This window comes from Myotis daubentonii, chromosome 11, assembly GCF_963259705.1.
Source record: "Myotis daubentonii chromosome 11, mMyoDau2.1, whole genome shotgun sequence".
NCBI classification, from domain to species: domain Eukaryota; kingdom Metazoa; phylum Chordata; class Mammalia; order Chiroptera; family Vespertilionidae; genus Myotis; species Myotis daubentonii.
The window spans coordinates 51758922-51819869 of NC_081850.1; the positions used below are offsets into that span (position 1 = coordinate 51758922).

The 60948-nt window shown below is 42.9% G+C and overlaps 1 protein-coding gene across 2 annotated transcripts; it reads right to left on the reverse strand.

Annotated features, from left to right (window-relative positions):
* Positions 1-25517: 25517 nt before the first annotated feature.
* Positions 25518-56677, reverse strand: DCAF12 (DDB1 and CUL4 associated factor 12). Of its 2 annotated transcripts, none has more exons than XM_059657152.1 (9): positions 56286-56677; positions 54933-55187; positions 38428-38634; positions 37280-37340; positions 32292-32485; positions 31347-31412; positions 29616-29778; positions 28331-28509; positions 25518-27603 (listed from the first exon to the last, which is right to left on the reverse strand). In XM_059657152.1, the coding sequence occupies exons 1-9, from the start codon at positions 56361-56363 to the stop codon at positions 27445-27447; spliced, it is 1362 nt and encodes a 453-aa protein (XP_059513135.1). In that variant the 5' UTR covers positions 56364-56677; the 3' UTR covers positions 25518-27444. The 2 variants fall into 2 exon arrangements, with proteins under 2 accessions (XP_059513135.1, XP_059513136.1); XM_059657153.1 differs by lacking the exon at positions 56286-56677 and adding an exon at positions 55541-56164.
* Positions 56678-60948: the final 4271 nt, after the last annotated feature.

Consider the following 60948-nt stretch of genomic DNA (forward strand, 5'->3'; position numbering starts at 1 on the left):
TAAACTTTTTCTTACAATTTGAAAAAAAAATCTTTTTTTTTAATCCTCACCCTAGGACAGTGGTTGGCAAACTCAGTCAACAGAACCAAATAACAGTACCACGACTGAAATTCCTTTTGAGAGCCAAATTTTTTAAACTTAAGCTATATAGGTAGGTACATTGTTATTAACTTAATTAGGGTACTCCTAAGGCTTAGGAAGAGCCACACTTAAGGGGCCAAAGAGCCGCATGTGGCTCTCGAGCCGCAGTTTGCCAACCACGGCTCTAGGATATATTTAAGTGATCTTATAGAGAGTAAGGGTAAGAGAGAGAGAGAGATGTGAAAAACATCTTTCGGTTGCCTCACATAATCACCCCACCCCTGGACCAAATCTTCAGCCTAGGTATGTGCCTTGACTGGGAATCAAACTCGAGATCTTTTAGTGTACAGGATGACACTCCAACCAACTCACACCAGTCAGGGCCGGGGGAGGATTCTTATGTTGAAGTCCTAATGCCTAGTAATGCAGAAGGTGACTGTTTGGAGATAAAGTATTTAAAGAGGTAATTAAGGTTTAATAAAGTCATTGGGGTAGATAATAATCCAATAGGACTGATGTCAGGACACAGGGAATCAGAGGAAAGACCATGTGAAGACAAAGGGAGGACCAGCCAGCATGGCGTGGCTCAGTGGTTGAGCATCAACCTATGAACCAGGAGGTCATGGTTCAATTCCCATTCGGGCTCATGCACAGGGTTGCAGGCTCAATCCCCCAGAAGGGGGCATGCAGGAGGCAGCTGATTAATGGTTCTCTTTCATCATTAATGTTTTTATCTCTCTCCCTCCCTTTCTGAAATAAATAAAAAATATATATATTAAAAAAGAAAGAAGGCAATTCTTTGCCAGCCCCTATTCTTCATGCTTAATAGAACTCTTAACATCCCATCTGTATTAATTTGCTAGTGTGTTCTAAGATAGCACCACAGACTGAAAACTTAACAGAAATCTCTTTCTCATAGCTCTGGAGGATAGATGTAGGAGATCAAGGCATTGGCAGGATTGTTTTTTTCCAGAGGCCTCTCCCCTTGGCTTTAGATGGCTATCTAAAGCCAAGGGGAGAGGCCTCTGGGTTGTGGGTTCGATCCCCAGTGGGGCACGTGCAGGAGGCAGCCGATCAATAATTCTCATCACTGATGATTCTATCTCTCTCTCCCTTTTCCTTCCTCTCTGAAATCAATTAAAAAATATTTTTAAAAAAATATTTCAGCCGAGCCGAAACCGGTTTGGCTCAGTGGATAGAGCGTCGGCCTACGGACTAAAAGGTCCCAGGTTCGATTCCGGTCAAGAGCATGTACCTGGGTTGCGGGCATATCCCCAGTGGGAGATGTGCAGGAGGCAGCTGATTGATGTTTCTCTCTCATCGATGTTTCTAACTCTCTATCTCTCTCCCTTCCTCTCTGTAAAAAATCAATAAAATATAAAAAAAAAATATTTCAAAGACCTACTTAACAAATGTTTCCTTCAAAGATGATTGTATATACATCTTTTATAGAGTGAGGACATTTTAAATGCATAGAGAAATTAAATTTCTGCCCTGGCCGGGGTAGCTCAGTTGTTTAAAGCGTCCCAATACACCAAGGTTTCAGGTTCAATCCCCGGTCAGGACATTCACAAGAAACAACCAATGAATGCATAAATAAATGCAACAAAAAATCGATGTTTTTCTCTCTCTCTCCCTCTTCACTCCTCTCTCTCTAAAATAAAATTTAAAAAATTTAAGGAAATAAAGTGTTAATTAAACTAACAACTTAAAAGAATCATACTGAGTCAGGATTCAATCCCAAGTCTCCCTGACTCCACACATGGTACTTTATTTTCTCCAGCATTATTAGTGTTTTTGCTTGTCTCTCCCCCACTGCATTATAAGTTCTTGAGACAGAAACTATATTTTGTTGTTGTTGGTTTTGGTTAATCCTCATCCAAGAATATTTTTCCATTGATTTTCAGGGAGAAACACATCAATTGGTTGCCTCCTGCAAGCACCCCAACCAGGGCCCAGGCCAGGGAGGAGCCTGCAACCAAGGTATGTGCCCTTGATCAGAATCGAACCCGAGACCCTTTGGTCAGCAGGCTGACATTCTATCCACTGAGCCAAACTGGCTAGAGCAGGAACTCTGTCTTTTCATGTCTGTATTTCTAGCACCTAGCACAGGACTTAGCTCATACTAAACATAATAAATATTTTTTAAATGAAAAGTGATGCCTTCAGTAGTTACCTTTCAAAATTCTCTCTATATTTACAAGAGAGATGCAGAAAGCAATACACACCTACATATCCAAATTAGAACTTAGCAAATTTTAGAGATGGAAAGAATAGTAGACAAGTTTGACCTCGGTTTTACTGTATGCCCACTATGTGCCCAGCTCTGTTCTGGGTGTTGTGAACAAATTTTTAACCAATTTCCCCTGGGCCAGCATGGTTCAGTGAATAAAATGTTGAATCAGAGGCTATGCTGGTTTGATTCCCTGTCAAGGACACATGCCTCGGTTGCAGGTTCACATGGGGTGTGTGCAGGAGGCAACAGTCCATGTGTCTCTCACATCAATGTTTCTCTCTCTTTCCCTCCCTCCCTCCCACTCTCTATGAAAAAGCAATGTTAAAAAAAAAAAAATCTCTGCCCTGGCCAGTGTGGCTTAGCTGGTTGAGCATCTTCCCAAGCACCAAGAGGTTGCAGGTTCAATTCCCAGTTACGACACATGCCCAGGTTGCAGGCTGCACTGGTGTTTTTCTCTCTCCCTTCCTATCTGTCTCTCTTTCTCTAAAATCAATAAAAACATATTTTTAAAAAATCTTGCCCTAGCAGGTGTGGCTCAGTTGGTTGAGATTGTCATGTGCTCTGACCGGTTCCTGGTCAGAGCACATGCCTAGGTTGCAGGTTCAGTTCCTGGTCTGGGTACATTGGGGAGGCAACCAATAGATGTTTCTCTCTTACATTGATGTTTGTCTCCCTCCCTTTCCTTTCCTGTTTTTCTAAAAATAAATACATAAATTAAATAATAAAGTAAATTAAAACATTTTTAAATTAATTAATTAACTAATTAAAATGTGAAATTTCCTGACAGTCCTGGCCTGGAAGCTCGGTTGGTTGGTTGGTTGGTTGGTTGGTTGGTTGGTTGGTTGGTTGTCCCATGCACCAAAAAGGTTGTGGTTTGGTTCCTAGTCGGGGCATGTACCTAGGTTCTTAAGGAGGCAATGATCGATGTTTCTTACACTGATGTTTCTCTCCCTTCCTCTCTCTCTGAAATCAATAAACATTGATTTTAAAAAAATCAGGTGAGGATTTAAAAAAAAAAAATCCTTGACATAGTGCTTCACTATAGTAGGTGATAAATAAATGGCTACTGAAAAATGGAAGAGAAAGACTAGGGGAAGGTGGGTGGCCAGATATTCCAGGCAGGGGAAATTGTGTGAATAATAAACGCAGGGCAGGCTCAAAGACCAGTCTGGTTGAAGGGATTGTTCAGTGTAGTGGAAGAGAAAATTATAGAAGTAACATTTGATTGTATAGTGTCTTGACTGCTAGGCTAAGGAATTTATTTCTTCCTGTTACTAATCCCTGCTAAAATGCTTTTTGAGGAGGAATTTGAATGTCGATAGAAGCTGAATGTCTCTAGAAGCAGCAAAGCCTCCTTAGAGACCCTGAGGAATTAAGCTGTAATGGTGGAATGACAGGTGGAAGGGGTGGATATTTTAGATGAGGAGGCCACCCCCTCAGATCTTCTGCTGATATGGTGCCAGTTCTGCCACTTGAGGGTGGGCCAGCTGTGATCACTAAAGAAAGAATATTTTCACTGAGTACTCACTTGCATATCAATCTTAAGTGACTGAATAAATTTCAGCACAACTTTTATATTGAGCTCCGAAGAATGTACTCATGTTAGCCCTCAGGAAAAACCTGCTCTGATGAGGATGAGAATGGTTCCCAGCCTGCCTGAGGAAGAAAATGCCCCTTCGCCCCTCCCACAGCACACTAGGGAAGGAAGGAAAGGGTTTAACAACTTGTCAGCTCAGACCTCCCCTGACATTCTCCCAGCCAAATGATAATCTCCCAGCAGCTTGGGCCCTGTTCCGTGCCAAAGATAGTTCACTATGGCTTTTTGCAGGGACAGAAAGGCTACACCTGCTGACTTCTTAAAGATCAAATGCCTCTTGGTTGAAGGCATTGTGCCTTTTGCCACAATGCTTCTCGTACTGGGCTCTGCTCTGGGGGAAATTGTTAAGTAGGTCATGGATCTGGGAAATGACTTGTGAGTTCATCTTTAGCTTCCTGACAGGCAAGAAAACATCCTTTTTGTTGTTGTTGTTTTTATTGATTTCAGAGAGGAAGGGAGAGGGAGAGAGAGATAGAAACATCAATGATGAGAGTCATTGATTGGCTGCCTCATGCATGCCCCCCACTGGGAATTGAGCCCACAACCTGGGCATGTGCCCTGATCAGGAATTGAACTGTGACCTCCTGTTTCACAGGTCGATGCTCAACCACTGAGCCACCTCGCCAGGCAAAACATCCTTATTTAAAATATATATATACTATTTTTATTGATTGTAGAGAGAGGGAGGAAGGGAGAGAGAGAAACATCGATGTTAGGGAAACATCAACCAGTTGTCTCCAGACCTGGGGTCGATCTGGTGCATGGGACAACACTCAACTGAGCCACTCTTGCCCTGGCCAGTGTGGCCCAGTTGGTTGGGCATTGTCCCATGCACCTAAAGGTCACCAATTAGATTCCCAGTCAGGACACCTGCCCAGGTTTCTGTTTTGATCCCCAGTTGGGGTGCATGCAGGAGGCAGCTAATCAATGTTTCCCTCTCACATTGATGTTTCTCTCTCCTCCCTTCCTCTCTCTCTAAAAAAGTAATTTAAAAAAATGTGTCATGGCTATAGCTGTTACATTGTGAATGCTCCAAAAATATATTTTTCAGCATTCAAATGCTGTTTTTCAATTTGGCAAGGAAGTTGCTCACTTCACTGATGAATGAGTGAAGTTCTTATACTTTGCCTTACTCTATTACAGCGGTTCTCAACCTGTGGGTCACGACCCCTTTGGCGGTCGAACGACCCTTTCACAGGGGTCGCCTAAGACCATTCTACATATCAGATATTTACATTACTATTCATAACAGTAGCAACATTACAGTTATGAAGTAGCAACGAAAATAATTTTATGGTTGGGTCACAACATGAGGAACTGTATTTAAAGGGCCAAAAGGTTGAGAACCACTGTTCTATTGTGTAATAAGAACTATGTATACTTTGTTCCTGCTTCCTGGCACAGAGCTCCTAAAACCTTTGTAATTTCCTCAGTTATAGGCGAGCCCTTTGTTATTTATAACAATCCCTTCCTCTCCCACCTGAGTTGTTTTCTGCTAATGAGATGAAGTGGGGGGGAAGGGGAGAGTACCTAGTAGCTCAGTTAGGGCTAGTTACCAGAAAGACTCAATGACTAGGGTCGGAACTCTCAGCCCCATCCACCAACCTCGGGAATATGTGATGAGCTTCTGGGTTGGTAAATGCATTCATCTGCCAAGGAAAATGGCACACCTCAGTTCCACTCCTACACTCAGGCTCCTTCTGGACCTTGTGTTGGGTATCTCTTCATCTCGATGTTCATCTGTATCCTTTATAATATCCTTTTTTAAAAGAAAATAATATTCTTAATAATAAACTGATAATCATAAGTAAATGTTTGCCTGAGCTGTTCTAACATGATCAAACCTGAGAAGGGGGGTTATAGGAACTTCTGTTTTACAGCTAGTCAGTCAGAAGCAGAGGTGACAATCTGGACTTGCAATTAGCTTCTGACGTGGTAAGAGCAGTCTTTCAGGACTGAGCCCTTACCTATGGGATCTGACCCTACCTCCAGGTAGATAGCATCAGAATTGAGTTAAATTGTAGGACACCAAGTCTGCATCCACCTGAGAATTTTTCTTTTTAAATGTATTTTTATTGATTTCAGAGAGGAAGGAAGAGGGAGAGAGAGATAGAAACATCCATGATGAGAGAGAATCATTTATCAGCTGCCTCCCGCAAGTCCCCCACTGAGGATCAAGCCCATAACCTGAGCATGTGCCCTTGATCGGAATTGGACCTGGGGCCCTTCAGTTCACAGGCCGACGCTCTATTCACTGAGCCAAACCGGCTAGGGCCGCCTGAGAATTTGCAAATTGCCTAGTGGTACTGGAAAACACTCCATCTATCAATGAAAATATCAGCCAGCATTTATGTTGGAACTGCACTTGTGTAGTCAGTTGCAAAGATAGAATAGCTATGAATATAAGAGTTTGCAAATGTCAACAAAAGCATTCAGTGAGAATATGGAATTTATAATAAATACTAGAGGCCCGGTGCACAAAAATTTGTGCACTCGAGGGGTGGGGGAGGGTCCCTCAGCCCGGCTTGTGCCCTCTCACAGTCTGGGACCCCTCAGGGGATGACCATCTGCTGGCTTAGGCCTGCTTCCCAGGGGATTGGGCCTAAGCTGGCAATCAGACATCCCTCTGCCAGCTCGGCAGCCCTCGGGGGATGTCCACTTGCCAACGGGGAGCAGACCTAAGCTGCAGTCGGACATCCTTAGCATTGCTGAGGAGGCAGGAGAGGCTCCCACCACCACCGCTGTACTGGCAGCCATCAGCCTGGCTTGTGGCTGAGCAGAGCTCCTCCATGTGGGAGCTCACTGACCACCAGAGAGCAGCTCCTGCATTGAGCGTCTGCCCACTGGTGGTCAGTGTGTGTCATAGTGACCAGTCATTCCCAGTCTTTCTGCTGTTAGGGTCAGTTTGCATATTACCCTTTTACTATATAGGATAGAGGCCTGGTGCATGGGTGGGGAGGCTGGTTTGCCCTGAATGGTGTCCCGGATCAGGGTGGGGGTCCCACTTGGGTGCCTAGCCAGCCTGGATGAGGGGGGCTGAGGGCTCTTCCAAGCCTGCAACTGAAACTCCCAGTCTCTCCTTTTTTTCTTTTTTTTTTTATTCTGGGATTTATTTACCTTCTGTAATTGAAACTTTGTTGTGGCTCCAGCTCCGAGGCCGGCTGGCTGAAAGCAGGTATCTTGGGTTTGTTTAGCTTCTATAATTGCAACATTGTTGCATCCGGAGCTCAGAGCTGGGCCGAGGCAGGCAGGGAACCTTGGCTTCCTCCATCGCTGGGGCAACCAAGCTTCATGTTCGCTTCAGCTGCATGGCTGCCTGCCGCCATCTTGGTTGGCAGTTAATTTGCATATCACCCTAATTAGCCAATGGGAAGTGTAGCAGAGGTACGGTTAATTACCATGTTTGTCCATTATTAGATAGGATATCTGTATTTTGTTATTAAATTTTGTTGTAAATTGGGTTTTATACATCCTTTATATCAGTAAATTTATAAATAAAACTATATATAGACATATAGATATATATGCACTCATACCTTTTTTTAAATCCTTGCCTGAAGATATGTTTTTATTGATTTTTAGAGAGGAAGGGGGAGAGAGAGACAGTGAGAGAGAAAAAGAAACATCAATTAGTTGTCTCCCATACACGCCCTAACCAGGGATCGAACCCACAACCTAGGCATGTGCCCTGACTAGGAATCGAACCATTACCCCTGGTTCATAGGTCGACGCTCAAATGTTGAGCCACACTTTCTGAGCTAAATAATTTGTTTTAGAGTGAGAGAGAGAGAAGCATCAACTTTTTGTTCTACTTATTTATGTTTTCTTTCTTTCTTTTTTTTTAAAATATATTTTATTGATTTTTTACAGAGAGGAAGGGAGAGAGATAGAGAGTTAGAAACATCGATGAGAGAGAAACATAGATCAGCTGCCTCCTGCACATCTCCTACTGGGGATATGCCCGCAACCCAGGTACATGCCCTTGACCGGAATCGAACCTGGGACCTTTCAGTCCACAGGCCGACGCTCCATCCACTGAGCCAAACCGGTTTCGGCATTTATGTTTTCATTGGTTGATTCTTGTGTGTGTCCTGACTGGGGATTAAACCTGCCACTTGACATATCCAGACAACGCTTTGACTGAGCTACCCTCCCAGGGACCATGATCTGAACTTAAATTCTTAAACACCGAGGCTGCCATGTGAACAGACTACAGGGGAGTGAGCATATGAATGTGAGGAAGCTGGAGACAGTCAGGAGGTGAGAGGATGTGACTTGGACCAAGGAGGAAGGAGTGGAGTTGATAAGAAGCAGTTACATTTTAGGTGTATTTTGAAATCTACTTCATAGGAAATGCTGATAGATTAGAAGTGGGGTGTAAGAGAAAGAGATGAATCAAGGATAACCCCAAGGTTTTTGGCTTAGCAATTGGAAGGTTAAGATACTATTTACTTGAAAGAAATCAGAAAGTGGTTGGGGGAGGGCAGGTTGGGAGCCATGGTAGGAATGTATTGGTTTGAGGCTTGAATGAACTTTCTGGAGTGATGGAAATACGTCTTATTTTGAGTGGTTGCATGGGTGTATACACGGTCAAAACTCAATGAACTGCCCGCCCAGGGTGGCTCAGTGGTTGAACATAGACAGGGGGGGGGGGGGCAAACTTTTTGACTCGAGGGCCACAATGGGTTCTTAAACTGGACCGGAGGGCCAGAACAAAAGCATGGAAGGAGTGTTTGTGTGAACTAATATAAATTCAAAGTAAACATCAACACTAATAAAAGAGAAAAATGGTAATTGGCGTACGAGCTACCCTTTTCATTGGCTAATCAGGGCTATATGCAAATTAACTGCCAACTAAGATTGACAGTTAACTGCCAACTAAGATTGGCAGTTAACTGCCAACAAGATGGCGGTTAATTTGCATATGTAGGCACAATGCAGGGAGGCGAAAGGGAAAGCAGGAAGAAGCCCCCTGCCACAGACAGTGATCGGAAACCCAGGGGGGAGCTAAGAGCAGGGGGGCAGGGCAAAGGCAGCCCTGGGGCCGCCTTTGCCCTGCCCCCCAGCCATGATCGGAGAATCAGGCGCCTTTGCCGCCCTGGCCAGTGATAGCAGGAAGTAGGGGTGGAGCCAGCGATGGGAGCTGGGCACGGTTGAAGCTGGCAGTCCCGGGAGCTAGGGGTCCCTTGCCTGGGCCTAAAGCGAAGCCCATGATCGTGGGGCCGCTGCAGCTGCGGGTCCCTGCTGCCCGGGACGGACGCCTCAGCCAGAGGCGTCAGGCCTGGGCAAGGGGCCGATCCTGTGATTGGAGGGTGATGGGGGTTAACGCCTGAGGGCTCCCAGTATGTGAGAGGGGGCAGGCTGGGTTGAGGGACACTCCCCCCCACACACACCCAGTGCACGAATTTCGTGCACCGGGCCCCTAGTCATTACATAAAAGGGTACGGTCTTTTTTTTTTTTAGTTTTATTCATTTCAAACGGGCCTGATCCGGCCCACGGGCAGTAGTTTGCCCACGGCTGCCATAGATTCATGAACTGGGAAGTCACAGTCCGATTCCCAGTCAGGAGGTCACACGCCTGGGTTGCGGGCTCGATCCCCAATAGGGCGCATGCAGGAGGCAACTGATCAGTGATGCTCTGTCATCATTGATGTTTCTATCTCTTCCTCTCCCTTCCTCTCTGAAATCAATAAAAATTCCTTTTTTAAAAGGGGTATTCTTTAAAGGTTACACATGATGGGAATGGGGTCTATCTGGAAATTGTTGAGTCCAAGGCTGTTTTGGGGGGTGATCCATATTTCTCATGAGGTCCTTGCATTTTCTTCCCTGTGCCTTTGCAACTTCATCTCTTTCTTAAGCCTTGACAATCAATAAAACAAGCCTTGATTTGTAGCATTTGCTGATTTGTGACATAAATATTCCCACCATAGCCTATTTCAAGCTATAGGATATATAAGGCTACAGTGTAATCCTGAAGGTAGTAGAATGAAGTAGTGGAGAACCAGACTCCCGTGTGTGCAAGTTTCTTTACCTCTCTGGGCCTTTTCCTCATCTGTAAAATGAGATGATAAGACTGCTTCCTCCATAGAGTTGTTAGGAAGATTAAATGAATGAATATGTGGAAAGCACTTAGAGCAGAACCCAACGTTATGTATCTTTCACCGTGTGACCTTGGGCCCTTCCTATATCTGGATATTAGTTCCTTTATTTGTAAAGCAAAGAGGTTTTATTATAATCTTCAAAGTCCTTCCCGTTATAGAAATCCAAAGGCCATCTGTGATTTCAGTTAGAGAAATCTCAGCCTCCCTCTCTGGTTTTAAGCGCTTTCCCTGAAATCATAGGTATAAGGCATTTGAGTGGTGCAAGAGACAGCCAGGCAGATTCTGTCCAAAGTGGATTCAGTCCAAAGTACAAAATTAAAATTAATTGTCAGCCTTGGTCTCAGCTTGGGAAAACTTCTCCGTGGCCAAAAGTTTCCAGCATCTGGGACTCTTTCCCTCTAACTGACAGCTCCAGGTGCCTGTCCGTTCTGGCTGTCTCGTTTATCCCTGCCAGGCGCCTTTGTTTAAGAACTTTCTGATTTTCCCCTGCTCTGTAGGTTCTGAAGGAAATACCCTTTTTTCTTTTCTCTGTTTTAATGGAGAGAAACAGAAATAAAAATAAGAAAAACACAAAGAAACTAGATTAATAAAAACAGGTTGAGAAACACTAGGAGAAAGATTTTTCCTACATTTTCTAACAACAAAACAAACAAACAAATACAGATAAAATAAAAGCATTTCTACCACATCTCTGGAGAATTCCTTGGAAAGGATATCCAGCCCAGATGGAGGTATTTCTTGCCTTTTTCCCTACTAACTATTTTTTTAAAAAGATTTTTAAAAATTGATTTTAGCCGAAACCGGTTTGGCTCAGCGGATAGAGCGTCGGCCTGCGGACTGAAAGGTCCCAGGTTTGATTCCGGTCAAGGGCATGTACCTTGGTTGCAGGCACATCCTCAGTGGGGAGTGTGCAAGAGGCAGCTGGTCGATGTTTCTCTCTCATCGATGTTTCTAACTCTCTATCTCTCTCCTTTCCTCTCTGTAAAAAAACTCAATAAAATATATTTTTTAAAAAATTGATTTTAGAGCCCTAGCTGGTTTGGCTCAGTGGATAGAGCATTGGCCTACAGACTGAAGGGTCCTGGGTTCGATTCCAGTCAAGGGAACATGCCTGGATTGTGGGCTCAAGCCCCAGGAGACGTGCAGGAGGCAGCCAATCAGTGATTCTTTCTCATCATTGATGTTTCTATCTCTCCCTCTCCCTTCCTCTCTGAAATCAATAAAATATATTTTTTAAAAGTTTTTAAAATTTATTTTAGAAAGAGGAAGTGGAAGAGAGAGAAATACATCACTGTGAGAGAGACATCAATCGATTGCCTCCCCTACACACCCTGACCAGGGATCAAACCTGCAACTTAGGTATGTGTCCTGACCAGGAATTGAACCAGCCACCTTTTGGTGTATAGGATGATGCTCCAACCAAACTAGCCACACTGGCCAGGGCTTTTTTTAAAAAATATATATTTTATTGATTTTTTACAGAGAGGAAGGGAGAGGGATAGAGAGTTAGAAACATCGATGAGAGAGAAACATCGATCAGCTGCCTCCTGCACACTCCCACTGGGGATGTGCCCGCAACCAAGGTACATGCCCTTGACCGGAATCGAACCCGGGACCCTTGAGTACGCAGGCCGATGCTCTATCCACTGAGCCAAACCGGTTAGGGCTTTTTTTTTTTTTAAGAGAAAAACATCGAGTTATTGTTCCACTTATTTATGCATTCATTGGTTGATTCTTGTATGTGTCCTGGCTGGGGAATGAACCTGCATCCTTGGCATATGGGGATGATGCTCTAACCAACTGAGCTACCTAGCCAGGGCCCTACTAACTCATTCTTAATTCTGGGGAACTCCCCTAAACTCTACATCCAAATGCCCAATGGAATTAATTATATACATTTTTTTCCATTCAGGCCCATATTCTTCTGGTTGAATTTTATAGGAGCTACACTTAAAACCAAAGATTCTAAGAGCTAAAAGTGACCTCAGAGCACTCCTCCTCTTTCTACAGTGTTTGACATATGAGACAACCAAGCTTCAGAGAGGCTAGGTAACTTATTAAGTTCCCACAGACTAGTGACAGAGCTAGGTTAGGGTTAGGTGATTCACATATCTCAGTGGTATCTGTATTAATCTTTCAGGGTCTCAGAAAGAAACAGATGGGTAATTGAGGGGACTTTAATAAAGGAAAGGCAACAAGAAATGTCGCAAAACCCCAGAGCCAGCAACATTGGGAAAACTAGATCACTACTGGACCTGAGGGGACAACAGGGAGGGAGCAAGAGAGTATATGGAAAGGGCCACTGGACAGGGGTCTGCAGAGACCCTGCTTTTAGGAAGGTGGGGTGTGTGAAGGCCAATAAACAATCTCACATCTCTCTCCTCCCTCCTTCTAGTCCCTATTGGTTGAACTTAAACAGAAGCCAGAGGACAAGAAAGCCTGTTGATAGAGACCAGAGGCATTGAGGAGGGAGGAAAGCAGATTTGGAGGCATACCTATCAGCATTTTATTTGCTGAAATTTCAAACGATGCTATTTATGCCCTATAATTTGGCCTTAAAGTGTGCGAGACAGCCAGCTGCCAGAAACAGAAGATATAACAGGGGTCAAGAAAGCTGCAAGTTAGGGCACTGAGCTGTCATATAGTGATGGAAGCAGAAGACTGGATGGGTAGATGGAAGTTTCCAGAGGCTGCTCTGCTCCTCAGCCCAACACTGACTCCACATAGATCTGGGGAGGTTCGGACAACAGCTCAGGCTCTCCCTGCCCTCAAGGAACTAAGTCTGGTCTACAGAGGGTGAGGCCTGGCCATGGATGACTGTACCTGGAGACCTGCAAGATGTTGATGAGCAGGGAAGACTTCTCAAAAGTGATACTAACTATAGGAGAGGAGGAAAGGGGCCAGGGTCTCTGTCCTACGATCTGTGAGGAGAGAGTTTGGTGGAAGCTTCCTCCCTCAGTTACCTCTGCAGGAATCTCCTGACTTCACAGTTTCCTTTGGCTAAATCCCTCCTCCACCTCCCTTTTCTGAAGCCAGAGGAGAATGAGGTGGAGTCAAGATTCTCAGAAGCAAGTTAAACCAGTTCCTGGACATGCCCTGTTGAAGAATAGCTCCAACACAAAATGACTACCACTGTCCCCACAGCCAGCTACCATGGTGCAGATAGAGACCTGGTGAGGGAAAAGATCTCAGGGAAAACAAAAATCAGCACCTGATTACAAACACAGATGGACCCAAACTGGCCCTGTGGGTACTGGGGTCTTGTCTGCAGGGCAAAGCTAATGTTTGTCACTCCCTAATCCTCGTCAGCAGTGGCCACTCTGCCAGAGAGGGCATTTCCTACAAGTACCAACACCTCTTTTCTTGCTCCATTTTTACCAGCTGAACTCCTAGCAGAGTTCTTAGTATTCTCTGGAAGCTGCCTCCCAGCCTCGTAGGTAGCCCAGCTTTCAGCTCCTCTCCAATGTTGTTCAGGTCCCTGAGTCAGGGGGAAAGGCCACACGTGACTTCTTCATCCAGTATGGGCAGCCTGGCCAAGCTTATCATCTCTCTGTGGTTAAAATGGGAGGTTGCAACCAGGAGACATAAAGAGGTTCCTGGTTCCTGCTTGGGGGAAAACTTGGCTGGAGCCTGTCAGGTGTGGCTCAGTTGGTTGAGCACCCTTCCATGCAGGTTTCACAGTCCCAGGGAGATGGCAGGTCTCCCTCACTTAAATTCAATCCAAATAATCATGATTATGGGGCAGGTTCAGTTCCTATCAGGGCACATACCCAGGATTCGGGCTTGATCCCCAGTAGGGGGGCATGCAGGAGGCAGCTGATCAATGTTTCTCTTTCATTAATGTTTCTTTCTATCCCTCTCCCTCTCAAATCAATAAAAATATTTTTTTAAAAAAATAAAAAAGCTTGGAGGCTTTTGTCAAAGTTAACTCCAGCTAGTTCCCATGCTCCTAGCTGCCCTATAGTCACAATCATTTGGATTGAGTTTAAGTGAGGGAGATCTGCCATCTCCATGGAACTGTGAAATCTCAACAGATGGCTCAACCTGTTGAGCCCTAAGAAAGCTTTACAGTTATGCTCTATTTCAAAGCACTTTCACATCCCTTTTTGCATAAGTTCACAATCAGCCCAGATAGATTCAACAGTAAAACAGCTGATTAATAATTAGACAGGACTTAGCTAGAAACATTAACCTCATAGAATTGTTTTTTGTTTCTTTGTAGATTGCTTTCAAAGGAATATATCTAGCAATTTCCTTTCCATCTTTTTCAGGGATTCAAAAATGCATTTGCTTCCTTCTGTATGTGGCACATAAGTTCAAGATCTTTTCCAAATATATTTTCAATCGCCTCATGGTGTCATAGCACCACATTAAGTTGTACTCCTGTAGAGATAATGTCATGCAATCTGCACCCTGATCTGTCGGAAATCAGATACTGCTTGGTTAAGTATCTTTTTTGATTTATCTTATAAAAGCATAAAATAAAATGTTCATTTTTGCTTTTAAAAAAAAAAGGAAACATCAACCTCAGATCCAGTGCTCTTTCTCTAAACTGACTTCTACCTAACTCCTCCAACCATTGCTCAGTTTATTGAATTTGGAGATCTAATAGTAACATCCTGTTCATTCCTTGCACAGTAAGGTATATCTGACTTTAAACAACACACACTTTTTAACAAGAGAGGAAGGGAGAGGGAAAGAGAAAAACAATCAGCTGCCTCTTGCACACCCCCTACTGAGGATAGAGCCTGCAACCCGGGTACATATCCTAACCTGGAATAGAACCAGAGACCTCTTGGTGTGTGGACGATGCTCACCTGACTGAGCCACACCAGGGCAGGGCCACACACACTTTTGAGAAGACTTGTGCATATATATATTTGGATAATTGGAAGTCTTGCATATAAATTTTTGTAAAGCAGATCTGCACATAAATATACAGGCAAGTTTGGTTCAAGGACTGCCACTTTGAAAAGTTCATTATATTAAAAAACAAACAAACAAAAAAAACCTACCTCCTTCAAGGCTGACCTTATGGCTCTGACTTCCCTTTCCCTCACCCCCTTAGAAAAACATGTTTCAGTCCTGGCCAGTGTGGCTCAGTTGGTTGGAGCGTCCAGTACACCCAAGGGTTGTGGATTTGATTCCCAGCAAGGGCACATACCTGGGTTTCAGGTTCCATTCCTGGTCAGGGCACATACTGGGGTGGGGGAAGGGAAGGCAAAACACAACAACAGGTTTCCTGCATACCTGATCACACCCCATATGGAGTTTGTTTATGCAGGGGTAGTACCTCCAGAGCTTGGGAACTAAGCTCTGGCTCCCCCTACTGGGTGTAGGATTCATTGGCCCAAAGGACTTTACTCAATCTCCCCAAAAGACTCTCCAGCTCTCCCAACAACTCTGTATCTGCCAGTGCTTGGAAAGACCCTGGAAAGCAGGGCTTCCTGAGGAAGGATGTGATCATGGGACACTTTCTAGAAAAGCTAGCACCTGCCGAAACCGGTTTGGCTCAGTGGATAGAGCGTCGGCCTGCGGACTGAAGGGTCCCGGGTTCGATTCCGGTCAGGGGCATGTACCTGGGTTGCGGGCACATCCCCACTAGGAGATGTGCAGGAGGCAGCTGATCGATGTTTCTCTCTCATCGATGTTTCTAACTCTCTCTCTCTCTCCCTTCCTCTCTGTGAAAAATCAATAAAATATATTTAAAAAAAAAAAAAAAAGAAAAGCTAGCACCTGAGCTACACCTTAAAATTTTTGACAGGAGAATTGTTATGAGTCATTTCTTTTTTGGTTTAAAGCAATTTTGATGAGAGTGTGAGTTGAGAGGAGACCTAAACAGAAGATTTTTTAAAAAATATATATTTTATTGTTTTTTTACAGAGAGGAAGGGAGAGGGATAGAGAGTTAGAAACATCGATGAGAGAGAAACATCGATCAGCCGCCTCCTGCACACCCCCCACTGGGGATATGCCTGCAACCAAGGTACCTGCCCCTGCCCGGAATCGAACCTGGGACCCTTGAGTCCGCAGGCCGATGCTCTATCCACTGAGCCAAACCGGTTGGGCAAGCAGAAGAGTTTTAACAAAGGAAAGTGAAGTGAGAAATTTTTGTTGTAGGCTTTTTGAGTAAAGAAGCAATCAAGATTCTCTGTTATTACTAGAGGCCCAGTGCACACATTTAGCTCGCTTCCACTTGCCTCAGCTGGCCGTCCTGCCCATCGCTGCTCATAGCTCTCCACCCCACCCCACCCACTGCAAGAGCTGCTGCTCATTTGGTCATGGCATGATGGCCACGGGCCTTTTATATAAGAGATTATTATACCCTCATTATTATTATTATACCCTCCTTTATTATTAATTTCTTACATCCAATACATGTTGAAGAACAACTGGGAAGGGAGCATTTTAAGTGACACTACTAGAAAGTACAGATATGCCAAAGAACAAAAAAGTACCGTTGACACTCTGCTGCCAGGAGACTACTGACATTCTAGTGATAACATTTTAGGTTTTTCCTAGACCTAAATATAGATATATGTGAGTTTTACAAGATATCCTGCTTTAGAAGCTGGTTTGTACACACTATTATACTACATGTTTATTTTTCTTTATTAAATTGAATTTATTGGGGTAACATTGGTTAATAAAATTATACAGATTTTAAGTATACAATTCTATACTACATCATCTGTATATTGTGTGTTTATCACTCCAACACCATTTATCCCCCCTTTGCCTTCTACCTACCCCACCCCCTCTTCCCTCTGGCAATCATCATATGTTGTCTCTGTCCATGAGTCTTTCTAATACTATATCTTAGCAATCATTATATGCCAATAAATATAGATTTACCTGTATGTACCATATTTAAAAGTTTTATTAAGGAAAATTTCTAACGCCCGGCCAGCATAGCGCAATGGTTGAGTGTGGACCTACTAGTATGAACCAGGAGGTCACAGTTTGATTCCTGATCAGAGCATGTGCCTGGGCTGTGGCCTTGATCCCCAGTAGGGGGCGTGCAGGAGGCAGCTAATCAATGATGCTCTCTCATTATTATTTTTTTAAAATATATTTCATTGATTTTTCACAGAGAGGAAGAGAGAGAGATAGAGAGCTAGAAACATCGATGAGAGAGACACATCGATCAGCTGCCTCCTGCACATCCCCCACCAGGGAAGTGCCCGCAACCCAGGTACATGCCCCTGACCGGGATCAAACCCGGGCCCTCCAGTCCGCAGGCCGATGCTCCATCCACTGAGCCAAACCGGTTTCTGCATCTCTCATTATTGATGTTTCTTTCTCCCCCTCTCCCTTCCTCTCTGAAATCAATAAAAATATATTAAAAAGGAATAAAATTTCTAACATTACAAAATTAGAGACTAGTATAATGAGCCTCCATATACCCATCTACCAGCTTCAACAATTTTAAACATACTAGAGCAGCCGTGGGCAAACTACAGCCCGTGGGCCAAATGCGGCCCGTTTGAAATGAATAAAACTAAAAAAAAAAAAAGGACCGTACCCTTTTATGTAATGATGTTTACTTTGAATTTATATTAGTTCACACAAACACTCCATCCATGCTTTTGTTCCGGCCCTCTGGTCCAGTTTAAGAACCCATTGTGGCCCTCGAGTCAAAAAGTTTGCCCACCCCTGTACTAGAGGCTTGGTGCACGAAATTTGTGCATGGGTGTGGTCCCTAGACCTGGTCAACGATCAAAGTGCAAGCATCTGATGTGGAAGGGCAGGTTTCAGCTGACCTCTGGGCCCTGTGCACCCCCCTCCATCTGAGACATCGGGCCCCGCCCGGCTCCCTCAGCACTTGGGAGCCGGGCAGCAGCCCCGCCACCACTGTTGGTCGTCGTCTACGGGGCAATCGGTGGGGTGATTGGGTCTCTACTTGCACCTGCCATGGCCTGGCACCACCTGTTCACCTGCTCCACCATCCCACCGCAGTCCTGCTCCTGTCGGGGCCCATTGGGGCCGGCAGCACCTCCACTGCCGCCCTCCCGCTGTCGGTGCCATGTTGCCAACACCTGCCATGTTCCATCCTGCCCCATGGTAATCAGCGAACATCATAGCGAGCAGTTGAACTCCTGGCTGAGGGGACATTTTGCATCCTAGGCTTTTATTATATAGGTGGATTGCTTTAAAATCATGTAGCTCTTGCCCTGGCTAGTTTGGCTCACTGGTTAGAGTGTCAGCCTTCAGACTGAAGGGTCTTGGGTCCAAGTCCCATCCAGCCCAGTATGGCTATGCTGGAGGCAACCAATTGATGTGTTTCTCTCTGTCCCTCCCTTCCACTCTCTCTAGAAATCAAAGGGAAAAAGTACCTTCTGGTGAGTATTTAACTAAATAAGTAAAATAAATAAAATGTAACTCTGTGGATTACTTTAATTAAATCTTTGACATGCTATTTGCATCTGTAAACAAAAAAAGTTCTAAGAGCTAAGGGTTTTTAAAAAAACATAACCACAATATCATCATAATGTCTAGAAAAAGTAAAAAAACTTTTCTATTTTCTAATACCCAGTTAGTGTTAAATTTTCCCTGATTCTTTTAACCATTGCATTGTTGGAATTAGGATATAAACACCATCCATGCATTACATTTGCTTGATATGCCTGTCTCAAATATTCCTTGTTAAAACAGTTCTGTTTTTTCTTGTTATTTGTTGGGGGAAAAAACAGGTCTCTTTCCCTACATTCTGGGTTTGTTTGTATCCCTGCTATACCATTAATAGTTCCTCTGTATTTTCTGAGAACTGATACATTAAAAGCTTGTTCAGATCAAGTTTGATTTTCTGGCAAGAATACTTCTTTTTTTTTTTTTTAAATATATTTTATTGATTTTTTACAGAGAGGAAGGGAGAGAGAGAGTCAGAAACATTGATGAGAGAGAAACATCGATCAGCTGCCTCCTGCACATCTCCCACTGGGGATATACCCACATGCCCTTGACCGGAATCGAACCTGGGACCTTTCAGTCCGCAGGCTGACGCTCTACCCACTGAGCCAAACCGGTTTCGGCAAGAATACTTCTTAAGTAATGCTGTTAACTTCCTATTGCAGTCCATCAAGATGCACAATATATGGTGGTCTATCTTTGTGATAAGATCGCCCCATGAATATTTTAGATTTTCATTTAATCATTTTCTTATTACTAGACACTTCCAGGTTGTTGTTGTTTTTTTGTTGTTGCTGTTTTTTTTGCTAATTAATATGACAACTATCCTTATACATCTATCTTTGCATGCTTGCCTAGAATATTTTCTAAAGTTCCCATTAGTGAAACTGCTGGCTCAATGGATATAATCAATGTTTTCAACACAATAAGTACTGTGGGGTTTTTTTACTCTTTATTATTGAAACTATTACAGATGTCCCCGTTTTTTTCCTCCCTGCTCCCCATTATCTGGTTCCCACCCCACCCCAGGCCTTCACCCCCCCTATTGTCTGTGTTAATGGGCAATGCATATCCTATATAATAAAAAGCTAATATGCAAAAAAATATGCAAATTGTCCCTTTGACCGGGAGTTCGATCAGGGGGTGGGGCCAGCCAGCCAACTGCCCGCCCCTCCCCCAAGCCAGCCCCACCCCCGATTGGCCAGATCAGGGCGGGCCTCTAGTATGTATATAAGTTCTTTGGTTAATTTCTTCCCACCTTCTCTCCCCCAGCTCTGAGATTTGTTGTTCTATGTTTTCATGCCTCTGGTTCTATTTTATTCATCAGTTTATTGTTCATTAGATTTCACATATAAGTGAGATCATGTGAGTTTTGTCTTTCTCTGACTGGCTTATTTCGCTTAGCTTAATTATCTCAGGTCCCTCCATGTTGTCTTAAAGGGTAATAGATCCTTCTTTTTTACAGTGAAACTACTGCATCAATGGATATAATCAATATGTTTTCAACACAATAAGTACTGTTTTGATAGGCTAAGGGTTCCTAATAGAAACCACAGCCACCAGTTAAATAAACCATAGCCTACGAACACTAAAGTCTGCTGACTTTAGCTGGTTATCCTTCATCCTTGATTATTTAGGCAGCCTCGATCCTGGGGGTTCCTTCTCACATCCTGGTAGCAATTCGGGGCCTGTAAAGCAAGTTTAGGTATCTCAGGCCTTAGCTAGGTCTCCTGTTACCTCCTACTATCAAGGGGGACTGCAGGTAGTTAACTGTACATGCTATTGGCTAATAAATTCAGGATGGAAAAGCATCCTAAGATTCTACAATTGGCATTGTAAAAAGATGACCTAGAGTGAAAGTTTAAAAAATGTTGAGAGTTTACAATATGAAAAAGCAATAGAGGTGGGCAGTTTGGGGGATTACTGCCTTGGTCCTAGAAGAGACAGGTTTCCCAGGCAGAATCAATTCAAGTGTTCTGAGCTTAATTTTTGCTTTTACAAGTCTCAGCTCCTTGAGTATAGTTCATCTTTGTCTTAACATTTTTTTAGTAATATAAAGACGGGCCCTGGCTGGTTTGGTTCAGTGGATAGAGCATCGGCCTGAGGACTGAAGGGTCCCAGGCTCAATTCCGGTCAAGGGCATGTACCTTGGTTGCAGGCACATCCTTAGTGGGGGGTGTGCAGGAGGCAGCTGATCAATGTTTCTCTCTCATCGATTCTTCTCCCTTCCTCTCTGTAAAGAAAAATCAATAAAATATATTATATATATATATGGGATCTGGCCAACTCCTTTGACCAGTCCATGAGTGTTGACTTTTTAAAAAACTTTTATTGATTTCAGAGAGGAAGGGAGATAGAATCATCAATGAGAGAATTATTGATCGGCTCATGCCTGCACACCCGACACAGGGCCATGTGCCCTGATCTGGAATCAAACGGTGACTTCCTGCCCTGACTGATTTGGCTCAGTGGATAGAGTGTCGGCCTGCGGACTGAGGGGTCCCAGGTTCGATTCTAGTCAAGGGCATGTACCTTCGTTGCGGGCACATCCCCAGTGGGAGGTGTGTAGGAGGCAACTGGCTGATGTTTCTCTCTCATTGATGTTTCTAACTCTCTATCCCTCTCCCTTCCTCTCTGTAAAAAAATCAATAAAATATGTTTAAAAAACAAAACAAAAAACGGTGACTTCCTGGTTCGTAGGTCGATGCTCAACCACTGAGCCACATCAGCCGAGCTTGACTCTCTTTTTAAAAAATGTATTTTTATTTCAGAGAGAGAGAGAGAAACATCAATGATGAGAGAGAATCATTGATTGGCTGTCTCCTGTGTACCCTTTATTGGGGATTGAGCCTGCAACCCAGCTGTACGCCCTTGATGAGAATCGAACCCAGGACCCTTCAGTCTGCAGGCCGACGCTCTATCCACTAAGTCAACTGGCTAGGGCTTGACTCTCTTTTTTTTTAAAAAATAGTTTATTGATTTTTAGAAAGGGAGAAGAGAGAAACATCAGTGTGAGAGCACAACAACAATTAGCTGCCTCCTGCAAGTCCTCCAAGGTGTCAACAGGACCATGCTCCTTCCTAAGGTTCAAGGAATCTTTCCCTGCTTCTTCCAGCTTCTGGTGGTTCATGGTATCCCTTGGTTTATAGATGCATCACTCCAATATCTGCTTCTATCTTCGAATCGTCTTATCTTTGTGTCCCTGTATGCATGCCCTTGTCTGTCTCATAAGGACACTTATTGGAATTAGGGCCTACCCTAACCCAGTATGATCTCATCTCAGTCCTTACCTTATATACGTCTGCAAAGACCCTATTTCCAAATAAGATAACTTTATGAGGTTCCAGGTGGACATGAACTTTTGGGGACACTACTCAACCCACTACAATTCCCAAAATTTTATTGGAAGCTACTAGGAAAATAAGACATATCAAAAATTTAGCAAACCTGCTATATTTACCTGGAGGACAAATCCTGCTTGAAGACAGGATTCATTTTCTATTCTTCCTAGAATTCCCTAGTACAGTTGTGGATGTTAAGCATTTAATGTCTAATCTGAACTCCTCTCCTCATTGTATAAGATGAAAAAACTGATGTATAGAAAGAAGAAAAGACTTGTCCCAAGTCTTATAGCCATGACTAACAGTGGTAGAACTAGAACTGAACCCATATCCTCCCCTTTAGTCCATACGTTGAGTGGTTGGCACTGGGATGGTGGCATGTATCCCCTTTCGGGGAATAACAATAGTATCTTTAAAAAAAAAAAAAAAAAAAAATATATATTTTTTTTTTTTTTTAATTGATTTCAGAGAGGAAGGGAGAGATAGAAACATCAATGATGACAGAGACTCATTGATCGGCTACCTCCTGCATGCCCCACACTGGGGATGAGCCCACAACCCAGGCATGTGCCCTGACCAAGAATCAAATCTCGACCTCCTGGTTCACAGGTTGACGCTCAACCATGAGCCATGTTTGCTGGGCAACAATAGTATCTTTTTTTTTTTTTTAATATATTTTATTGATTTTTTACAGAGAGGAAGGAAGAGAGATAGAGAGTTAGAAACATCGATGAGAGAGAAACATCAATCAGCTGCCTCCTGCACACCTCCCACTGAGGATGTGCCCGCAACCCAGGTACATGCCCTTGACCGGAATCGAACCTGGGACCCCTCAGTCCGCAGGCTGACGCTCTATCCACTGAGCCAAACCGGTTTTGGCAACAATAGTATCTTTAATTGGGTAATATAACAACCCCATAACCCCCAGAAAGAAAAAAAAAAAGAGCTTACAGTGAAACTTTAAGCATGGTGGTTGGGATGATAATTTTGCTTAGCAGAAAGCCTAGAAGAGCAGAGGGATCGGGGTAGTGAAGATGAGGGCTGTTTCTCAAGTCAGCAACACACTGCAGGGCCCAAACCACCAGACCTCAGGCTATGATACCCACCACAGGGATTTACGCAATCTGCAAATGGCCTTAGCCCTGGAGAACAATGAAGCCTCACTCTCTGTCCAGGCTACCACCAGCTAAGAAAAAAGTAGCTATGAGTGAGGCAAATTTCTTTCTTTCTTTTTTGATGTTGTTGTTAATCTTCATCAGAGGATATTTTTCCACTGATTTTTAGGGAGAGTGGAAGAGAAAGGGAAAGACAGAGAAACATCAATGTGAGAGAAACACATCGATTGGTTGCCTCCTGCACAAGGCCTGACCAAGGCCCGGGCTGGGGAGGAGCCAGCAACCAAGGTACGTGCCCTTGACCGAAATCGAACCCAGGACCCTTTGGTCCGCAGGCCAACGCTCTATCCCCTGAGCCAAACCGGCTAGGACTTTTTTTTTTTAAATTTATGTTCTTTAAGGTAGGAGTTGATCATTTGTTTTCTTCCTGTCCATAGCATTAGGGATGTTAATTACAGCTCTGAACACTGCTTAACAAGAAATGCAGTAAACACATAACTCTGTGCTTGGTTAATGAGCATTATTATCTTTTCAAAATTCTGACTTCGGCAGTTATACACTTATCAAGAGGAGTGTTCAGATGTGAGGCTAAACTCAGGAGGAATTTGAGAGGACAGTTTATACCTGTTTTGGAGAGCTGAATCACAAGAGCTTACCACCTCATTTTGAGTTCACTTTACACCCCTCTCTCTAGTGGTACTGTAGAAATAAATTTCTCACATTTGTTTCTCTGGATTATTCTTTGGAGGAGCTGAATGAAGTGAGGGCAAAAGAACCAAGCTTAGAAACCCAAACTTTCTTGTCTTTACAGCAGTTCCAGAATTAAAAGCCCATGTTTCTACCCTCTCAAAGCTTTCAGCCAACTCAGCATACTAGCATGAAATATGCCTAAAAGCAAGTAACACTGAGTGATCTTTCCTCTCCCACCTCTTCATTTCCACCACCCCACCCCCATATTGTTGTTTCCCAGACACCAGCTACTACAAAAAAACAACAAAACATTTGGGTCCTAGGCGCTTAAAAGATTAACTCCCAAAGCTAAGCAAAGGGTCCTGACACCTTGACTTGCTATTTCTGGGTACCTGCTTCAGGAACCATTGGGTGGCGCTGGTTCCAGGGAGGCCTGCACTGCGAGGATTCGGCTTTATTAGAAACACTGAGGGCCAGATCAATACTAATCAGCTCTTGGAGTGGCAGAAGCAGGGAACCTGGAGCAAAAAAATGAGGTTCCAGAGCCTCTGCAAAAGGACCCGAAGGATGACCTGAGGAGCCAGTAAGCTATTTGGAATGAGGCATGTGGCCTGACGGGGAACACGGAAGTTATTTCACGGCCTGGGAGTAGGACTGCTGGCAGGAAAGGGAGGGACCCTATAAAATCCACAAAGCCCTTCTGTGATACATACTTTGCTGGAAAGTCTCACTGGAAAATGGGAGCAGGGCCAAGATTCCATGGAGGCCAGAGGCCCAGGCCAGGCCCACCCCACATATCGTCACCTTTTTCTGAGCAAGTTCCATGAACACGCATCCCACAGTAACCAAAACCTGAGGTGGTGAGGAAGTATGTCTTTGTTTTAATCTGTATCTCCCCAAAGTAAATTGACTCTAGAACACTTTGCGAACACCAATGGCTGTTCCATGGGTTGGGAATTCTAGAAACCCTCATTCTGGCAAAGGCTAATGCCAATACCGTTCAGTAACTCTTCTCTAGGAAGCCCCCTCCATTGCTTCAATTCATCCACCTCCCCCTTTCTACTTCGCAGCCTTTAATTATCCAGTAGGTGCCTGTGTGAGTCATGTTTGGAACCAGTCTCTCAGAGGCAGGCGCAACGACAGCTGAATCCAGCTTGTCCTGGAAAGGAACCAGTGCCATGTGAACAGGTACTGCCTTGCCTTGCTTGCTCTGTCTGTGGCCCAGCCCTGATGGTCTTTGGAGAAGGCTGAGGAGGGGGTATGATTTAGCAGTCTGTCTTTTTCTCAGCTACAGCCCTCAACAGGCCCTGGGAAGAGCAGCATTCACTGTGTCCTCTTACAAAGGGCAGCTATGGTTCCAACCTAAAAAGTGTCTTTTTCCCAGAACCCTGTGCACCCACTTCCAGTTGTTCTCAGGACACCTTCCACCAAAATACATAGGGCCTATCACCAACCCAGTATACAAGAGTCAGCTGTTCAAATCCATAGTAATTAGGAGCAAGGGCTAGTACACTCCATCCAAGTCAGCCTGTATTTTTTTGTCAAAAAATTTTTAATTGTTGAGAGAGAGAGAGAGACTGACTTATTTATGCATTCATTGGTTGATTCTTACGTGTGTCCAAACGAGGAATGGAACCTGCAACCTTGGCATGTCAGGATTATGCTCTAACCCACTGATCTTCCTGGCCAGGGCCAGCCTATATATATTTTTCAAGCACCGAAGTACTTTCAGTGGGCATATCCACCTTCAACTGGATCCCAGAGTAACTGATCTTGGGTCTGAGATGGGGCCAAGAGCAAGTAGGTCTTAGTGTTTGCACTTGACCTGCCTTTAACCTTGAGTGAACACTTGCATTTCCCTTCTGCTCTAAACAATTATAGCACCCCAAAAAGTAATTTAGGGCCTTTTCCCTGCTGCCTCTTGGTTATACATACTCACACAAACCACTTTGCACTGAAATAATATTTATTTTTTACTTGGCGAAAAGTCAAGTGCTACATTTTTTAAAACAAAAAACTCAATCAAACGCATTACCCATCACAGAAGAGGGTCTGGCAACAGTACAAAACATCCTACTTAAGAACTTAAGATCTCTTTCTTTTTAATATATATACAAGTTGGTTTAAAATGATAGAAGTTCTGTGAGAACTAAGAAATCTACAGCCTGTAGTTTAATAGAAAAAAAATAAGACAATTAAAAGATCTACAGCATCTAGCATTTTGCTTAATTCCCCGTTTATAGCACCTATTTCTCTAGGTTAGAAGATGAGAATTCTAGAACCTATGGTGTATGTATTGTACCAAGATACGGTGACTTGCTGACTTCCCTCCCACCAGCCCCCATCATCAAGAAAACACTCTTTTCAATCTCCCCACTTACACCTGGAACAAAGAGGGATGACTAGGAGAGCAACTTAGAACCTGGAGTGCAGGAATAAATCTGACTTTTCCTTTCCCCAGAATGAGCTGTTGACAGAAGCCGAGTATGTACTTCAAATGGAGGAGGAATTTGTGGGTGGAAACAGCTGTTACCGGCAACATGATGCGTAAAAAGTAGGGAATAACTGGACATAAAGCTCAGTCAGTTGCCTGCAAGTTTAAAAACCTCAGACTAGACAGTTCAAAGGAGGAACAAATTACTTATCACATCAAAGCTTTTAACATGCACAACGCTGGTGGCTGCTGGCCACCCCATCACCACCCCAGGACTGAGCCAACAGAGTAGAAGAGGTGGCTTCAACCCCAGCCCCACTGTATTAAGAAAAGAAACATTCCACACATGAAGCACACTCTATACACAGATAAAACCCCTATTCACTCCTCCCCTCCTGGACTGAACCCAATTTAGAAAACAAAGTAAAACCCATTGGGAAGACCAGTAGTTTCTCCTCAAAGCCAAGGGAACTGAGTATGCTAATTTTAGCTGACTTGAGGCCTCCAGCTCCAGGACCCTGAGACACCAGATAAGGTCTTATTTGAGGGGAGGGCAAAGGAGGCTGGGATGGGGATTCTCTTTACCAAGTTATATCAAGCCTTCTGCAGCCTCCAGAGCTGCATTTGGATGGAGACGGATGTTTTAGGGGCATGGCCACTGGCTAAGCAGACAGCAAGTTCAAGTGGAAGTGATACATCAACAGAAGTGTTCTCACCTGGGGGACACACAGATGGACAGACAGGTAGGGGATGGATCATTTTGGAGCCCTGGCACAAGAGTCCCCAGGAAGTCTGCAATCTAACTCAAAAGGTTCTCCTGATTTTTCTTTGTTTTTACTTTTTATAATCAGTGTTATTAGACTTTAAAAAACAAGATAAAGACTAGTCCCAAAGCTGGACTCTGTGAACAAAGTTGTTTCTTTTATAAATATTTTAATTACAAGTAATCCTCACTCCAGGTAATTTCAGTAACACACAGTACTTGCAGGTACACAAGTTCACATGCACACATGAACACATAGCCCCCAAACTTTCACAGAAAGTCTGACAGCAACCACATAATTGTAAAGGAGCCCTACCTCTCAAGAGTGAAGTAAGGGTGAGAATGACTATGTCAGCCTAAAGAAATCAGAGAGAGGAAAGTGTGTCACTGGAAAAAAAAAAATACAAATAGGGATTAAAAATGTTTGGGTGAGAAGCCAAAAAGAAAAACCATAGTAAAGTGAAATTCTGATTACCAAATCGGAAAAACAAACAAACAAAACCTTCAGATTTCTATATCGAGCTTCTTTCTGTCAAAGAACCTAAATAATAGGCAAACTTGTGTTCCCACTAAAATATGAGGGCCTCACACAATTGGAAAAAATCAAAAGAAGAAACAAGGAAACAGAGGATGGAAGTTAGTGTAAATTTCTGCATTTTGGGAAAGAGTTAGTTGTCATTAACTCCAGAGCCCAGCATAGTTTCCATGGAGCCCTGAAGGGAGGGGACCCCCTGCCACAAAGAGTTTTGTTCCGGATGAGTCGTAGCAGTGGGTGTAAACAGCATTGGGGAAGAAATCAATGTCTGAAAAGTAATTCCTCCAGGTTTCATCATGATTCTATGGGAAGAGAAAGAGACTCTGTTAGCACCTCTAGGTCATGGGGCAGGAATGGACAGGAATGCTTTCTGGTCTCTTTAAGAGCAGAGGGTCTTCTACCTGTAACCTGATGTAAGGAGACTGATGCTTATGTGAACAGGGACCTCATTTTTCCAAATGAACATTAAAGAGTAACTGAGCAGGCTGAAGAGTTGCTATATAAACCGAAGGTCTTCTCAAGACAGCTAGAATCAAACTCTTTAAGAAATCACCCCTAATGCCCTGGCAGCCTCAGCAGCATGTTCCTTCTCCTTCCTCCTCTATTCTCACCTGGGGCAGGGGTGGGGAACGTAGAAGGCCTGCAAAATCATTTGGTCTGGCCCTGCCAAGGCATTAGGGGTGAGTTAATTAAATAGTTGACCAAATATAGCAGGCTAATTTTTAAGTTAATTTTGTATGGCCCACAAATTAAAAATGTTCAAATGACCCTTGACAGAAAAAAGGTTCCCCACCTCTGACTTAGGGTGAAAGCCTACGTCAACTAGTGTGTCTTATTGGGCCTGTTTTCCCAGGGATATGCAGACATAAAAGCAAAATCAAGTGAAAGTACCTCTTGTCCAAGGAGTGTCTCTTACTTGTGCAAAAGTATGTGGGTAGGGGTGTGTCAGTGAGAGTGGGAGTGGGTAGTTCAGCAAAGACAATTTTTCTGTCTCTGTCCAGTAAACATGTCGGGCAGGGGCTTACTTACCAGCCAGCCTTTGCCAGTGGTTAGTTTCAGATTCTCCCCTGCTAGTCTGGGCTTGGACCCATAACAAGCCGAGAGCCTCTCTTCTAGGAATCTCTGAGCTCGGATGTCATAGAACAGCAGGGAGCCGTGCCCAGTGCCTACAGTGATGATGTGCTCATAGAAGCTCACTGACCGGATCCCTGAGAAAAGTAAAGGGCAATGCACTTAAAAAAGTAAAGGGGGAGCATGCACTTAAATCTGCTAATCTGAATTTCTCTGACACTGTGTTCACATAGTACCCCCAATTCCAGGCAGTGCCTTTCCTATGGCAGGCATAGTTCATGAGAAAGCTGAAGAGCCCTGATGCCATACTGCCATCCATATACCTAACAGGAAACTTCGCGTAATCCTCAGAGAAAGGCCAGACATCTGGTGATGCCCGAGATGCTTCTGGCCTGAGATCATAAGTGCACTCTGAACCTCCTTGCCTCCCCTAGACTCAGTCTGGAGTCATCATTCATAACTCTAAGCTCTTCTCCATTATATGTTTCTAACTTAGACTGAAACTGAGGGTGATCTGCGTATTTACAAATCATTACATTAATAAAGACTTCCTTGCCAGGCCAGTGTGGCTCAGTGGTAAAGCGCTGACCCATGAACCAGGAGGTCACGGTTTGGTTCCCAGTCAGGGCAAATGCCCAGGTTGCAGGCTCACTCCCTAGTAGGGGGTGTGCAGCAGGCAGCCTATCGATGATTCTCTCTCATCATTGATGTTTCCATTTCCCGCTCTCTCTCCCTTTCTCTCTCTGCAATCAATTGAAAAAAATAAACAAAACATATTAAGACTTCCTTCTAGCCCTAGCCAGCAATGGTTAGAGCACAGGCTTGTGGACTGAGGGTCGTGGTTCAATTCCCATTCAAGGGCACATAACTCCATCCCTGGTGCCAGTAGGGGCCAGTGCAGGAGGCAACCAATCAATGTGTCTCTCATATCGATGTTTTTCTCTTCCTCTCCCTCCCTTCCATTCTCTCTAAAAAGAAATGAAAAAAAAAAAATGTCTTTTGGCACATAAGAGCTGCTGGGTAACATCTGTGTAATCAGTATTTCTGTATTAGGTATAAAGCCAACTTCTGTAACAGTCATAAAAATATCTTAAAACTGTTCACATTGTAGGCATCATTGCAGCAAAGTCTATTTATTCTTTCCCTTTCTACTCTCATTATACACATTATTCTCTTTGTTCTGAAATGTGAACAACTTAATTATAATTGAAAACAAACAAACCCAAAACACAAGGACTCTTACCACTGCCTCGCTCCCGGGAGCAAACAGACTTGATGTTATATGATGGCTGCCGTGGATCCAAGAAGGAGACATGAGCTTGGGAGCCCACTGCATATACTGACCATTCACTTCCATAAGCCAGACACACATTCTCACGGCAATATGGGAGTTTGGTGGAGAGGAGCTGCAAACACAGAAAAGAGATGCACCCATGGCACTACCTGAGAGCAGAGGGCAGGACATGGTTCTTAGACGCCCACCTCTGGCGTTTCCCTCATATACAAGGACATGAAGTCAGAGACAAAAGGACAAGCCCCAATTAAGGGAATAACACCCTGTTCCACACCTAGGTATTTAAGAGAATGACTGTAATAAACAATATACAGGTTAGGGAAAAAACTCAAGCTGGAATTAAATAATCAGAAGTAGAGAGAAAGGCCAAGACCTACAGGTGGTTTCATGGGATAACCCCAGGGCTCTAAAACCAAAGTCCCACTCTGTTCTCCACCTTTCTCACTGCTCTTCAGACAAAGAGGCTCAATTCTAGCTACCCTCAGCTTAACTCCCCAATTGTATGGGGGTCGTACACTATAGAAAACACACTCATGGGACTGACTGGCTCAACCCCAGGTAACCCCAATCTGTCTTAACCCTGGTCCTTACTGTTAAACCAATTCTCAATGGGTGCCTACTGCATGTAAGGCACCAAGCAAGTGAAATTAAAAAACCACTAAGATATGAAGGAATCAATAATTCCTGAGGCTCTGATTCCTCTAGAAAAGAGTTTATCACAGAAGTAACAAGTAGCAAAGGCCTCTGGGATGAGAAAAGGGCAAAGGATCCACAGGTAGGCTCAATTTCATGCAAAATTTGCTTGTAAACATTATAAATTCAAACCATATTCTCATTACCTTATATGATTATTTTAGGAATGACTTATGTTAGTTTAACTGATCTTCAGTTACCAAGTGGTTCCTAACATTTAGGTTTTCCTACACTCAGAACATGCCAGAGTCAACAATCCATAAGCACATGTTTAAATGCATTGTGGATTGGGGACTGCTTTTTAAAAGGAATCTCCCAGCAAGCCCTTGCAATGTGAAAGAAGTGCCCCCTATGATCTCTTTTAAAGACTTTTAAAATATATGTATATATATATATATATTTTTTTTTTAAATATATTTTATTGATTTTTTACAGAGAGGAAGGGAGAGGGATAGAGAGTTAGAAACATTGATGAGAGAAACATCGATCAGCTGCCTCCTGCACACTCCCCACTGGGGATGTGCCTGCAACCAAGGCACATGCCCTTGACTGGAATCGAACCCGGGACCCTTGAGTCCACAGGCCAACACTCTATCCACTGAGCCAAACCGGTCAGGGCTAAAATATATATATTTTTAAATTAATTTCAGAAAGGAGAGGGATAGAAACATCAATGATAATCATTGATCAGCTGCCCCCTGCACGCCCCCTACTGGGGATTGAGCCTGCATCCCGGGTATGTGCCCTTGACTACAATCGAACCCGGGAACCTTCAGTCCACAGGCTCTTATCCACTGAGCCAAACCAGCTAGGGCTTAAAGACTTTTAGGAGAGGCATGCCAGACTCAGGATTTCATACACCATGAAACCACATGCCCAGACCCTTGATTGGTGCTTTAGAAAGAAGGAAAAGGTTCAGGGAGAATTAAAGTATTTTAAACATAAGGTGAATTTTTAGGTAAAGCTATTAAGTCATGCTCATCACACCTTAGACAGTGTATTTTCAGCCTTCCAGAGATGAAAGTAGCCATCCAGAGATACTGCTCCCAATTCCTACAAGAGCAATGAAAACAGGTTACATTCCAATCTGTAGCAACTAATACACAACAGTAAGCAGGAGTCTTTAAGTTCAGGTCCTCCCATTCTTCATTCCTATCCCATGATGATTCCAGCTGGTGCCAGGGAGTATCATCTCATTATCAACCCTATGAAATGCAGCTTATTAAACTGATGCACCTCCTTAAAAGAACTCAAGCCATTTCATTTTCTAATAATAACATAAAGCCCTTACTATGCAATCATTCCCATGACATCCTATTTGACAGAGCAGAGCACACACATGAAGGACGGTTTTGTGTGTCCCAGTGTGAGAGCTTTTATAAGTGGAGGGTCTAAGCTAGGAGAGGTAAGTCTACCCCTAAGCCATAAGTATGGAAGGGAGCTAGAAGGCTAAGAGAACTAGCCTTGATTGTGGCCTGATTCAGATTTTGAGAGAAGCCTTTTTCCTCTTCTGGCTCTGGGTCTCCATCCCAACACTACTGAATACCCCAGTTTCAGGAGACCTAATGCAGTGATTACATAAGATCTAGTGGAAGTGTTCAGAAGAGGAAGTGAAGAATGAAAAGAAACTGAGTACCAAAGAGATAAAACCCCCTGCAAAGGCATAGTGATCCTGGGGAAACTCTCAAGAGGCTGACCCACAAATATGGACCATCCAGAGAAATACAGCAGAGCTCAATACACGGGAGGGTTTCATAACCTGTTATAATTTCTCACCAGCATCCCTTAGCCTTCAAGAGGTGCTCTGTGGGCTCAGAACCAAGCTATGCAGCAAGCACTGCCTTGGGGAAAGAGAAGGAAAGTACATCTTCCAAGACATAAGCCAAGAAGTTGGAGAGTAATGGGCTTCAGGAAACTCTGGCAAGCTCATACCTTGTTCTTGTTATTGAAGGCCAGGGCACGGACCTTGCAGTTGTCAGGGTTTGTGTCTTCCTTGGGGATGTCCTTTAAGGCCTTGTGAGTGATGTGAGCATACACAGGGACCTGTGACACATTGTGCCTTGCGTCACTTCTGGTTAACACATCGTCTGTCACCTCCCAAAGTCCCATAGAACCATCACGTGAGCCTGCAGGTCAAGGAGACCACAAATGTCAGATATACTCCACTCTCTAAAGGACAGTCCCACAGAAGCCAAGATGGGCTATTTTAGTCTAGCTCTGTGCGCATCATCCTCGTATGTGCTGGTGCTTGTTCAGGTGGCCCACCCCAAAACAGAGAGCAATATGCATTTTAACAGCTACACCAAGAGAATGATTTGACTAAGGTCTAGGATTTAAAAGATAACATTTAAGCATAACAGAGTTGATACACTTTTTAAAAAATTAGTTTGATAAAGCTCAGTAATTTTTCAAGCCAAATGCTTAGGTCACCTGGGCACGCACACACAAGTGATTTCTACTGGGCAGTAGGGTTCAGGAATCTCCACTTCACATCAGTTGTTGCTTAACCTTTTCTGAGTCTTGTAACCCTTTGAGAGACTTAGGAATTTCTTTAGAAAAATATACAGAAATACCACATTGTACATTTATTTTCAAGGCGATTCATGGGTCTCTTAAAGGCTTTCCACGGGCCCATAGGGACCACACTCCTTGTACTAAGAATGACTGTTTTACATAAAATGAATGCTTGCAAAGATAGTTTTCCTTAGTAAACAATAATGAAGCACTTAAAAAACATTTTTCTTTAGCCTAGCTGGTTTGGCTCTGGATAGAGTATCGGCCTGCAAACCAAAGGGTCCTGGGTTCGATTCCAGTCAAGGGCACGTACCTCAGTTGCAGGCTCCTCCCCAGTCCTGGCCTTGCTGGGGACTCATTCAGGAGGCAACCAACCGATGTCTTTCTCTCTGTCTTTCCCTCTCTCTTCCACTCTCTAAAAATTATTTAAAGAACTAATTTGGCAGCAAAATATCCTCGGGTGAGAATTAAAAAAAATAAGAAGAACATTTTTCTTTAAATTGTGCCCTAAACACATGGCTGATGGTAAAGTAAAATGGGACCATCTTTCTAGAGTACAACTGAGCAATCTGCAGCAAAACCCAGAAGCTTGTGTTCCCATCTAGGAATAATCCTGTGTCATAAGACCCATAAAGATGTTTATTCAGAACAATCTGTATGTCCAACATTGTGGCTATAATATAGTTATAGAACAGAATATCAAGAACCACTAAAAAAAAAATCATGGTTTTAAAATTCCTTTCCAGTAAAGTTATTTGCCAACTCTCCTTGGAAACCAGAAAGTGCCCTTTTCCATATTTAAATCTCCTGAATGCTTTGTAGTAAAAATTGTCTAACATGGCAGAAATATTCAATTTGTTTGCATCATAAGAACTGTGGGCAGGGATTCAAAGAAGAGAGTTCATCATGTGTGAAATCTAGAAAAGGCCAGAAAGAGAGAACATCTGGAGAACTTCACAAAGTTTATTTTGCAAATCTATATAATAAAAGCCTAAGTGACCATTATGGCTGAACAACCAGAACGACCAGTCACTATGATATACACTGACCACCAGGGGGCAGACGCTCAACACAGGAGCTGCCCCCTGGTGGTCAGTGCACTCACACAGGGGGGGGCGCTACTCAGCCAGAAGCGGGGCTCATGGCTGGCAAGTGCAGTGGCGGTGGCAGGAGCCTCTCCCACTTCCACAGCAGCACTAAGGAGCAGCGAGCTGAGCAGTAAGGAGCAGCAAGCAGGCGGGTGGTAAGGAATAAGGGGTCCTGGACTGCGAGGAGAAAGAAAACTAATACCTGGGTGCATTAGAGGGAAACTACCAAAAAAAAAAAAAAAAAAGGCAGAGAACATCTTAAAAGCAGTCAGAAGAAAATCAGCAGGCAGACATACCCCAAGGGGTCCCGGACTGCAAGAGGGCACAGGCCGGGCTAAGGGACGCGCGCGCACACACACACACACACACACACACACACACACACACACACGCCCCAGTGCACAAATTTTGTGCACCGGGCCTCTAGTTTTAAAATAAAACTGCACAAGTTTTTTTTTTAAATTTTGTTTTGTTTTTTGACATTTTCCCATTGCTTTTCAGAGAGAATGGAAGGGAGGGAGTGACAGAGAGAGAGAAAAACATTGATGTGAGAAAGACATCAATTGGCTGCCTCCCACATTTGTCCCAACCAGGGTCAGGGATTGAGCCTGCAATTAAGGCATGTGCCCCTAACCGGAACTGAACCCAGGACCCTTTAGTCCACAGGTCAACACTCCATCTACCAAGCCAAAATGGCTGGGATAAAACTGCACAAATTTTATTATGAAAAACTTCAAGCATCCTGAAATGTTGAAAGAATTTTACAAGTTGCATACTTACACCTATATTCTATTATCAACATTTTATTGATCTATCACATCTATGCATATATCCATCCCTCTATATGATCCCATTTTAACCAACTAAAAAATATGTACTAAAAAAAATCTAGCAAGATATATTTCAAAATGTTAATAGTGATTACCACTGGGTAGAGATATGAGTAAGCCTTCTTTCCTTTATCTGTATTTAAAAAATTTCTTACGTGTAGACCTGGCCAGATGGCTCAGTTGGAGCGTCATCCCATACACCAAAAATGTTGCAGGTTCAATTCCTGGTCAGGGCACATACCTAGCTTTCAGGTTTAATCTCCAGTTGAGGTGCATACAGGAAGCAACTGATGATATCACTTCTCAGCCTTTGGGCTAGGATCAAGTGTAGGAAGCAACTGATCAATGTTTCTCCCTTTCCCTCTCTCTCTCCAGTCCCCTCTCTAAAATAAAAAAAATCATGCCGAAACCGGTTGGCTCGGTGGATAGAGCGTCGGCCTGCGGACTGAAAGGTCCCAGGTTCGATTCCAGTCAAGGGCATGTATCTGGGTTGCAGGCACATCCCCAGTGGGAGATGTGCAGGAGGCAGCTGATCGATGTTTCTCTCTCATCGATGTTTCTAACTCTCTATCTCTCTCCCTTCCTCTCTGTAAAAAATCAATAAAATATAAAATAAATAAATAAATAAAATAAACAAACATATCCTTAGGTAAGGATTAAAAAAAATTTCTTATGTGTATTACTTTTACAATAAGGAAAATTATTTAAATAACTAATTTGGCAGCAACATGAAGATTAAATTGGAGGAGACAAGACTAAAAGCAGAAAGAAAATATGGAAGGATACTTGGGTAACTCGAGAGATAGATGATGACTGCCTGGCGGGTATGGCTCAGTGGCTGAGTGTTGACCCAGGAAGGAACAAGAGGTCACTGGTTTGGTTCCCAGCCAGGGCACATGAATGATGTTTCTCTCTATCCCTCTCCCTCTTTCTCTAAAAAAAAAACACCACAACACAAAACAAAAAAAACCTCAATAAAAATGCACTTACAAAAAAAGAGAGAGATGGATGATGAGCTCTAGAGTATAGAAAATAGAAAAGAAATGGATGGATAGAGAGATATTTTAGAAAACAGTATCAACACGGATTGGTAACCTAAGGAAACTAAAGAGCCTAAAATGAGTCTTAGTTCCCTAGCTGTGCAATCGGTGAAAGATGGGAACACTCACTAATATATGTCGATTCATGGGTGGAGGTAGGGGTGGGGTAGTCTTGGAAGAGAGATCGTGAGTTTGAATATGCTGATTTTGAGGTGGAATGTTCAGGGGTTGATGCCCATCATCATGTCTGAACATTAGCACTGACTAACAAGTATTGAACGTTTTCAAAATAGCAGCCACTATGCATTATCGCATTTAATCTTCCCAGTGACCCACTAAATTATATAAATTATTACCCATATTACAGATGAGGAAAAAAAGTCTCTCTCAAAAAGCTTAAATAACTTGCTCAAGATCATAGTGCTAATAAGTGGTAGGACCGGGATTCAAATTCAGGTCTCTAATAGCAGAGGTAATGTTTTTAAAACCTGCCGTTATTGTTCAGGAAATGTATACTTGGGCATTATCAGCTTGAAAACATGACACTGGCAGGAAATTTGAAAGAAGAGAGGGGTGGAGCCCAAACAAAGACAAGTCCTGGCTTTCACCAACCAAATTTAGTGCAGGTTACTGACATATCAACAGTCCCTATAGAAGTGACATGACCACCTCAGCCCTCTCATTCCCTGGGGAGACAAATAACAAGGAATCCCAAAACTTCTGAACTACTGCCGGGTAATTTTGACCTGTGAATATGCTTATTAGATTTATTTTCCCTCTTGGCTGCTTTCTATTGCCTTGCAAAGAACTAAATAACCTCTCAGAATCTAAATTTTCTCATTTGTTAAATGAGCCTAGTAATGCAAACCCTCTAGTACTGTTCTGAGGATTATATAACATATGTGAAGTACTTACATTAGCAACTAATAAGATTACTTTGGTTTGGGGATCTGGAGTGGGGAATTATATTTTTACACATGAGTACCCAGTAAAAATGGTTAGCACTCTGAGCCTACCTTCTAGGCTACTGTGGGTATCTAGAAAGCATGTGTTATCTCTAGGTTATCTTCTCTACACTCGTTTCCATACATCTTTTTCTGACCTACCACTGGAAAGAAATGACATATAGCTTTTAGCAATAAGAAACTTAACACTATATAGTTAGTTGTACAAAAAATGGTTATTGCTCCTAATACTTTATAGAACATGTCAACTTTTCCAAAACATGTTAACACCATTATTTTAATGAACCCCCCAAAAACTTTAGACTAATATGCCATCACACATGCTTTTTTGGAACAAGGCAGAGTATGAATAATAAATAAGATCTCCTGACCCCTAGTTGATTTTCTGTTTACTGGGCTATTTTCATTCACATTATTCCTTTTCAATTTCTAACTTCCCTCCCTCCCAGCCACACCAAAAATCCTTACAAAAAGGCAATTTACCAGACACAGCCATAGTGTCATTGATCCATGCAATTGAAAAGATCCAGTCCTTGTGCCCATCCTTGGGGAGGAGGGAATGACAGGTACAGAGAGGGGTGGGAGAAAAAAAGGAAATTAGTAAAATAGAATTACAATGCACACTCTTGAAAAGCACACAAGTCTAGCTGAAAATATCTTTTTAAAAATTACAACTCTGATCTCTTAGGGCATTATCTCATAATCTTTAACTCTTACCTGGAGGTGCAAGGCTGGAATAAAACTGGTATAACTGTGAATAATAAGCATGTCTAGTCGACATACAGCTCTGGCCTTCATTCTCTGGATGTCTTCTTTGGGGCTCTTACATAGTAGCATAATCACTCACCTCTCATCCCTCCAACCTCGTCATATAGTCTCTTCCTTGCTTCCTGCGACAACAGCTATAACTGACCTTTCTGCTGTTTCTTTCATTTGAAACTCTCTTCCTCCAGACATCAACATGGCTTGCACCCTCATTTCCTTTAAGTCTCAATGTCATCTTTTTTAATATATATTTTTCAATTATAGTTGATGTACAATGTTTTTTTTTCAATTATAGTTTACACTCAATATTATTTTGTACATCAACTCAAATGTCATTCTTATCAATGAGGCCATCTTCTGAAATAGCATTTTCCACCACTCTATTGCTTTAGCCTGCCTTATCCATGGTACTTATCAACTCTGACATTCTGCTGATGAGTATTTATTGGTTTATATATCGCCTCCCTTCACTAGAATGCAGGCTTCAAGAGGATAGGGGTTTTATCTGTTTTATTGACTGCTGCACCTCAAGTGTCTAAAATAATGCCTGGCCATAGAAGGCTCTCAATAAATAGTTGCTGAATGAATGCTTTAATAACTTTTGCTCTCTGACTATGGGCAGTAGTATGTGTGTGGAAACTGGACTCAAAACACTAATCAACTGCTGCTGGCTCCCGAGGTACGCTGCTCGCCCCTTCATCAAACAAATACGCTGTCAATATACCTGATACTCCCTATGGGGAGTCGTCCCTATTTCTGAAATCTTACCTCCACACCTTACCACCAGGGGTGGAGGGTCAATGTGACCTAGCAGGCTCTGTTGAAAAACAAGACTGCCTCTAACTACAGTTATTAGGGAAACTTACATCTCCTACACACACAGGATCTAGTGTAGGCAGCCGGTAGATGGCAAGGCTGTTGGGGTTGTCTCCTCCAGTGGCTAACAGTGTTCTAGAGGGATTCAGCTCGATGGCATGGATACCACAGCCCTGCTGAGTTATACCTCCAGGCTCCCGGTCCTTCAGAATGGGAATCTTGGTAATCTGGCTTGTCTGGATATCCACTACAAAGAGCTATAAGAGAAAAGGGAAATATGCTAAATAGTTTCTCTTTAATGTGGCTGATCCTGAGTACAAACATCCATTAGCCATCAAACATTTAATCAATGCCTACTACATGCTATACTGGGAATTATTAAAGGCACCGGCAGAAGATAATATAACAGAGACAAGTATAATATGCTACATGCACCCAGATTAGGAAGCAGTAAATTTTGCTTGGGATTCAAAGACAGCTTCAAAGAGAACTTGCATTAGACTATGGACCTAAAGAACCTGACTAGCCCCAGCAGGCAGCTCAGCTGGTTGGAGAGTCATCCAGATATGCCAAGGTTATGGGTTTGGTCCCCATCAGGACAAATGAAAGAATCAACCAATGAATGCATAAGTGAGTGGAACAACAAATTGATGTTTCTCTTCTCTCTCTCTCTCTGTAAAATCAAATTTAAAAAAAAATAGCTTGACTAAAGGTTTTTCTGCCGGTCTGGGCATATTTTCAATATCAAATTTCTATCTACACATGCATAGAAACTTAGAAACAAATCACAATTCCCAGAACACATCACAACCACTATTAAACATACCTATAAATGCTACTACGATTGCTGGAGTGACCTAAGACATATGACAAAGTAAGAGTTATTAATATCTCACTGCTTATGTCTATCACACACCATTTTGTTCTATGCCTCCATGCTTTTGCTTATGCTGTTGCTTCTGCCTGAAATGCTCTTCTCTACCCCATTTACCAATCTAAGCCTTTTTCACTCTCCAAGATTCAACTCAGAGAAATGTATTATCGAAAAGATCAGTCTTAGAAAAAGGGCATTCCAGAAAGTCTACATTCAATTCTTTGTGATTTAATGATTTACTCCTTCATTCACTCATATATTCTAGGTGCTAGGAATTAACTATGAGTAAGAGAGAAATAATCTCTGCCCTCATATATCTTATCGTTTCAAGAAGTTGATTTAAAATCTTGTCAGCAATTGTGCCAAAGCCAGATCACGTCAAATCTTTGTATACAGTAATCTACTGCATGGGCAGAAGGAGATCTATGAAAGGAGAAATTAGATAAGCCTTAAACTTAAAATCCACCCAATCACCCAAGCCTGGGGTTTATCCTAGACTTCTCTTTCTCCCTCACTTCATCATCCAATCCAGTCCTGCCAAATCTACCTCCCTAAACATTCTTACAGTTGGCTCTTTCCTCTCTCACCACTTCTCCCCTGGACAATTGCAATTAGTCTTTGTGCTTCCAGGCAAGGCCACCATAAAAAAACTCTTCTCCAGAATCAGTCATCTTCGTAAAAATGGGAATCCTCCCATGTCAATTAAAAAATATCCAACAGTTCCCCTTTACCTATATCCAAAGCCTTAGCGTGGCATGACTATTCTCCTCAATCTGGCCCCTACCTGTATCTTTCTAGCTCAGTGGTTCCTAACGTGGAGCACAAGCCCCACAGGGGGGCAATTTGAGAATGAGTTATTAACAGTAAATTTTTTCCATTTATGGTTCTAGGGGCCTCATATACAGTATATAAATCGTTATATATTTATGCATTTCAGTTCTCTAGCGTATGTTTTGAAACTTTATTTGCTATTTTTTCGTATCACTTCATTTTTTTTTCTCTTAGTGATTTCTTCCTCATACTTCAACTGTCCTTTCCTCCTTTTATTTTTCTCTTTCATGGATGCCATGTTCTTTTGGACGCTTGTTTAGACCAAGTTAATGACCTTTTAGGCTTCCACCACATTGAATATGAGTTCACTTTTTTAATAAGAATTATATGTCACGGGTGGTGGGGTTGGGAGGTCAGGATTTTAGAGATGCTTAGGTGGGGCATGGCCAAAAAAAGGTTGGGAACCACTGCTCTAGCTTCACATCCTGCTGTTGACCGTATGCTTATAATTATTATTCATGCAAAAATCTTCAATGAAATAAATTATTTTGTTTAATGCTCATGCTGTTCACAATGTCAGAAATGATTTCCCCTACTTTTTTCTTTACCTGGCCAACACTGACTTATCATTAATGATTCAGGTCAGACATATCCTCTCTGAATATTCCCTAAATTTCTAAGCTTGTTAAGTTCCTCTCTCTTTCTCTATTCTTTTTAATATATATATATATTTTTTTAATTGATTTCAGAGAGGAAGGGAGAGGGAGAGAGAGATAGAAACATCAATAATGAGAGAGGATCATTGATGGGCTGCCTCCTGCACACCCCACACAGGGGAATGAACCCACAATCCTGGCATGTGCCCTAACTGGGAATCGAACCGTGACCTCCTGGTTCACAGGCTGATGCTCAATCAATGAGCTACACTAGCCAGGCTCTCTTCTTTTTTATTTTAATTTTTATTTATTGATTTTAGAGAGGTAGAAAGGGAAAAGGAGATAAAGGGAGAGAAACATCTATTTGTTGTTGCACTTATTTATGAATTAGAATCAGTGGTTGATTCTAATATGAGCTCTGACCAGAGATCAAACCTGCAACCTTGCTGAATCGGATGACACTCACACCCAAGTGAACTAAACAGCCAGGGCAAGTTCCTCTCTTGTAGGCTCCCAGGATAGCCCTCTACCCACAACTTAGACCATATCATACTGATTTAAAATCTTGCCTCGCTTCTCCATTAAGCTAATAAGGCCCTGCCAATTCCAAAAGCAGTGAATTTTACCTATTTGGTTCTATAATCATGCCCCAACAAATGCAAGGCTACATAGTAAGCATGTGCAGTAGCCACTTTCAGGAGGTCTGCTCAGTGATGTTAGGGGGTCCACACTTCTCTGCATTCAGAGTGGGGCTCTGTAGCTGTGATCTCAGGATCACAGCACTGCCCAGGGAGATTTGGTTACAAGGCTACATTAGACTGTGTCATTCAAGTTCTCTCAGAAATGTGGAGCTGGCTGGTGACAGACTGGGTGGCCATTTTCGACCAAAGCCATTCTCCAGAGAAAAAAACACCTTCCTCTCCACAAGAGAGGAAGTATGGCCATCCTTGGTTCCTTGTGGCTTTCCAATTCCTAGTTTCCTTCTTAGATCTAGAAATACTTCCTGCTCTTGGGGATTGTGAACTAGCCCTTCCAAAAAAGGTTTTCTTATCCTTTTAAATAAGTAATCTCTAACACAAGCCTTCAAATGTTTCATGAAGCAAAATTAACTGTCCAGTTAACACCTTTGTGTTGCGTGGGACAATGCATCCATAACACATTAGCTGCTAGACTAGTGATTCCCAAACTGATAATTACAATAACTGGGGAATTTTCTTTTTATTTTTTTACAAAATACTACAAAACAAAAACAATTCCCAGACCCTACCATGAAACTCCTCCAACTAGAAATCACTGAGTTTGAGATCAGTAAAACTGAATATTTTCCCAAGGATCTCCAGGACACTGTTTACTGCTCAGGTTTAACAATCACTGATCTAGATTCTAGACCAGGGGTGGGCAAACTTTTTGACTCGAGGGTCACAATGGGTTCTTAAACTGGACCGGAGGGCCGGAACAAAAGCATGGATGGAGTGTTTGTGTGAACTAATATAAATTCAAAGTAAACATCATTACATAAAAGGGTACGGTCTTTTTTGTTTTTAGTTTTATTTATTTCAAACTGGCCTCAGCGGGCCGCAGTTTGCCCACGGCTGTTCTAGACACTTGTTATTGAAAGGAGCACCTGGGAGCTTGTTAGAAACAAAGGATCTCAGGCCCTGCCCTACCTATCTAAATCGGATTCTGGAGTTTCCCAAGATCTCTAGGTCCCCGAAGTTTGAGAAGCACTGACATGAAGAGAATCAGCTCAGTACACTGAGGGCAATGTTTTACTCTTGATAAAACACAAGAGTAAAAACTAAACTGAAACCTGCAAATATCTGAGTTTCTCCTGGGGAATGTGAGGGCGAGCTAAAATTTTTAAGAATTATTTTAGTCCATTCCTTTGCCATTCTCTCCACTGCCATCCAAAAAGGTGAGGGAAAAAAAGTTTCATCTATTCATACCCAAGAAAGTCTAAAGTCCAACTTCTGCAGTTTTGGAGTCGGGAAAGATCTAGGTTTGAATTCCAAATTGGTTACCTATTAGCTGTGTGATCTTGGGCAAGTCACTTAATCTTTCTGGATATTATCCTATATAATAAAAGGCTAATATGCACATTGTCCCCTCGACCGGGAGTTCAACCAGAAGTTCGACCAGGGGGTGGAGCCAGCCAGCCAACTGCCTGCAGCCCCTGCTCCTGGCCTGATTGCCCCGATTGGGGCAGGCTGGCTGGACCCTACCTGTGCACAGATTTGTGCTCCGGGCCTCTAGTTATCTATAAAACTTGAATAATATTATCTATCTCATTGGGTTGCTAAGAAATCAAATAAAATGTAAAGTGTTTAGCAAGGGCTCAGCACAGAATAAGTGCTTAACAAGTGATAGGTAATAGTAATATACTATGCTCATATTTGTTTGGTTTTTCAGGTTGTTAAGAAAAGCTTCTATACTATATGGAAAACATTTGCTACACGGGCAATGGAAAAATCGGTAATAGTTGGGTCTGCAGAGGGCATAGGAAACCAAGTTTACCCCCATCTCACCTCATTCTTGCAGAGGAATGAAAAAGCACCATGTGAAGGACAGAGCCCTTTTCCTTCTTCGAAGTAAGGGAACCTCACCTCAATCTTACATAGAAATGAAAAAGCACCATGTGAAGGACAGAGCCCTTTTTCTTCTTCAAAGGAAGGGACGGTGATGTGGAGGAGCTGCCACAGAATCGCTCTCCAAGCTCTCTGACAAGGGGCCAAGGCTTCATGCAGCTCCTGTAACACTTCCTGCACATTAACCTACTGGGATACCTGCCAGAAACTAACTGCATGGCAAGGTAAACTGGAGGTTCAATGGCTCCCTGTACTTTACAGTCTAGAACAGAAGAAAAAAGAAGGCAAAGGCCTTACAATCAGGAAGATTCTAAGACTAGTGAGTACATCTCTGCATGTATGAGTGTTTGTAGACACATGCAAATGTGTGTACAAGAAAGATCAAGGTGGCTTAGTAAAATGTGGACTCACAAAGTTTCTAAAACTCAAGAGTATTTTAGCTGGAGCCTAACAGAGAAAGGAAAGCAAATCCACATAGGTCACACAGACATCAAGATAAATTCTACTGAGTTAGACAATAAGAGGCTAGTGGGCAGCCTAAGTTTGCTGAAAGTTCGGGAAAGGAAAGACAACCAAAATCAAAGAAGAGGAATTCATTTCCTATTTCAAACCTAGAAGATGGGGGAGAGCAAAACAGAGACCTAAGACCAAGAAACACAACAGGAAGTGGTGAGATAATATGTATCAAAAATTAAAAATGTGTAAAATTTGCAGTTTCAATTTCAGGAATTTATGCTAAGGAAATGACAGGTGAACAGTGTTAATTACAGTGCAGCAATTTTAAACTAGTGAAACACCACAGGGGTTGGGTAAAGACACATTCTTACTTCCTGAGCATTACAGCATAAAGACATAAGGACAATGTGGTTTGTGTACTTGCCCACTGAGAAGCAAGATCTCTCTCTAGGTGCTATTTATATATTTTAATATATTTGTATTGATTTCAGAGAGGAAGGGAGAGAGATAGAAACATTAATGATGAGAGAGAATCATTGATCAGCTGCCTCCTACATGCCCTTTACTGGGGATGGAGCCCGCAACCTGGACATGTGCCCTGACTGGGAATCAAACCTTGACCTCCTGGTTCATAAGTCAACACTCAACCACTGAACTACGCTGACGGGTGGTGCAATTTACTTTTTTTAATTGATTTCAGAGGGGGGAGGGGGAGATAGAGAGATGGAAACATCGATGAGAGTAAAACATCGATTGGCTGCCTCCTACACAACCCCTACCTGGGATCATGCCCCAAACCCAGGTATGTGCATACTAGTATGTGCCCTGACTGAGAATCAACCAGCAACCTTTGGTGCATAGGATGATGCCCAACTGAAGCACACCAGTCAGGACTCTCTAGTTTTATTGCGCTCCAAAACACTCCCTTGTGACCAAAAAGGGAAACTCCTTTTGCTGTATATCCCATCACTGTATTTTCAAACCCCTACTTCACTCTCCCAAGAGAAGATATATAATACATAACTACGTTTAATTTTTACCAATAAACAAGACAAGTAATGAATGATAACTGGTCAAGGCTACCTTCACTGTTTCTTTAGGCTAAGAAAATACAAGATTTATCTAGCTGAAGTAACATTTTTAAAAAATTAGAGTGAGGAGAACCAAGATGGCGGCATAGGTTAACGCCGGAGTTTGCTGCTTTGAACAACTACTTCAAAAGTGAAACCAAAAAACGGAAGGGACATCACCCAGAACCACAGGAACGCTGGCTGAGTGGAAGTCCTACAACTAGGAGGAAAGAGAAACGCACACGGACACTCAGAGGAGGCGCAGTGCTGAAGTCAAATTCTGAGGTGCCGAGTGCGAGGAGCCGGCTGGCGGTGGAAGGCGCGGTTGGCGTTTTCAATCGGGAGGGAGTCACAGACTCTGAGCTCCAGATCCGGGCGAGTCTTTAGGGACCCAGACTCAAACGGGAGAAGCGGGACTGTCTGGCTTCGGTCAGAGCCAGTGCAGCTTTCTCTCCGAGCTTTGCAGCGGGTGCTGGGACTCAGAGAGGCACAGCCCCTGGGGACAGGACTGAGAGCCGCCATAACTGCTCTCTCCGGCCCACCCTGTTGATCCTGTGCGACCCGCCCCGCCCAAGCCCTGCACAGAGGCATTTGCCGGATAGCCTCAGGCAAAGGCTAGATTAGCACCTCCCTAGAGGACAGAAGTTCTCTCACTGCTGACACAGCTGATTCTCATAGCCACTTGGCCTGGAGGTCAAACCCTCCCTGGGATTAGCTACAACAATCAAGATTTAACTATAAGACTGCGAACAAAGACCACTAGGGGGTGCACCAAGGAAGCATAACAAAATGCGGAGACAGAGAAACAGGACAAAATTGTCAATGGAAGATATAGAGTTCAGAACCACACTTTTAAGGTCTCTCAAGAACTGTTTAGAAGCTGCCGATAAACTTAATGAGATCTACACGAAAACTAATAAGACCCTTGATCTTATATTGGGGAACCAACTAGAAATTAAGCATACACGGACTGAAATAACGAATATTATACAGACGCCCGACAGCAGACCAGAGGAGCGCAAGAATCAAGTCAATGATTTGAAATGCGAGGAAGCAAAAAACATCCAACCGGAAAAGCAAAATGAAAAAAGAATCCAAAAATGCGAAGATAGTGTAAGGAGCCTCTGGGACAGCTTCAAGCGTACCAACATCAGAATTATAGGGGTGCCAGAAGATGAGAGAGAGCAAGATATTGAAAACCTATTTGAAGAAATAATGACAGAAAACTTCCCCCACCTGGTGAAAGAAATGGACTTACAGGTCCAAGAAGCGCGAAGAACCCCAAACAAAAGGAATCCAAAGAGGACCACACCAAGACACATCATAATTAAAATGCCAAGAGCAAAAGATAAAGAGAGAATCTTAAAAACAGCAAGAGAAAGAAACTCAGTTACCTACAAGGGAATACCCATATGACTGTCAGCTGATTTCTCAACAGAAACTTTGCAGGCCAGAAGGGAGTGGCAAGAAATATTCAAAGTGATGAATACCAAGAACCTACAACCAAGATTACTTTATCCAGCAAAGCTATCATTCAGAATTGAAGGTCAGATAAAGAGCTTCACAGATAAGGAAAAGCTAAAGGAGTTCATCACCACCAAACCAGGATTATATGAAATGCTGAAAGGTATCCTTTAAGAAGAGGAAGAGGAAGAAAAAGGTAAAGATACAAATTATGAACAACAAATATGCATCTATCAACAAGTGAATCTAAGAATCAAGTGAATAAATAATCTGATGAACAGAATGAACTGTTGATTATAATAGAATCAGGGACATAGAAAGGGAATGGACTGACTATTCTTGGGGGGGGAAAGGGGTGTGGGAGATGTGGGAAGAGACTGGACAAAAATCGTGCACCTATGGATGAGGACAGTGGGTGGGGAGTGAGGGCGGAGGGTGGGGCGGGAACTGGGAGGAGGGGAGTTATGGGGGGGAAAAAAAGAGGAACAAATGTAATAATCTGAACAATAAAGATTTAATTAAAAAAAAATGAGAGTTCACTTATATTACTTTATCAGCAATAATAGAAATAAAAAATGCAAAAGATCACTCATAGTCCTCTTTTTTCATGTCTGTTTTCATTTGTCAAGTTTCTGTTTAGTCCTTCACCACATGCATGTATAATTGTGTATAGCTACAATCAGCAGAGATCAATTTTATTTCATTCCATTTAACATATCAAATGCTTTGGATGTTTAGTCTTATTTTTGCATGTTTAGTCTTTATAATTATGTTAATAACTGCATATCATGCAAACTTGATTTACCATAAATTACTCAAGTATTCTGTTAGCATTTAGCTAAAATAGCTTCTAATAATTATTTTGTTAAAAAAAGACTTTTCCTTTGGATGAATTCCCTAGTCTGAAAATATTAGGTCAAAGGGTATATTTTTAGGTTCTTCATTCAACACATGACATGTACCAGATTTTGAAACATAATGCCAAATTACTTCCAAAAAAGAGTTTTAGTAGCAATATTGTTGTTGTTCCAACACATCTCTATCAGAACTGGGTATTACTACCCTGGCCAGGCACCTCAGTCAGTCAGAGCATTGTCCAGATAAGCCAAGTTTGCAGGTTTGATCTCTGCTCAGGACACATACAAGAAGCAACCAATGAATGCGTAAATAAGTGGAACAACAAACCGACGTTTCTATCTTCTTCTCTTATGCAAGCGCGCGCTCTCTCTCAAATCCAAAAAGAAACACCTGGATATTTATTTCTAATTTACACACAGGAAAATATTTTCCTTTTATCTATATTTAATCTATAATGAAATTTAAATATAATTTCCTATAATTTACAAATTGTACTTCCTCTTATACCATTATATCTAAATGAATCATTTCTAAATGTTTAAGCTATGTGGGAATGTGAATGACATACAGAAAACAGCCATTTATAGGGTAGAGAAATGCTCACTTCTTAAATGCACCTGAATCTAGCCAAAAATACACCTAGGGCCTTCAATCATAAAACCACTTCTTCCACACTTCCTCCTCCTTCACCACCATTAATTACATCAACAATTTTATTAACCCCTGGTTCTAGGCCAGGGGTCCTTAAACTACGGCCCGCGGGCCACATGCAAATACAAATATTGTATTTGTTCCCGTTTTGTTTTTTTACATCAAAATAAGATTATGTGCAGTGTGCATAGGAATTTGTTCATAGGTTTTTTTTAAACTATAGTCCGGCCCTCCAACGGTCTGAGGGACAGTGAACTGGCCCCCTGTTTAAAAAGTTTGAGGATCCCTGTTCTAGGCACTGTGCTAACTAACATCTCATTAACTCTCTTCATGACTGTTAGACCCCCAGGGCAAGGATGATGGACCAGGTACAAAACTCACCAGGGCAGAAAGCCCTGGGAGCCTAGCAAGGGACAAAACTGGGAAAACAGTTTATCCTTGTCTCTGTTATAACAGAGAGAGGAAAACAAGAGCCTATCCTCCCCTAGCACATCACTGGTCAGGTTTTCACTCCCTGACCTCTTCCTCCCTAACGATAACATCTAGCCTCAGTTGTACTTGAGCTCCAGGCCCAAAAAAGCAGCAAAACCAGACAAGTTGACTCTGCCTGTGGCTGCCTCAGGACCAGCTACATTATTGACTAATGACCCCCCCTAGCACTGACCAATCAGTGGAGACCAGGCCCTTGAAACACAACACCTGGAAAGCTGATGAATATTCTATTAAGAGCCTCCCTGAGATCTCCCCTAAGATTCCCCCCTGCCAGAAAGAGATACTAGTAAATAACGCTCAGGGCAAAGGACCCAGCCCTCTCCTTCCAAGGATCACGCCTGTACCTTTCCCCCACCCCCAAGCACTATCCCCTAACCTCTCTAAGGGATCCCATAAGACTCGCAACTAAAGGAGCAATGGGCAATGGCAGCTCATCCATCCTGGGCTTATGCCCTAAGTTTGTCTCAAAGGCCCCCTTTTCTCTGCATAGCCCTTCCCTTTGGCTATCCCATCCCCCACCCCTTTTCCTTAAATAAATTCAATTTTTCTTAAATCACCATCTGAGATGACTATTAAGCCTGCCTACATACCACCAACTTGAATCTTTCAATAACTCTGTTACTTTCTCCATTTATTTTAAAGGTAAGAGAACAGCTTAGAATATACATTCAAACCTCGGTTCACCAACATCTCCCATCTCAAACAATTCAGTTCTCAACCAAGTTGTTCACAGAAAAAATGTCTGAGTTGTGGGAAAAAACTGGGTTTTTGACTTGACAACCCTTTCATGCTGATACCTCAGCAGGACAAAATGCTTCTCTCTCAAGCACCAAACAAAGGAGACAATGCTTTTGTTGCTGGCATCAAAGATTAACACAATTTTAAAACATGAAGAGGCCATCAAGAATGCTAATATTGCCAAAGGTGTGAAAGTGCTCACAAAACCACATCACAGATAACTGAGGAGGTAGAAAAACTGTGGTTGATTTGGATAAACAAAAAGCAGGATTTCCAAGGCAGTGATACTTGAAAAAGCAAAGATGCTACATATGGATCTCCTAAAAGACACCTCTGGAAGGAGTGCTGAAAGTGATCCCTTTAAGGCCAGAGGGGGTGGTTCAATAAATTTAAGAAAGTGTTTGTTTATAGATTAAACAGTACTAGTACATGAGCCATGTATTATATATAAGAAAAGTTAAAATAGGCAATCATTTGTAGGTCTGATTAATTCAATTTACATTCTTCCTAATGGGAACAAATCACTTCTCAATCAGCCTTCAGGTATGAATTAAGTTCGAGAACGTAGGTTCTACTGTATCTTACTTATACAAGGGCATAAAGCTAATAAGAAATGGGAGCCAAACTCAACCCTCAAATTTCTGAATCCAAATATACAATACAAAGTAACTTAATCAAATTTGTTGGTATAAATGCAGATATTTCTGACATATGTTTACATATTACTTTTCTAGAAAAGAAACAAAAAACTTGGAAACTAAAGGCCTAAGCTAAGATCTGACCTGAAAAAAACGGGCAGTCCTAGTCAATTTGGCTCAGTGGGCATGTAGAATGAAGAGTCCCAGGTTTGACTCTGACCTCGACTGCAAGCTAGATATCTGGCCCTGGTCAGGGTGCATGTGGGAAGCAACCAACTGATGTTTCTCTCTCTTTCTCTCTCCCCCACTCTCTTCCACTGTCTAAAAATCAATGGAAAAAATATTGAGTGAGGATTAACAAAACAAAAAAAAGGGCAAATCTCTGCCTGTTAGTAAGACCAGGAAAGGGGGAGGGGGGGGAATCATTCGTCAAGGCGTCCTCAAAATGCAGAAATAAGATTTAATTAAACCCTACTGGCTGCTGAATGGATATTAACGAAGATGCCTACAAAGAAATGCTTCCAGGTTTAATAAGTCTGATGCCCTCACCTGTGCCAAGTGTGGTTTAGAAAATATGCATATATCTAAAATTAAATACCTCAAACTCTGCATACAGTATCACTCTGCCTATACAATCCTTATCCTCAAACCACCCCCTCTGAAAATATCCACTATCTTGAATTGTTTTTGGTACTCTCCTGGTTTTCCTCTGACCTCCGTTCCATAAATACAGGTATTTTCCAAGGTTCTTGGTAGCAGTTCTTCCTGCCTCATAAATATAGGTATTTTCCAAGGTTCTATTCGAAAATAACAATGGTTCTTACCCATTTTTAGTTCACAGTATTTCCTTTGAAAATCTAATGAGAACTATGAACTACTTTCCACACCACCCTCCCTGCATCGTGCCCAGAAAATACACATATAATGAAAAATTTGCAATTTTAGGGAGGTTTATGGAACTCAAGTGTGCCTTCTCTAGCCATGTTAACAATAATCCCTTATACATATATGATTCCCAAACCACTAACTTCAATCTTTACCCCCCCCCAATTTCAAATAATTCAGTGGTTCTCAACCTGTGGGTCGCGTGGGGGTCGAATGACCCTTTCACAGGGGTCGCCTAAGACCACTGGAAAACACATATATAAAGTACATACTGTTTTTGTGATTAATCACTATGCTTTAATTATGTTCAATTTGTAACAATGAAATTGGGGGTCACCACAACATGAGGAACTGTATTAAAGGGTCGCGGCATTAGGAAGGTTGAAAACCACTGAACTAATTGAAAGCACAAAACTAAACTCATTTTCTCTTCAAATCTGCTTAATGCTCATCCTGCCATCTTCCCAGTTATCCAGGTTGGAGACATCAGTATCAATTTTGACTTATTGCTCTGAATCAATTAAATATGAGCATGTTATCATCATCATCATCATCATCTATAGATTTTACCTCTAAGATGTCATATCTGTCCCGTCCCCTCCTCACCTTCTCCCCATTACTAGCCTGGTTTTGCCGCTCATCCATAACCATAGCACTAACATCATATAACTTCTCTCCCTAAAAGCACTACTCCAATGACGCCACTCCCTGCTTAAAAATCCTTGGGTCTTGCCCGGCCAGTGTGGCCAAATGGTTGATCATTGATCTATGAACCATGAAGTCACTGTTCGATTCCCATCAGAGCACATGCCTAGGTTGCTGGCTCAATCCCCAGTAAGGGGCGTACAGGAGGTAGCCGATCAATGATTCTTTCTCATCACCGATGTTTCTTTCTCTCCCTCTCCCTTCCTCTCTGAAATCAATAAAAATATATATTAATTAAAAAATAATCCTTGCCAAAACCGGTTTAGCTCGGTGGATAGAGCGTCGGCCTGCGGACTCAAGGGTCCCAGGTTCGATTCCGGTCAAGGGCATGTACCTTGGTTGCGGGCACATCCCCAGTAGGAGGTGTGCAGGAGGCAGCTGGTCGATGTTTCTCTCTCATCGATGTTTCTAACTCTCTATCCCTCTCCCTTCCTCTCTGTAAAAGATCAATAAAAATATATTTAAAAAAAAAATAATCCTTAAGTCTTGTCTCTCCATTCTCCACAGAATAAAATCTTAGCTTGACATTCAAGGGCTTCCACAATTTGATCCTAATGAACCTTTCCAATCTTAATTTCACAACTCTCTTCTAGACACATAAAGCTCTTGTCACACCAGACTCTCAATATTTCTCATAGTGCTTTCCTTCCAGGGAGCAGGCCCATACTCCTTTCCATTCTCCCTCTTCCTCCCCCACTGGAGTGCATATCCTAAATGTCAAGAGACCCCATGAGACTGGAACAATGGGCAGAGGAAGCTGGTCCAGGGCTAATCTCCTGAACCCGTCTCTAAGGCTTCCTTTTCTGACTTCTCAGTGAGCCAAAGTAGCCCGGCCTAGGCTCATTTCTTTCCTATAGTATTTCTAGAGAGCCAAAGCAACCCCCACCAAGGCTCTCTCCTGTTGCTTCTTCAATCCTAAGCCCTTCCTTATTGCACTGTTGCCAGCTTTAATAAATATGTTCTCAAAATAAAATTTTAAAATTCCTCATACATGGTTGATACCTTCCCCCATAAAAATACAGATTTCAGGTTTCTCTTTAAAAAGGACAAAAATCTATTAATGCTAGGCCCAAATTGCTGCATGGCTACAACTAGCTGGAGCCAAGAATTCCTTCTTGGCTCTTTGCAGTCTCCACTACTTCTTACTTTTGTGCCTGGCAGGCTTCTTTTATTTAGCTGTTCTGTCTGACTTTGTACACAATCTGAGTTTGTAACCCTAAACCAGGAAAATATACCTATACATCCTTGTAGTCAGACCCATGATCCAATTAAGTTTATACTACCTCTCCTTCTTTAAATAATTTAGTAAAAATATGACCGTACTGTTATTAAAACATAGGCTGGCCATCTCTGCTATTATTCCTGAGCTTACTGGCCTTCCAGTTTGAGTGTCATTCCATAGCACAGGGCAATTCCCACCCCAGGAAGCAGGCTACAGAAAACTTTACAAAATATCTCCGCTGCTTTTATCACAGAGGAAGACCCACTGCCTCAGCAGAGATTTCAATATTATAGCGCCAAGCCAGGTAGGTAAACTAGGAAAGGACCTGACTTTCTAGCATTTGTGTACCCTCAGTTAAGTGCTGGTGAAACTTAGGTACATATGAATAGGTGATTTTAGAATATAAATGGTTGTGGCATACTTTTCCTACTGAATACATTTAAATCATTTTATTGATGATAATATTTCCTTTTTTTTTTTTTGATGATAATATTTCAATACACTGAAACTTAACTTACTATTGAGAATCAAACAAGAACTCCTCCTCCCCCAAAATTCTCACATAGTATCCAAAGACAGTTCTAATGGTTTAAATAATTTTCCTTTCTTTCAAAGGGAAGTCTTAGGAATTGCCAAGAGCATTGGAAAAACTTTTGATTCACTATCACTAATACTATTTTTGATTAAGATATTGTTCACTTGAAGTATTTCCCAAGATGTCCACACCACCTTACCAGCACTCGATAAGTGGTAATATCCATTTTAGAGAGAGGGAAACAAAGGCACAGCTAAGGGAATCATTTGCCAAATGTCACAAATTTCAGAGAAAAGCAGTGTGTCTGGCTCCCTGCTTTGCTTCTGGAAGCTAAACAAAACAAAGCAAAAAACTCTAACTATAAAAAGAAAACAGACTTAAGGTCATGAGGACATAGGAAGACAGAAATCATATGTATTAACAGTAGGTTAAATTATTACTTAATATTATTCTCACCTTCAAAATAATAAGTGCCAGAAGCAAGACACTATGATGATTACTTTAATTTACAATTCAGCAACATTTGCTGGGCAAAACACTATAATGGCATGTGTGGAAAATGGAATTAATTTTGCCAAATAAGAGTTTCTTTCTACTCCAAGTGACAATGAGACTAGAAAAATGAAATTTTGTAGAGACTTGCCGCAACTACACAGTTTTAAAAGCTTTTGTATGACAAGCAGCCTTCAACAGAAGAGGAAATGAAAGCTTGGCCCTAACCACCATGGTATTATTTCCTTCCTTAAAACTCATGTTTAAATCTTTTCCTGTTCTATAATAATAAAAGCATAATATGCTAATTAGACTGGACATCCTTCCTGACCAAGCCAGGGCTGCTAGGGAAGCCAGAGGCCCGGGGTGTCAGCAGCCTCAGCAGCTGGGGGGGGCGGGGGGGGGGGGGAGGCTTACTCTTGCACAAATTTCGTGCATCAGGCCTTTAATATCCTTTATAAAAAAACACTTCTCCTAGTACTTAAGACTTTCTTGATTTACAGCAACCATTTCTCTTCCAATTAATCAAGATGTTCCTGTCCAGGGTAAATTTACCCAACCATTATGACATTACTCGTCTATTCACATAGAGCGAGGTGAAAATGGAGAGAGCAGCTAGGCCTCATCGCATCTTATCTCACACTTCATTCAGAATCATTTTCCACCTCCAGGCCCTGCCTCTTTTCACTTGTCAATCATCCGACATCATACTATTTGTGCCCTTCTGTTCCAATCACATCCACCATAACCAATCATAGATTAACTTATTTTATCCATGTCTATAATTGTGCCGGTTATACAGCTTACTGATAAATTTTTCCCTTCACTCATTTATAATTGTCTTCTGTCATTCTCTATAAAAATATTCTACTTATACTTAATTTTTCTCTCTTCTGAATCCTTTTCACGGAGACTATTGTGCAAAGAGAAAACATGTACATCAAGATACCACCAGACACACATTCCCTGTCTATTCTTATAAGATAAACAACTTTCGATTCTATACCCTAAAAGTGAATGTTTGCCAAGAACTATTTTAAATGCTTCTACTTTTAGGCTAGCAGGTTTTCACTATCGTGCATCCTGAATGATGCTCAGTCTTTCCAGGTGTCTTTCCTCCATCTTTCCTTTGAGGCCTCTGACTTAAAAAGCAACATAAATTAAAAAATGAAGCCAAAAAAAAATAAAAAAAATCTAGAAGCACTGGCATAACTATATATATGGCAAGAGGCCTACAGAAATAGCCTCCTCTAAAGATTTATCAGAAATGTATAACTGGGAAAAGGAACAGAAAAAAAAAGAGAGGAAGAAATCACCAAAAAATAGAAGGAAATGTAAAGGAGAGTAAAGCAATCTCCCCTCAAGAGAAACTGATGGGGAAAATGAGCAATGAGAGGTTCTAGGAGCATGTAGAGCCATATATCCAGGGCCTAGGATAAAGTCCACATCCCCCAGACACTTACCGTGTTGCATTTTGTGCCACACACCACCTGCCTATGATTCAGCCACTGAGATGCAAACACTTTATTAAGGGTCCCAAGATGAAACTCTCTCTCCTTCAGGAGACTGGGAAGTTGCTGTGCTGCATAGCCATGCAACACACGAGAGTAGCTGGTTTCATTCTGTAGCATGACTTCTCGGCTCTTCAGGTAGTACACTAAGGATCTCTTCACTGGGGGGAGTCTTTTTCTTTTGTGAAGGGAGTGATCCCAGCCAAACTGTGGAAAGCAATATTAGAAATCAGGGCTTTGGCTACCTTCCTTCAGCACAAGGGATCCTAGTGTATTAGGGAAACCACCAAGAACTCATCCTGCAGGATTTACATGCAACAGAAATATAAGAACAGGAATCTCAACCCAGACTATCCAGTTTAACTCTTCCAACACTGAGAAGATGCTGCTCAGAGTCAAACCTACCTATGGGAAAGGCCGAAAGAAAAGACAAGGAAATGGAAGCAGAGACCAACAAGGACAGAAGGTTTACTAGGCCTTTGAGGAGTGAAAGATTCAGAGTCCCTAAAGTTATCCTTGACAGGGAAGGGCCTGATGGGCTGAACGATTACCATACTAACCTGGGCTGCATCTCTACCCAGGCCCCTTCTCCCTCTCAGCCAGTACTCCCCTCGGAGCATGAAGGATGCAGCCCAAGGAGCCAGATTTAGGGTCCCAGGTCTTCCAGGATGCACTATTAATGGCCGCCCCCATGTCGCGAGGCCCCACGCTCCAGGCAGTTGTAGAATTCCAAAATCAAACACCAACGGGGTGGAAGGCACGGGAAATCAAGAGTCCGAATACGCGTCCAACAAGGTCTTCCCCTCCAAAGGGGGCGGTATAGAGATGATACCTGGGAATTGCTGTTTGTTCTAAGGATTCAAGGGCCAGCTCAGGGGTTGTGTATCCACAGCGAGACTCCTTCCTATATTCGAAACGCAACCATCCCTGCTTCCCGGGGTCCTTGTAAAGACTTCACTCTCCCTCCCCCTATTTTCTGGGAGGCTCGTTCCCAATGCCTCTCGACTTCGATTTTCTCTCCTCCAAAGCCCAGATCTGGTTTCTCAAGCCTCATTCCCGGCTGCAGACCTTCCGCAGTATATGCACCATTTTGAGGTTCCCCTTTAGCTCCTCACCCCGGCCTCCCTGCTCTCCGGTGAACTCCTGATGGTCCAGCCCTGACTCTACAGGTCGGGGCTCCACTCCCCCCAGCCCATCCCTAACTACAGACCTTGGATGCCGGTACCGGTTCCCCAGTCTGCAAACCCTATCCGCCTCGAGGTGCCTCGGCCTTCCCACCCGAGTCCCAACCCTCTCAGCCCTCACCTGCGGGCCATGAGCGTCACTCCCAGTTCTCGGCGAGGCTGGCGCTTTCCGCTTCCTGCTAACTGCTTTCCGGGCCATAGTGGGCAGCGCCGCCGCGGCCCCGCAGCCACATGGGGCGGGGGAAGCGAGGGGTAGCCAGACCGCGGGTCATATACTGGGCCCCCGGAGCCGTGCACTTAGTGTGCCCGGCCCGGAAAATGGCCCGGACCCGGGGCGTCAGTAGGAAAAGGGGAGGCAGGCAGAAGGGAAGGAGAGGAGGAGGATCGAGGCTGGGGAAGAGAAAAGGAAAAGAAAGCACGAACAAGAAGCTTTCCGACGAGCCAGTCTAGAAAGGACGGCGAGCGGCTAGAACCAAAACACCCCCTCCCCCTCGCCCGCGCTCCGTCACTCCTGCGCAGCCGCACTTCGCAGCGCGTCGCCATGGAGACGCGGCGGGCACTAAAGGGGCGGGGTTTAAAGCTCGGAGGAGAGTTCGTGCGTGCTGCACCGCGGCCGACCGCCCCTTTCTAACGGTAGTAAAGTGGCCGCACGAGGCCACAGGAATCTGGGTTCCCGCCACCGACCTCAGACCGCGCCCGCCCATCCTCATGCACCCGGAAGTGAGGACTACTAACCCCCCCGCCTCGGGGAAGGAACCCCTCCCTGCACCCGCCTTTACCCGGCAGCCTCCACTGATTATCTCCCTTCTAGCGCCGCAGGTTTCCCCGAGCCTTGGGCATGCCGAGCCCAGGTGCCAAAGGGCTGGACCTTGTGGGAGGAGACAGAACCTTCTCCCCTGCATCCTCACTAGGTGGAGTTCAGTACAGAGCCCTTGCCAGTATGGCCATACTTTCCCTCGGCGGAGAACCTGCCCTGCCCAGCATAACCAACCCAGGCGGAGCCCTCACCCCGCCAGCCCCCGCCCCCGCCTAACCCTCTCCAGCCCTAACCCGTAACAGCTCCTCGGTCACCTCGCCTCCCTTTAGATTCCCTTGACTTGTCGGCCACATTGTCTTTTGTGTTTTGTGAAATAGGCTTCACTCCGCCCTGGCCGGTGTGGCTCAGTTGGTGGAGCTTCGCCCCATGCACCCAGAGGTCACGGGTTGGATTCCGGTCAGGGCACATGGTCAGAGCACATGGCCGAGTTTCGGGCTTGATCCCCAGTAGGAGACATGCCGCTGTTTCTCTCTCTCTAAAAAAAATAACTAAATAAAAAACATTTTTAAAAATATGCTTCACCCCATAATTTATGTTTCTTACATTTCCAATGCAGTCCTAAACTGAGGACTGGAATAGGGGATGGCCACTGCCTGCCTCCCTCTGGGGACCCAGGTTATATCTCCATCAGGGCAGATTGGGTCAAATCCTGAACCATAGAGAAGAAAGTGGCCATTGGCTTCTCAGCCCAGTTAGGGCTGGCATTGGTCACCAGATGAGAGGGTTTCTTTAGGATCACCCTGGCCTCCATTGTCAGAAGATCCTGTAGGAATTTGAGGCCAGCCTCAACATTCCTCAGGCAAAACAAACAAAAAAAAAACACCCTGCAAGGAAGCAGGAGTGCTTTCTTGTGGCTGATCAGACTCAGGCTGCAATGCCCAGTTACCTGCTGGTCCCTTCAGGCTTCAGGCCTCATACCTTCAGGGAGCTCTGTTGGCCCATGTGAAGTTCTGCTTCCAAAGAGATTTGGGTTTGTTTTCCAAGTTGAACCTGAGACCAGTGACCAGATTGAGATAGGATCCTTCGCCATCACAGATCAGCACTGCCACTAACCCCTAATGCCACCTTGGGAAAGGCAGCCTCATCTCACTTGGTCAGGCCTGTTCCTTTGGAGACATACACATAGTGAAGAGATCAGAAATGGATCAGCTTCCTTTTTTAGCCTGTTGTTCTAATTCTGTCTTGCCTCACAATGCCCTGAAGGCAGGAGTCCATTGAGCAAGAATCTGGAATTCCGTCCTAACCGGTTTGGCTCAGTGGATAGAGCACCGGCCTGCAGACTCAAGGGTCCCGGGTTCGATTCCAGTCAAGGGCATGTACCTTGATTGCAGGCACATCCCCAGTGGGGAGTATGCAGGAGGCAGCTGATGTTTCTCTCTCATCGATGTTTCTAACTCTCTATCCCTCTCTGTAAAAAAATCAATTTCTCTGTAAAAAAAATTAATAACATATATTTTTTAAAAAAGAATCTGGAATTCCTTGAGAATCTCTAGGCTCTTGCTGGGCTGTGCTTGGATTCTGGTCTCTGCTCCTATCAGAGGCTGTAGGCTCATCCTCGAGGTTGATATACTTCGCCTTGACATCCCAATAACTATCTCTGCCCCTCACAGCAGAGCTCACCACTACTGTGGAGATAAAATGAAGATTCATTTGGAAGATTAAAGGTTAACAATTGTTTTTAAAAGGCTGATAAAGTCAATATTAGGAACTAGAACGACTGGAACTTTCATACATTGCTTAGTGGGCATGTAAATGGGCACAATTTGGAAAAATCTGTGGCAGTACCTACTAAAAGTAAACACGTGTACCTTATCCAGCAGTCCTACTTCTGGTTATAAATCCAAAAGAAATGAGTATTTATAGCCAACAAAAAGTACTTACAAGAGTATTTATAGCAGCTTTATTCAGAATAGTCCTAAATTGGAAATAGTTCAAATGTTAACTAATAGTAGAAAAAGTAAATTTGGGTTCCCATGATATCCTCATCAGGTTCAACAATTTGCTATAATGGCTCGCAGAACTCAGGAAAATACTCTGCTTACTATTACTGGTTTGTTATAAAAGATATTATGAAGGATACAAGTGAATAGCCAGATTGAGATACATAGGGTGCGTCTGGAGGGTCCTGACACAGGAGTTTCTGTCCCTGTGGAGTTTGGGGTGCACCTCCTTCATGGATACATGCACCAAATTTGAAGGTCACCAAACCGTATAGTTTAGGGTTTATAAGGAGGTTTTATTACATAGGCCCAATTGATCAAATCATTAGCATTGGTAATTAATTCAATCCCCAGTCCCTCCCTCCTTCCCAGAGGTTGGCAGGGAGCTGAAAGTTCCAACCTCAAATTATATGATTGATTCCTCTGGCAACCAGCTCCCATTCTAAAGCTAATATAGGCCCATCTTGGGTCACTACATTAGAGAAATTCAGGTATCCTTGAAAGGGACCTGTTATAAAAACCAAAAGATGCTCCTCTCAACTTTATCACTTAGTGATTACCTTGGTGGTTACTAACTGGGAGAAGTCAGGGAGGTTTCTGGTGTGCTGGAAATTTCTGTATCTTTTATTGATTTGAGAGAGAGAGAGAGAGAAATCTACTTTGTTGTTCTACTTATGCATTCATTGGTTGCTTCTTGTATGTGTCCTGACCAGGGATTTATACCTGCAACCTTGATGTATCTGAATGACACTCTTAACCAACTGAGCTATCCAACCAGGGCTGAAATTTCTATATCTTGATCTTGCTGGTGATTATACTAGTGTATCCATATGTAAAATTTCATGAAGCTGTATATGTAATATTTGTGCAGTTTATGTAAGTATACTACAGTTCAGTCATGCGCTACTTAATGATGGATATGTTCTGAGAAATGCATTCTTAGGCAATTTCCTGGTTTTGTGAATGTCATAGAGTGGGTTTACACAAACCTAGATGGTATAGCCTACTACATACCTAGGCTATACTGTAAAGTTTATTGCGCCTAGAGACAAACCTGTCCAGCATGTCCAGTATTCAGTAAGCAATTGCAACTCATAGTATCTGTGTATCTAAACATATTTAACCACAGAAAAGGTACAGTAAAAAAAATGGTATAAAAAATAAAAATCGGGCCTTAGCTGGTTTGGCTCAGTGGATGGAACATCGGCCTGCAGACTGAAGGGTTCCAGGTTTGATTCTGGTCAAGGGCACATCCCCAGTAGAGGGCATGTAGGAGGCAGCCAATCAATGTTTTGCTCTCACATCCATGTTTCTCTCTCTCCTTCTCCATCCCTCTCTCTCCAAAAATCAATTTTTAAAAAAAAATCTTTAAAAAAAACCAAAACCTGAGACACAAGCCCTGGCCGGGGAGCTCAGTTGGTTAGAGTGTCATCCGATATGCCAAGGTTGCAGGTTTGATGCCCAGTCAGGGCACATATAAGAACCAACTAATGAGTGCATAAATAAGTGGGACAACAAATCAATGTTTCTCTCTTTCTGATCAATAAATAATTTTTAAAAAAATATTGTTGTTCTAAAAAAACAACAACAACAAAGTTACATACACACACACTAGCCTAGGCCTACGTAGTATCATCAGGAGCATCAACATCACCGTCTTCCACATCCACATTTTGTCCCACTAGAACAGTGGTTCTCAACCTTCCCAATGCCGCGGCCCTTTAAATCAGTTCCTCATGTTGTGGTGACCCCCAACCATAAAATTATTCTCGTTGCTACTTCATAACTGTTATTTTGCTACTGTTATGAATCTTAATGTAAATATCTGATATGCAGGATATATTTTCATTGTTACAAACTGAAAATAATTAAAGCATAGCGATTAATCACAAAAAAATATGTAATTATATATGTGTTTTCTGATGGTCTTAGGCGACCCCTGTGAAAGGGTCGTTCGATCTCCAAAGGGGTCGCGACCCACAGGTTGAGAACCACTGCACTAGCAGGTCTTCAGGGGAAGTAACATG

Bases quoted from the DNA above. Each gene is read 5' to 3' on its own strand.
- DCAF12 (XM_059657152.1), bottom strand. From the start codon at position 56,363: ATGGCCCGGAAAGCAGTTAGCAGGAAGCGGAAAGCGCCAGCCTCGCCG. The intron at 55,188-56,285 runs GTGAGGGCTGAG...TGCTTTCCACAG, and splicing joins GTGACGCTCATGGCCCGCAG to TTTGGCTGGGATCACTCCCT. The intron at 32,486-37,279 runs GTAAATTGCCTT...CTTGACCTGCAG, and splicing joins TGACACTATGGCTGTGTCTG to GCTCACGTGATGGTTCTATG.